Source organism: Canis lupus, chromosome 4 (assembly GCF_048164855.1).
Source record: "Canis lupus baileyi chromosome 4, mCanLup2.hap1, whole genome shotgun sequence".
Classification (NCBI taxonomy): Eukaryota; Metazoa; Chordata; class Mammalia; order Carnivora; family Canidae; genus Canis; species Canis lupus.
Window position 1 is genome coordinate 6,982,315 of NC_132841.1, and position 72,089 is coordinate 7,054,403.

The 72,089-nt window shown below is 41.0% G+C and overlaps 1 long non-coding RNA gene across 1 annotated transcript; it reads left to right on the top strand.

Moving 5' to 3' along the window:
• The first annotated feature begins 34,031 nt into the window (after positions 1-34,031).
• On the top strand, positions 34,032-51,609 carry LOC140631462 (uncharacterized). Its single transcript, XR_012029010.1, has 3 exons — positions 34,032-34,163; positions 50,760-50,874; positions 51,427-51,609. It is a non-coding gene; the product is annotated as an uncharacterized lncRNA (long non-coding RNA).
• The last annotated feature ends 20,480 nt before the right edge of the window (positions 51,610-72,089 follow it).

Here is a 72,089-nt window from a genome sequence, read left to right on the forward strand (position 1 = left end):
ACCAGGGATCCAGAGATGATCTTCTGGGGAAACCTTTGCAATTGTATTCAAAATGTTGTGTGGGCCACAAGTTTAACTTTCATCAAATTCGCAAATGATTCATGAGCTTCTGAGGGTGAACATTCAACAGTGGTATTCACAGGAACGGTTAAGTCTGGAGTAGAGATGAGGGGTGGGGAAAACTGTGCTAACAGAGATTCAGCTCAACCCTGATCAGGACAGGGGTGCAGAGTACAGAGCACAGCCATTGCAGCCCTGTCTATGCCCCACCCTTGTCCCTCACAGGGCCATTTCCATACACTCCTGCCAGTTGGCAACTGCCATGATTGGCATGTCTAGGCCCTTTACTGGAATGTAGGCAGTCATACTGCCCTCCTGCACCGTGAGCCCAGAGCATTAGGGAATTCACCTCCCTGAGAATAGACCTTGACCAGCGACTCTTGAGAACTGGTGTATTCTCAAGCTTCCTCAGCCATGAGTTGGGATAATTCTGAGATGTGTTTTTCATACAGCTTCCCAGAGGTCCCCCTCCAAAGGATGGAGAGTCCCCCACATCCATGCAGATGGAGTTGGTTTAATAACTCCCCCTTAGGGGCCATCTTCTCATCCCTAGGTCACTTCCCCACTCCCCTCCTGGTCTTCTCTGTATCTCTCAAGACAACTACTTGCACTTAAGCCCCTTGTCTCAGGGATCATGTGGCAGAAACTGGACTAAGATCAGCCAACACTTGACCCCAGCTCCTTAGCACTGGCAATTCCTTATCAGCCATCATATCTTCTTACTACAGGAGTTTCCAGAGGTCTCAACAGGGGCAGAGTGGCAATTAAGTCTCCAACAAGAAGTTGTAGAGGCAGATCTGTTTTCTCAGAGGTCTCCAGGTTCCTACTGCACCCTCACTTCTGGAAAACGTACAATCTTTCAATCTCTACTTTCTGAGAGGGGGATCCTCTCCTGAAGAGAGCTGGCTCCCCGGGAAGTATTCAATGTTCTCTGAGTGCTATCTGTGTAGCCCTCTGACTCAGGTAAATGGATGCCGGGGTCTGAGTGTCCTGGGGCTGTGGGTAGAGCTTGTAGTCCCTAGGTCTCAGAAGACTGTTTCCAGAAACCAATTTCTCGCTTTTATAACCTGTGTCTCCACTGGGGCATCTAGGCTTTTCTTCCAGCAAGAACCCGTTAAATAACAAAAATTCAAATTAGTAAATGTGAAGATCTAATTGACTTTATTAAGTGATTCCTGAATCAGGCAGCATCCATCTAGCATGTAGAGGGAAACTCGGAGGCGTGTACAAAATGGAAGGTTTTTACAGGAAGAAGGGTGAGGCAAGGAGCAAAAGAAAAGCAAGAGGGAAGGGCTCAGGTCTTACCATGCAGATTATCTCTGGTGGGGTAGCAGGGGGCCAAGTGACATATTCCCTCTTTGGTGCCCATCAGAAGATTTAAGGCTGGTGGCTTAAGACCACATTTCTGGGGGAGGTTGAAGCTACAATTAGGTTAGGTATTAAGTCTTGGTTTGTTCACTTGGCCTAAATGACGCCATTCTGGGCCTGTGGTTTTCTTTTTTAACGAACCAAAATCCCCTGCTTCCTGGGCCATAGCTACTTTATCCAGAAGCAACTTTGGCCTTGTGGGAAGAGCTGCATTTGGGTGCAGAACCTCTGGGTTTGTGTTCTAACTCTAGCTATGTGACCTTCTACAAATCATTCAGCCTGTCTAGCCTTGGTTTTCTCATCAGTAAGATGTTCAAAATTAATAAAATTACATGTATCTAACAGGGTGGTGATGTGGATTAGGAGAGACAGGTGCTTGTAATGGTATCTTGTAAATGAAATTTAACCTATGGAGATAGTATTTTTCACTGATCATGTTAGCAAAGATAAGAATGATAATAAAAATTTTTTTTAATTTAAAAAAAAAGAAAGAAAGAATGTCTGATAATGCACTATGCTGGTAGGGACTGGGAAAACAGGAACTCACATACACTGCCCCTGGCAATGCAAACTGTTACCACTTCCCTTGAAGGAACCTTTGGCCAAAGCATTCAAAATTGCAAAGACACATGCCCTGTAACCTAGCACTTCCATTCCCCAGACTGTGTACTCAGACATACTTGTACACGTGTGCAAAATGACACGCACACAGAGAAGATGTGAATATAATTCACAGCATCGTTTATGATACAAAAATACTTGGTATAACCTATTTAGGTTGTTTAGTCATCCAAATTGGATGGGTTGAATAAATCACAGTTTGATGACTCAGTAAAATTCCATGTAATCATTAAAAAGAGCAAATCAATTCCATATACTCTGACACAGAGTCATCTCTGAAATATCTTCTTTTTTATTTTATTATTTTTTTAATAATAAATTTATTTTTATTGGTGCTCAATTTGCCAACATACAGAACACCCAGTGCTCATCCCGTCAAGTGCCCCCCTCAGTACCTGTCACCCATTCACCCCCACCCCCCGCCCTCCTCCCCTTCCACCTCCCCTAGTTCGTTTCCCAGAGTTAGAAGTTTTGCTCACATGAACAATTAGCTCTAATAGTATTGCATGTTTCACTGTTTTCTAGTTTTTGTTTTTTTTTTAATATTAAGACTCCTCTGAAATATCTTCTTAAATGGAGGAGGGGAAGAGGGAAACAGGTGAAGAACAGTATATATAGTTTGCAATGATTTGTGTAAAAATAGTTATACTGTTGTGCAAAACTCTGAAAAAATACATAAAACACTGTTGGATAGGAGAATCACACACAGCTAGAGGACCAGAGAGCTAAGGGGGTCTTCTGATATCTTTTTTTTACTTTCTACATCTAATGCCATGCATGAGTACTACCTATCCAAATAGCATTAATAAAAAAAAAAAAACTAGAAAACAGTGAAACATGTAATACTATTAGAGCTAATAGTTCATGTGAGCAAAACCTAATAATAGTGCTTGCAAAGCAAAATACTGCAGCGTAAGATCCTGGACAACTTGAACAAAGGGCTTCCAGGCTCCCAGGGACTACTCAGCCTCCACCCCTAGATGGCACCACGATTCTCATGAGGTCCCCAGATTCATTCACTTCAGTCTCAACCCTGGGTCACAGCTGCCGGGTAGGAGTGACCTGGTTTTCTCTTATGGTGTGGAGCTTGGCGGGGGGCCAAGTGGTTAGCATAATAAGATCAAACATTTCCCTCATTTCCTCACCCTGCGTTCTCTGTACACACACGCAGACGACAGCCTGCTGCCTGGCTGCCTTTGTCACAAGTTCCACAAGCAGATGTGTTTGTGTTTACTACTGCTCTGTATTTGCATGTTTGTTTCCCTCCCAGTGGGCCTCACTGGGTTGTCTGGGAATTGCGTGCCTGTGCCTGGGGGCTGGCATATTGTTGCATTACTTCATGCACTGTTACCATCTTGGGCTCCAGCTCTCAGGGCCTTACTGGTGCTGAAAAGCACTTCTCTGGCTTTCTTTCAGATTACAAGCACCTGCAGAGGCTGCCAAAAAGGCATCACAGGATTTAAGCCCATTTAGTCTGTTCAGGCTGCTATAACAGATCATCATGGACTGGATGGTTTAGACGTCAATTTATTTCTCACAGTCCCGGAGGCTGGAAGTTCAGGATCAAGGTACCAGCAGATCCCTGTCTGCTGAGGCCCTGCTTCCTCATTTGCACGTGATCATCTTGCTGTGTCCTCACAGACAGAGAGGAAGCAGGGTCTCCTGTCTTCTCTATAATCCCATTACAGGGGCTCCACTCTCAGGACTTAACCACCTCCCAAAGGCCCCACCTCCTAACAGGATCCCACTGGAGGTTAGGTGTCAACATATGAATATAGGAGGGGGCAGGGATACAAAAATGCTGACCACACTGACCCACAGTCCTGCAGGGGCGTCAAAGAAATCCTTCAAGAACCATCAACCACCATATGGTTGTTACTCTGAGTACATGAACTGGTGAAGCGATGATCTTGAGGGTCACGAAGTGTGGTATGCCACATTCCAGGGGCATTACAGGCCAGACTCTCTCAATCCTATTGGACCAGTGTTCCCTTCTTCCAACAAATAAGTTGTCACATTCTCCTTATTATTTGGAAATGAAATCTATAAATAATATTACCACCTACACATAGAATTTCAATAAAGGAAACCATTATAATTGCAATATAAGTTAAACTAGAAGGAAAGTCACTTGTAATAAAATGGTCTATCTTTCCACTTGTAAATGCTCAGGTATGAGCACGCTAGAGGATGTGGTGCAGCCTCTGGATATTTGCACGTCTCTGCTGAGTCACCAGGAATGCAGCAGCTACATAAATAGTGTGTAGGTGTGTATTACACTAGCAAATCACATGGCAAGAGGACAATGATGGAAGCAACAGAATTTTCTGAAACCAGAAATCACTCCTGAATCTTACAGCAGAATTCTTAAAAAAAATTTAAACCCTCCCCCAAAATACTTTGTGTTTATACACCAAAGGAAATTTTACAAATAAAATGCACTTACATAAACATAGGTCAGATTTTCACTGACAATCATGTAGGATGTGTGGGAAGACTCTTCAATGAGCATGACCCTCCCATGCATTGAAGGATTCTTAGCATTCCTGACCTACATCTAAATGCTGATACCTACCTGAGTCCCTAATGATTGTGACAATGAAATGTTCATGCACATTTCTACTACACACTGATGTAACCAGCCTTCTCTGGGCTCCGCCTGGCCCTGAGAATCTCCCCCAACTGGTTTCCAAGACCCTTTAGCTTTCCACTCTTAGAGTCACTGGTTTGGATAACACATTTTCTTCACAGCATCATAGCAGAACATGCATGTTACCTGGAAGAGCCACCGGCACAGCATGAGTTCATACACTGAATGCATTAACTGCTATATTATAGCATGTATCCCTGAGGTAATAGAAATTGGGCAGGAGGGTCGATAGCCTAGGTATGAAATTTTGCAGAGAGGGAATGGGTTCAGACGTGATGGTGAATGTACACAACTAGCCACAGGTGGGTTTTGCGTACCTGTCTTCACAACTCTTTTGCCTATGTGCCCCTGAAAGATGTTTAAAATCCATCACCTTGGGGCACCTGGGTGGCTTGGCAGCTGAGTGTCTGCCTTTGGCTCCGGTCATGATCCCAGGGTCCTGGGATGGAGTCCCATGTCGAGCTCCCCGCAGGGAACCTGCTTCTCCTTCTGTCTATGTCTTTGCCTCTGTGTGTCTCTCATGAATAAATAAAGAAAAAAATCCATCACCTAGCATGTTGTGAGATTGACAACAAAATTTTAAGTGTACATGGTTAAAAAGATTATAATTTCTGGAGCATTATGCATATTGTCATTTTAAGAAATAATTATTACATTATCTTTTATATCCTATGGAATCTAAATACCCAAGTAGTTTTTACCATCCCAGCATTATCTATCTTATTATAAAATTTTCAAACATACAGGAAAGTTGAAATAACTTTATTTTGAAGACCCACCACCTACATTCAACGACTAAACTTTCTGCCCTTGACTTATTACAGATCTATCCATCTCTCCATCACTCTATCCAAACATCAATCCATCTTATTTTTATGCATTTCAAAGTAAGTTGAAGACATCAGACATTCCTCCTCAAAATGCTCCAGCATGCATATCATTAATTAGAATTCCATATCTGCTTACATATTTTTTCTTTTGAGGTAAATTGATATAAATAAAATGCACAAATCTTTTCTCACTTGAACCTTGAACCCTTATAAAGATACAGTACATTAACTTCACTGCAGAAAGATTCCTCTATGCCTTCCCAGTAACTCTCCAACCCCACTCCCTCAAAGTTCTAATTTTTTTCTTCCCATACAATAGTTTTGCCTATCAGAGAACATCATATAAACGGAGTCATACAAGAAGTACTCTTTCACTCAGCAAGCTTCTGACATTCACCCATACTGTTGTGTCAATCAGTAGCCTGTTCCATTTTACAGCTGAGTAGTATTCCATAGTATGAATTTATAACAATTCTGCTGTTGATAGACATTGAAGCTGTTTCCAGTTTGGGGCTATTACAAATAAAGCTGTTCTGAATATTCTTGTACAAGCCTTTTTGTGGATATATATTTTCACTTCGCTTAGATAAAACATAAGATAGAATTTGAAATATATTAAGATTTATAAAACCGCAAAGGGTTTGTATCATTTTACGCTCCCAACAACAATGTATGAGGTCTGTGTTGCTGAGAATAACTGACCTCCATTATATAAACAGTATTAAGTCCTCTAATTCATAAATATGCTGCATCTTCCCATTAGCTTAGTTCCTCTTTCATTTCTCTCAACAATGCTTCACAGTCTTCAGTGCACATCTTTTATTCAATGTATTCCTTAGTAATTTAATTTTTAATTCTTTTGAAGATAATTTTTCAATTTTATTTCTTAGGTTTTTTGCTATCGGCATATAAAAATACATTTAACCTTGTGTCCTGAAACCTTGTTAAATTCGTTTATTGGTTCTACTATTTGTTTTGTAAATTTCTTAGACCCTTCTGTATAAACAATGATGCCATAGGCAAATAGAGGCTTGACCCTTCCTCACTTCTTTTACTTCTTCCTGACTCTCATGTCTTTTATTTATTTTTTCTTACATTATCACACCAGCTAGAACCTATAACACAACACTGAATGGGAGGAGTCACAGCGAACATTCTTGCTTTGTCTCCAGTCTTAGGGGGAAGGTTCACTGTTTTACCATGTGAAAGATTTCAATCTAAAGTGGACCTTCAAATGGAGAATCTCATACACATGCCCTCAGAAGAAAAGAACTTAAGAATTGAGATTAATTTTCCTAAAATGCCTGATTTACAGAATACCTTTATCTCCTGACCAATGAACATCCACAAAGAATCTCTCCCCATCCTCAAGCCAATGAATTTACCCCTGGGACTCTGGCTGGACTTCCCCTTGCCCATAAATATAACCTGCCCCATCAACAGAACTGCCTACAACTTGTTACAGCATGCACTTCCCAAATTGCAATTCCTCTGGCATTCTCTTATTTTTTGTTTTTTTAAGTAGGCTCCACACCCAACGTAGGGCTTGAACTCATGACTCTGAGATCAAAAGTTGCACACTCTACACTCTATCCACTGGGCTGACCCTCCTCTGCTATTCTTGAATAAACTCAATTCCTAGTAATTCAAGACTGCCTCAGTTTACCTATTCATCTAGGTTGACATCCCTTAAGTATGATGTTAACTGTACATTTTTAAAGATTTTATTTGTTTATTTTACAGAGAGTGTGTAAATGGGGGGAGGAGCAAAGGGGCCGTGGGAGGAACATAACCTCTAGCAAACTCCATGCTGAGCATAGAGTCTGACCCTGAGATCATGACCTGAGCTGAACCCAAGAGTCAGAAGCTCAACCAACTGAACCACCCAGGTGCCCCAGCTATACACTTTTATAGATGATCTTTAATAGAATAAGGAAGGTCTCCTGCATTCTCAGTTTACGGAGCACTTGTGTCATGAAAGGATGCTGTATTTTGCTCATCATTTTTTACTGTATCCATTAAAATGATATGATTTTCCTCCTTTATTCTATTAATAGGATGAATTATATTGATTAATTTTTGAGCATCAAACCCACATTCTATAACTGCAGCAAACTTTACGTGGTGATGATGTATTATTCTTTTTATGTTCTGATTTGATTTGGTATGTGTTTTTTTTTTTTTTTGAGGCAATTTTCCTTCTCTGTTCCTGAGTGATACTAGGAATACTGTAATTTTATTTTTCTTTTCTATTATTCTTTATGATGTCTTTGTCAACTATTGCTATGTGGTACTGGTATGCTAGTCTCGTAAAATGGGTTGGAAAAGGTTCCTCTATTTGCTAAAAGAGGTTTTGTAAGATTGATGTCATTTTCTCCTTAAACATTTGATAGAATTTAGTAGTGAAAAACTCATGACTTACAGTTTTTCTGGAAAGATTTTTGATAATTCAATTTTTCTTTCTTTAAATTTACTATCTAAATTTTCTCTTTCATCTTGGTAAATTTTAGTTTCTGAAGAATTTGTCCACCTAATTCATCACATTGTTGATTTAAAACTGTTTTTAATATTCCTTTAACTTATTTTAATGTCTGCAAAATTTAGATTGACAGCTTCTCTTTCATTCCTGATATTGGTGATTTGCATTCTCTCTTTTTTTTTTCTTAAATCAATCTATTTTGGAGTTGATCAATTTTGCTGATCTTTTTAAAGAACCATCTTTTTTGACTTTGTTGATTGTGTTCTATTGTGTTGAATTTTGCTCTTCATTACTGTTTTCCTTGTACATCCTTTGTGTTTACATTGCTCTTCTTTTTCTACCTTCTTACATTGAAACTTTAGGTTGTCCATTTAATGCTTGTCTGCACAATATTTAAAAAAAGAAACCTTGTATCTTGAGGATATTTTGCCATGCAAAGTGCGTCCTTCTTTATATCAAAACCAAAAATTGTGTTTTAACTGGATTGTAGACTTCCTTTAACAGATGTATGAATATAAAAGGGATTTAAAGAATGAAATTATTCAATTTACACTTAACCTATTATATATACTATGTGTGAGTGAACAAACTAGATCAGGTTTTCTTTAATTTAAAAACATTATTTATATGAATATATATGCGAAAAATAGAATGACAATAAATGAAGAGTTAGAAATCTCTCATTCACTTATTCTTTCGTTTAACAGGTGTTTATTAAACAAATGTTATGTACAATGTACTCTGCTAGGTGTTTCAGGCTAATGGTTAAATATTTCATGGTCTAACAACCTGACAGAGAGATAGACATGAATTTGGAAAGTGAAGGTATCATGTGCAATGGGTGGGCACTTGGGAAAGGAGTAGAGAGTATTTGTTGGCTAGAACATAGGTTCATGTGTCAGTGCAATGACAAAGATTTAATGAGGTGCCCTGGGGAGGGCCTTGAATGCAGGACTGTGGAAAAGGGTGGATAAATTATGGCTTGACAAACAAAACCTCAATTCATAAAAACAAATTTATAGTAATCACAGTCACTACTGCTTCTTCTATTCCACTGTAAAGATGCAAAACACATAAAAAGTTTAAGTTAGCCTCAACCAGTTCTTCCCAAGAAGCATTAACCTTTCTATCAAGAGAAGGTAACATTTGGACAACTAACTACAAAAGAATTAAACTGGACCACTTTCTTACATCATACACAAAAATAAACTCAAAATGGATAAAATGCCTAAATGTGAGACCTAAAACCATAAAAATCCTATATGAGAGCACAGGCAGTGATTTCTCTGACACTGGCTACAGCAACATTTTTCTAAATATATCTCTTGAGGCAAGGGAAACAAAAGAAAAAATAAACTATTGGGACTACAACAAAATAAAAACTTCTGTACAGCAAAGCAAACCATCAACAAAAAACAGGGAGGCAACCTACTAAAGGGAAGAAGGTATTTTTGCCAATGACATATCCTATAAGGGGTTAATATCCAAAATATATAAAGAATTTACACAACTTAACATAAAAAAACCCAAGTAATCTGATTAAATTCAGGCAGATGACCTGAATAGACATCCAATGACATATAGATGGCCAACAGACACATAAAAGATGCTCAACACCACTAATCAGGGAAATGCAAATCAAAACCACAATCAGGGATGCCTGAGTGACTCAGTGGTTGAGTATCTGCCTTTGGCTCAGGTCATGATCTCGGGGTCCTGGGATGGAGTCCCTGCTTCTCCCTCTGCCTGTGTCTCTGCTTTCTCTCTGTGTCTCTTATGAATAAATAAATTAAATCATTAAAAAAAACAATCATTTAAAAAAAACCACAATCACCTCACACCTGTCAGAATGACTAGAATCAAAAAGACAAGGAATAACATGTGTTGGTAAGGGTGTGGAGTAAAAGGAACTCTTGTTTTGGGACTATACATAGGAACAGCCACTATGGAAAACACTGTAGAAGTTCCTCAAAGAATTTAAATATAAATACCATGACTCAGTAATTCCACTATTGGGTATTTACCCAAAGAAAATGAAAACACTAACTCACAATAGACAATCTATGGAAGAAGCCCAAGTAGCCATCAATAGATGAATGTATAAAGTGATTATATATATATATATATATATATATATATACATATATATATATATGATACATATATATATAATGGAATGTTATTCAGCCATAAAAAAACATGAAATCTTACCGCTTGCAACAAGAGTATAATGCTAAGCAAAATAAGTCAGTCAGAGAAAGGCAAATACCCTGTGATCTCACTCATATGTAGAACTTAAGAAACAGAAAAAATGAGCAAAGGATAAAGAGACAAATCAAGAAACAGACTCATAACTATGGAGAATAAACAGGAGGTAGGTTGGGGGATGGGGGAAATAGAGGATGGAGATTAAAGAGTACATTTATCATGATGGAAAAAAATTAAATAAATTAAAAAATAAAAAAATAAAGAATAAAAGCAACCCTACCAAGGGTTTACTAAGGGTTTAAACCAATCTTACCAAGAGTTTCAGATTCCAGTTGATTTTCTATCATGGCTTGAAGTTCAGAGATGGATCATCTAGGGCAAGTGCAACTGCTCAAAAATGCCATCAAGTATTTGGGCTCCACCTATTTTAAATAATAAAATTAAAAAATTAGCTTTCAGCCTTTGTGGTCATTGTTAAAATATAGCTGCTGTAACTCCAGCATTGAATCCAAGTTATAGGCAGAAAGAAGAAGGCATGCAAACAGCAAGAACATTTCTTCATGAGGCTTTGCCCTTTCACTATAGAAACACAGAGCAAAGTGGGAATAGAAGGAAATTTTCTTAGCCTAATAAAGAGCATCTACAAGACCACAGAATACTAAATGTTTTCTCCCTGATATCAGGAAAAAGATAAGGATATTTGCTCCCACCACTGCCATGCAATATTGTACTGGAGGTTTTTCATAGGTCAATTAAAAAAAAAAGAAATTAAAAGGTACCAAATTGGAAAGAAAGAATTAAAACTATCTCAATTTGGAGATCACAGGCTATTACCTAGAAAATCCTGAGAAATAAGTTCAGAAAGATGGCAGGAGATAAGATAAATATATAAAATTAATTTTTTTTCCTTTTTTTAAAAAAGATTTTATTTATGTATTTGAGATAGAGAGCATGAGTGGGGAGCAAGGGAGAAGAGGCAGAAGGAGAAGCAGGGAGCCCAACACAAGGCTGGGATCAAGACCTAACCTGAAGGCAGACACTTAACCAAATGAGCCACCCAGGTGTCCCCTAAATTTTATTTCTATACACTTGCAATGAACAACCTGAAAATGAAATTAAGAAAACAACTGCATTTATAATCACACCAAAAAGAAAAAAATATAAGTTTAAGTAAGTGTAAAACTTGTACATTGAAAACTACAAAATGTTAAAAGAAAATGAAGGCGAGTTAAATAAACAGAAAGCATCTCAGATGTTTGGATCAGAAGACTTAATATTATTAAGATGGTAGTACTTCCCAAATTTATATACAGATTAAAAGCAATTTGAAGTTATTAAAAACTCAGCTGCCCTTTTTTTTTTTTTAATTTATTTATGATAGGCACACAGTGAGAGAGAGAGAGAGGTAGAGACACAGGCAGAGGGAGAAGCAGGCTCCATGCACCGGGAGCCCGATGTGGGATTCGATCCCGGGTCTCCAGGATCGTGCCCTGGGCCAAAGGCAGGCGCCAAACCGCTGCGCCACCCCGCCAAACCGCTGCGCCACCCTCAGCTGCCCTTTTTGAAGAAACTGACAAATTGTTCCTAAAATTCATATAGAAATTTAAAGGACACAAAAAAGTTGAAACTGTCTTTAAAAATAACAAAGTTGGTGGGCTCAAACTTTCTGATTTGGAAACTTCCTATAAAGCTACAGTTACCAAGACTACAAGGTGTGACTTAAGGCTAGACAGACATACAGAACCACTGTAATAGAATTGAGAATCCCAAAATATACCCTTGCATTTATGGTCAACTGATTTTCAACAAGAGTGCCAAGACAATAGCCTCTTAAACAAATGGTTCTGGGACAAGTAGGTACCCAAATGAAAAACAAAAATGAAGTTGAACCCTTTTCTCATGGCACACACAGAAAAATGGATTACAGATATCAATGTAAATGTAAATGTAAATGTAAATGTAAATGTAAATGTAAAGAGCTAAAACTATAACTCTTACAGGAAATATAGGAGTAAATCTTTATGATCTTGCCTTAGGCAAAAGCACAAATAACCAAAAGCAGAAGTAACAAAAAAAATCTGACAAATTAGACTTTATAAAAATGTAAAGCTTTGTGCTGCAAATGATACAAAGAAAATGAAAGTACAACCTACACAGTGGTAGAAAATATTTGCAAACCATGTATCTGATAAGAGAATTATAGTGAGAATATGTGAAAAATTGAGAAAACTCAGTAACAAAAAGATAAATAACCCAATTAAAATTGGGTAGAGGATTGTAACAGACATTTCTCCAAAGAACGTATACAACTAGTCAATAAGCACACCCCTAAAAATGCTCAATACCATTAGTCATGAAGAAACTACAAAGCAAAAGTACAATTAGACTTCATTTCATTCCCATTAGGATGGCTATAATCAAACGACAGACGACAATGTTGGCACGGATGTGGAGAAATTGGAACCCTCCTACATATTGCTGTTGGAAATGTAAAATGGTGCAGCTGTTGTGAGAAATGTTGGCAATTCCTCAAAATGAGGACATTCTGAAACAAAGAACCTTATGACCCAGGAATCCCACTCCTAGGTGTATGCCCAAAAGAACTTGTATTTATTCCCACTGTTAGGAGCAAATTATTAGGCTGCAAAAACATTCCATGTTTCCAAACCTTCAGAAACCAGGCATCATTAGAATGAGAATACAAATGCATTCTACAAATTTGGGATTTGACAGGTTTGTGGATTTGCATATGATGCATATAGGAATTTGTCAACGGAAGTATATTTAAAATAATAACACTGAACATACTTTTCACGTGTCTTAGGATTTTAAATCCACTTTATAGCTTTTGTGCTGTCACATTAAGCCTCTAGCAAGCACAATCAGAGCTGAGCTTCATTCTCAAATTTTTCTCTAGGCTATTATCAATTACTATTTTACAGAATCAAAGACATCACAATGTCTGTGCTTTGAGAGAATTTGCTCTTTTTACAGACATAGAGCTATAATGAAACGCTTGCTATTTCTTCTAATTCCTAAAACTACAGTAGTGTGATTTATATTTATTTTAATTTCCTCTCCACTTGGACTAGATGCAAAATGGAAGTAATTGAAAATGCAGTCAATGAAAAACAGACCAGGAGGATGCCCCGTTTTGCTGAGTTTTGCCTGGTATGACAATGCATGTTCCTTCTTAAAGCTCTGAGCCAGCTTGGGACCTGACTTTCTTGGAAATGGCCAATTTCATTTGGGTAAGTAAAGGATAAAGAGAGGTCATAACAGAGACTGTTGCAAAAACAGGGCCCAGAAGCCACAAACATGAAGCATCTGACTGGAATCTGACATTCTTGTACCTTAGCTGATGCTATGTTAGCGAAAGATCTTAACTCGTTTCCTAGCTTGAAAGCCTTTGGGGCAAATGGACATATAAACTGTCAATCCTTCAGGCCTACCTTTTTGTTATTGTTTCTGAATTTATCACAGGGACAGATTCCACAGACACAATTGGGTTCACATTTTACAAAACTGTTGAGTCATACCTTTTTCCAAGATTGCAAAGAGGAATCTAAAATTTTCTAGGAAAACCTCAAGGAAAAACAAACAAGTAGCCTAGAAAGTGATTTCCACGATAACAAAGAAGACAGAGATAATACTTGCTATTAGAGAAAAATTTATTTCTGATGACCTCATCTCACAGTCCACCCCCATAAACACAGGTTCTGCCTACCAATTGTCAGTGCAGAGCTGCACAAAGAATGGCTAGGCTCAGGACTTCTGCTGGTCTCCTGTCTGGCTTCTGGTTAAACAACAGCACACAGCCAGCTCTCCAACAGTGGTCTATTCCTCCCCATATGGTCACCTCACCACTCCAGCCAGAACATGCCAGGACGCAGAGGACAGAAAGAGCAGATGGGATCTGAAAAATGCCTGAGTCTGGCACATGCACATGTTCCATTCTGGATCTCTCACTCCCTGGTGCCCACCATACTCTCCTCCTTACTTCATGGTCCATGCAGTACTGTTGCTTTCTGGCTGGTCAGTCTCTACCTCCTCTCATGACAGCTTTCATTCAGGTTTGATCTAGCCACCCTGCACCTTTATATTACATGTTAGGAAAACAATCTAATTAAATCCCATTGCTATGCTGGTTTTTAAATTTTGTGACTCCAGAGGCCTTTCCTTTCTTATTCATCCTTCTAGCTGCTGATTTCTGGAAGGATGGGTTATATGTGATCATAATAAGTTCAGAAGAAGATTTTGTGGAGGGAAAGTAGAGATGGAGAGTCAGCTACTTATTTCCTCAATTTCCAAGGCCTGGCTTATTCTAAGTACTCAGAGTTATAAGATGATTGGTGACCTGCCCCGCATTGGGCTGCCCGCTCAGTGGGGAACCGCTTCTCCCTCTCTCCCTGCTAGTGCTTCCTCTCTCTCATAAATAAAATCTTTATAATTTTTTTTTAAAAAGAGTGATCACTGGTCTAACAGTCTTCAAGCCAATGCTTCATATTTTAGAGTTTTATTATGGCAGCACTTCATTTCTGGATACCAGTTTTTGTACCAAGTAGTTATTTCTACATTACAAATCACCACCAAAATTAGTGGAGTGAAAGGATTAGACATTAGAAAGAGAAATCTCATGGTATATTTGATTCTATGACTAAATTTTTTGTGACTTAGGAAGATTAACTTTTTTTCCAGATATTAGGACATGACTATGCACAATTTTGTAACAGAAGACAGTGATGAAGATGTGAAATGAGACCAGTTCCTAAAGTAGAAACTACTGCTTTATAGTTATGAGTAACTACACTGTCTTATGTTTGCACTGGGCTTTATATTTCATCCCAGTACCTGCTGTGTCTACTGTTTCATTTTTTCCTCACAAAGGTCTTATGAGAAGTTATTTTGCATCCATTAATTTCTATTATCAATCTTGAAGTCATTACAGGTCAGTTTGAATGTCCTAATATATATATTGAATATTATATCATATAGCAAAGGGACTCCCTCTTAATGTCCAGTCTGGGGCTTTCTCCATCTGACCACACTGGCTCCTAGGGAAGGTGAGTTCCCAATTTGTCAGAGGATACATTAGAGAAGCATCTTCACTTAGCATCCTTCCACACATACAATTTCATGCCTGCCATAGCCAGTTATGGTGGGTTGTCAGATTATCACCAGATCTCTACAACCTTCTTGATATCTTCCTCCAATGTGCAAAGTAAAAAGACAATCCCTCCCATGAGTTTTGCAGTTTAAATAGTCAAATACAAGGCACTTCATATTGATTTCTAGCTAGACATAATTTATATGCGTAAGGGAAGAAAAATAACTTTCCCTCTACCCTTCTCAGTTCTTGGCTGAGACCTCTGTAATAATAGACTAACAAGGAAAAAAACAAACAAACTGAAATTCATTGACACATATACTTCATGTCTACATAGGAGATACTCAGGAGAAAATGAGTAATTCCTTTAGGTGACACATGGTAGATACACTTGCCCTGAGCACTGCATAACATATCAACTTGTCAGATCACTATGTTGTACACCTAAAGCTAATGTAACATTGTGTGTCAACTATACTCAAGTAAAAATAAATTCTTCTTAAAGAAGAGTAAATTATTTTTAGGAAAGATGAGTGGGCCCTCGGAAGAACAGATGGGAGGTATGATAGTTTGGGACATAGTTTGCATGTGGTGTTGACCTCTAGTCCCCTCACATGTGAGAGGAAGCAATCTCTCCTGGTTGATAAAACTCCCCAAGGAGGATCTATGACAATTTACTTCCTTGAGGAGGATTTGTCTTTAGCAGGTAAGCTTTTCTCTGCATTTGCTGTTTTTCAAGTGCCTACAGTTCAAAATAATCAATATACCAAAGCAGCATATTTTGGGGTGGCACATCCTGAACTCCTTCAACCATATTTTGGAACGACGTATCCAACTATCGCTTACATGCTACCACATTAGCGTATTTTGTTGCCTTATCCAACTGGATTTAGAGCTTGCTTCCATTAGTGTGGTGACTCATTGCTACTTAAGTTTGGTCCAAAAGAAAAAAAAAATGCTTGTTTGGAGATAAAAATAAAAAATCCCAACATGGCATTGAGATAATAGAGTTCAAAAACGTTACCTTGATTCTATTTTAAAAGTAAATGAGGCAGCAAAAATATGATCATTCCTTTATTTTTGGCATGCTATTTATAAACTGTCAGCTTTGAAGATCTTTTAATACATATTTTGAAGAGAAAAGCACATTAAATATACTTTCAATTGGAAACTAAATCTTAAGTTTTCAGTCTATAAAAGAAATCACTGAACTACCTACATCATTAATAAGAGCTCTGCTGGCATGAAAAGTATATATAAAATATAATTTACCTCAAGTGCAATACACTGGAATGACAACCGGCCAAGTTGTAGAATTTAATATGACCTTAATTAACTGGAATCACATTCTGGAATTAAGTCAAAGAGAAGTAGCTAAAGATACAATGTTTTCTGTTCATAATGGAAAAGCAGGGAGCCTCCAAAAAGATATGGCTAATAACTATTAAACATCAGAGTCAGATACTGTTCTAAGAGTTTTGTGTGAATTAACTCACTTTATTCTCACAACAACCTTGTGACTATTATCACCTCCATTTTACAGGTAAGAATGTTAGAGTGCAGCAAGACTGGCCAAGGTGCCATAGGTAATGTGACAGGGCCAGGATGCAAACCCAGATGGTCTAGATCAAGATTCCAAATGCAGTATCCATACTCCATTTGTGTTTTAAACTAAATCACAGGTTCAGACTTCTAATAAAAACATACTTACCTACCCTCCAGTAAACAACAATTACAAATGCTGGATAAAAAACTGAAGACAATACTTGAAGGCACTGATGAGCAAAGAAAGCAAGCTGACAATGGAGATCATGCAATCAAAGAAGAGAACCACTTCTATGAAATGCACATTTAGATAGCTTTTCCCCTGAAGACACTTCCAGGTCTGCATAATCTTTAACAGAACTCAAGTAGAAAGACCTAGTTATATTGGTCTGAGGGGGCAGGAGACGGAAGTTAGAGGTTAAATCCTGGAACAGAAAAAATGATAATAAGAAGAGCCCCAGTCCTTGGCTATACCTGAACTGCACATGTGTGGGGTAAATCAAAGAATTTACCCTGAAAGGCTGAGATGGCTGCATAGAGATTTCAGTAATGCGCCATACTAACTGAGTTTGGGTTTGGGTCTAGCTCTACTTGAGAGGCATGGGAAACCCACTTTGCTTTCACTGGACACCAGAAGGGCCATGCTTTAGGAATAAGGATCATATCTCAGGAGTAGTTTTCCTTACCCTACCACTAAAAACAAGAAAGATACCTGCTTTAACAAAATCTAAACCCAAGAGCCTACACAAGACCAAGAGCCTCTACGAACCTATCACTAAGAGAGAAAATAGGCAGGGCTATGAAACAAGTCCTAGCAATTTCAAAGGACTGAAATTATACAGACTATGTTCTTTAACTACAACAGAATTACGTTAGAAATCAGTAACATAAAGATAACCAAAATATCTCCAAATATTTGGAAATTGACACCTTTTTTACAAAGCCTATGGGTCGGGACACCTGGGTGTCTCAGGAGTTGAGCATCTGCCTTTGGCTCAGGACGTGATCCCAGAGTCCCTGGACTGAGTCCTGCATCTGGCTCTCTGCATGGAGCCTGCCACTCCTCCCTCTTCTTATGTATCTGCCTCTCTCTCTGTGCCTCTCATGAATATTTATTCATTTTATTTATTTAAATAAAATCTTTAAAAAAAAGAAGCCCATGGGTCAAAGAAGAAATCACAAGAAAAAAATGAATTTTTAAAAGATTTATCCATTTATTTTAGAGAGAAAGAGAGAACATGAGTGGGAAGGGCAAAAGGAGAGGGAAACAATCCGAAGCAGACTGCCTGCTGAACAGGGAGCCCAATGTGGGGCTTGATCTTCTGACCCTCAGATCATGACCTGAGCTGAAACCAAGAGTCAGATGTTCAACTGACTGAGCCACCTAGGCAACCCCAGAAGTAAAATTTTTAAAATATTCCATGCAAACAATGCATAAAAAAGCTGATATAACTATATTAAAACCAAATCTTATAAGACTCAAGACAATGAGAGGTCTTTTTTTTAATTTTTATTTATTTATGATAGTCACAGAGAGAGAGAGAGAGAGGCAGAGACATAGGCAGAGGGAGAAGCAGGCTCCATGCACCGAGAGCCGGATGTGGGATTCGATCCCGGGTCTCCAGGATCGCGCCCTGGGCCAAAGGCAGGCGCTAAACCGCTGCACCACCCAGGGATCCCGAGAGGTCTTTAATAATAATAAAGGTTGAATTCATTAAGAACGTACAAAAACTCTCTGTGTACATATTTCTAATATGAAAGGTATAAAGCAGAAATTAGCAGATGTAAAGGGAGAAAGAAACAATTACACAATTGCAATTGGATAGCTTTTTAAAAATTTTCTATTTATTTCTTTGAGAGACAGAATGCACATGAATGGGGGACAGGGGTAGAAGGAGAGGGGGAGAGAGAGAGAGAAAGAGAGAGAGAGAGAGAGAGAGAGAATATCAAGCAGATTCCCCACTTAGTGCAGAGCCCAACACAGGGCTTGATCTCACTACCTGAGCCGAAATCAAAAGTCAGACCCTTTACCAACTGAGCCACCCAAGGTCCCCTCAATTAGATATTTTAAAACATTTTCCATCTCAATAATTAATAGGACACTTAGACAGAAATACCAGTAATAATATAACAGATTTTAATAGCAGTAACAACCACCCTGATCTAATTGATATTTAATGGAATGTTATACCTAACAACTGGAAAATCTTTTCAGATCCACTTGAAACATTCCCCAAGACAGACTACATGCTGGGTTCTAAAACAAATCTTAATAAATTTCAAAGGATCAAAAATTATGTTCTCTCCTCATGACAGTATTAAATTAGAAACTAATAATAATAAGATATCCAGAAAATGGCAGGATATTAAAAAAATTAAGCAAGATATTCCTAAATAACCCACATAAGTCAAAGAATAAATCACACAAGAAATTAGAAAACAGTTTGAAATAAATGAAAATGAAAATATATCAAAATGTGGGGGGATACAATTATAACAGTGCCTGAAATGAAAATTATAGCATGAATGTCCATATTTTTTAAAAATGGTAAAATTTAACAATCTAAGTTTTCATCTTAAGAAGTTTAAAAAAAGAGAGAATAGAAGAAACTCAAAGTTGGTTGAAGAAAGCACATCATTAAAGATAAGAGCAAAAATCAATGAAACAGAAAATAGAACTAACAAAAGAGAAAAGATCAATAACATTAAAAGCCTTTAGTTAGAATGATTAAGAAAAAAACAAGGTAGACATAAATTACCAATATCAGGAATGAAGAGGGGCTGTGAACCCATCAGCCTTAAAAGGATAACAGAAGATATAATGAAAAACTTATGTCAAAAAATTAGACATTTTAGTTGAATTGGATAAATTCCCCAAACAACACAACTCACAAAGACTGACTCAGAAGAGACAGAAACCAGAATAGTCTTACATCTAGTAAGGAAATTAAATGTGTAATCAAAATCAATTAATCAAATAAACAATCTTTCCACAAGGAAAACTTCAGAACCAAATGGTTTCACTGGTGAATTAAAACCAGAGTTACACAAAGTCATAAATTGAAGAGGAAAGAAAAGTTTCCAATTCATTTTTTAAAGTCAGTATAACCCTGATACCAAAACTTGACGAAGACACGACAAGAGGCAAACATTCTCAACAAAATATTAGCAAAAAGAATACAGAAGTATTTTTAGGGATCCCTGGGTGGCGCAGCGGTTTGGCGCCTGCCTTTGGCCCAGGGCGCGATCCTGGGGACCCGGGATCGAATCCCACGTCGGGCTCCTGGTACATGGAGCCTGCTTCTCCCTCTGCCTGTGTCTCTGCCTCTCTCTCTCTCTCTGTGACTATCATAAATAAATAAATAACTATTAAAAAAAAGTATTTTTAAAAGATAATACATCACCACCACATGGGATTTATTTGAAGGATGCAAGATTAATTAAACATTTAAAAATCAATGTAACTTGGCAGATTAACATACCAAATACGAGAATAAAGGAAAAAAATCATAGGATAATCTCAACAGGTACAGGAAAAGTCATTTGGGAAAAAATACATTCTCGTAGAGAATAATGAAATTCCTTAGCAAACAGGGATAGGACTCTTCATTCTTTTAAAGGACCTGCCTCTACAGCACTCTACAACACACAAAATGGTGTAAGGGAGGAAAATAATTTTCCCTCTGTTGTTCTGAGTTCTTGTCTGAGACACCTGTAATAAAAGACACATTACCAAGAGAAAAACAACAGAAGTTTATTAACATGTATACATGGGAGATACTTAAGGAAAAATGAGCAGCTCTCTGTCTCAGAATTTAGATTTATATACCATCTTAATAAGGAAAAAGGAGGAGGGATATAGGCTTATTAAGGGGATGTAAATGATTTTTAGGAAAGGTGGATGGGCCTGCAGAAGAACAGACAGTAGGTATGACAGTTTGGGGGTGGTGTTGACCTGTAGTCTCCTCTACTCTTACAAGACTCCATCTTTCCTGGATGAAGAAACTCTCCAAGGAAGGCATTTATGTCACCTGTGTTCCCTTTAGAGGACTTGTCTGTAGGCATATAAGAGGAGTTCAGAAAAAAGCATCTCCCTGCATGTGCTGTTTTTCAAGTGTCTACAGCTCAAAAGACTCATATATCAAAGTGGCATGCATATTCTGCTACCCTTCAAAACCCTCTCCTCAGAAGATCAGGAACAGGGCAAATATACTTCTCTTCAAATTGCACTGGATATCTTAACACAATAAGGCAAGGAAAATAAATGAAAGGTATTAAGATTAGAAAACAGAATAAAGCTATGATTATTCACCGATGACATGATGATGTACATAAGGAGTCTACAAACCAATCAACAGAAATAAGTGAACCTTGCATCATACATTGCATAATATGAGGTCAACCTACAAAAAGTCTATTGTATCTCTACGTAATGGGTATAAGTAATTACAATAAAATTTTAAAATAATACAATTTATACGTTTATAAAGAATTTCACCTAGGAATAACTTTAACAAAAGAAGTGTAAGATCTATATAGTAAAACCACAGAACTGCAGAAAGAATTTTTTTTTAGGTTCTGAAGAAATGGGCATATATAACATATTCAGGGATTGGAAGACAGTATTTTTAATACGTCCCTTTTCCCAAATCTACAGGTTCAACACAAACTTAATCCCAGCAGCTTCTCTGTAGGTATTGGCAAGCTCATTCTAGAGTCTGTATGGAGATGCCAAGGCCCAAGGCCCTAGATCACCTAAACCAATCTTGAAAACAAACTCTGATCCCAAGACTCATTAAAATCTACATATTTGAGACAGAATGGTACCGGTGTAAAAAGGAGGGTATTATGCTGAGTGAAGTAAGCCAGTAGGAGAAGGACAAACATTATATGTTCTCATTCATTTGGGGAATATAAATAATAGTGAAAGGGAATATAAGGGAAGGGGGAAGAAATGTGTGGGAAATATCAGAAAGGGAGACAGAACGTAAAGACTGCTAACTCTGGGAAACGAACTAGGGGTGGTAGAAGGGGAGGAGGGTGGGGGGTGGGAGTGAATGGGTGACGGGCACTGGGGGTTATTCTGTATGTTAGTAAATTGAACACCAATAAAAAATAAATTTAAAACAAAACAAAACAAACAAACAAAAAAAACCAAGTTCAGAAATAGAGTCACATATTCAAAAATAATTTTCCAAAAGAAACCAAAGCAATTCATGAAAAAAAAAGTCTTTTCAACAAATGGAGCTGAAATAATGAATAAACACCAGAAAATATGAACCTTGACTCCTATTTTACACTAATGCAAAATTATTAACTTGGGGTAGGACCTATACGTAAGCATAAAGCCATAAAGTCCCTAAAAGAAAATACAGTGAAGCAACAAAGGAAGAGGCGTCTGCGAGGGAGACTCAGGCTGGCTGCCCACCCGCCCCGCGCCGGGAAGCAGGCCCCGCGCCCCGCGCCCCGCGCCCCGCACCCCGCGCCCGCGGCAGGGCCCAGAACCTTCCCGGAGCCCGCACGCCCTCGGGCTCTGGGGCGTCCCTGGCGGCGGCGGAGTCAGGGCTGCGGATACCGGCCCGGGGCGCGGACGCCGGGTAGGCGGGCCCGGAGGGGGCGGAAACCACTAAGACAGGGCCTTTGTGCCACCCTAGGTTAAAGATTTCTTAGGCCATCAAAAACAGGAACCATAAAAAAAAGGACAATTGGACTTCACCATATTAAAATATCTTTTTTTTTTTTAAAGAAACAACCCAATACAAATTGAACAAAAACTTAAACACAAAAGACCGTGAAAATGTTTATAAGCATAAGGAAAGAGGCTCGGGATTCTTTGCTGCCTTGCAGACGTCGAGGTGGTACTACCCGACCACCAGAAGGGCGGGAGACCGAAGCAGAAACTCGGCCTTGACAGCAGAAGTTGACAGGCTGCAGAGAGGGCGAACGGAACCCTCATACATGGCTGGCCAGGGCACGGACTAACACAACCACTTGGAAATTTTGGCAATTAGCAAAAAAAGTTACATATGTACCCCGTGTCCCAGAAATTCCGCTCTTGGATATTTCTTCAAAAAAAGAGACACATCTCTGAGAAGACTTGTAGAAGAATGGTCATAGCGGCTTTATTCATAATGGCCCCAAATTAGAGAACACCTCAGTGAACATTAAGTGACTAGGCCTCAGGTGCAATTCTACTCAGCAGTGAAAAATAATTCACCGCTACCGCAATGTAGTTGAATCTCAAAAACGTCCTGCCACATGTAAGAAACCAGGCCAAAAAAAAAAAAAAAAAAAGTCCATCTTTGATTCAATTTATAAAAAGTATTAGATCAGGCAAGACTAAGCTATATCGTTAGAACAGAAACCGACTCGAGTGAGTGAATTGAATGCAAAGACTGGAGAGGAAAGTTTCTGGAAATGTTTTAGTCTTCACAGCATAGTGGCTAAGCAGATGTATACATGTGGCAAAATTCACTGGTACAAGATGGGTGCATCTTATTATATTTCAATTAGACTCCTAAACATTGTATGTTAAAGAGTTAAATTACTAAAATCTGTTACTTGTGCCTTATTCTCTGTCTTGCAACATAAATGGAGTCAATGGCTTGAGAAGAATAGGATGCCAACCCCCCGAAGTGGACAGATGTTTTGAGATACAGAGAAGAGGACACTGTCTCCTGAGCATTCACACACTACACTTCTACCACAGTCACTGTCATTCAGCAGCTCAGCTCCACAATCACTCCCATTTGCTGTGTTTATTATCTATCTCCCCAGAAAGGCAAATCTCTGCTGAGAATGGTTTCCCTGATGTCACAAAAACCAGAGATGAGGCCTGAAACATATGCCAATCTCTTATCTTCTATTAGCCCCCTTTAAAAAAAAGATTTTATTTATTCATGAGAGACACACAGAAAGAGACAGAGACACAGGCAGAGGGAGAAACCTCCCCTGCAGGGAGCCTGATGTAGGACTCGATCCCAGGACTCCGGGATCACAACCTGAGCCAAAGGCAGACTCTCGGAGGAGGGGCAAGACGGCGGAAGAGTAGGGTCCCCAAGTCACCTGTCTCCACCAAATTACCTAGAAAACCTTCAAATTACCCTGAAAATCTATGAATTCGGCCTGAGATAAAGAGAGACCAGCTGGAATGCTACAGTGAGAAGAGTTTGCGCTTCTATCAAGGTAGGAAGACGGGGAAAAAGAAATAAAGAAACAAAGGCCTCCAAGGGGGAGGGGCCCGCGAGGAGTCGGGCTGAGGCCGGGGCGAGTGTCCCCAGGACAGGAGAGCCCCGTCCCGGAGACGCAGGAGCTGCACCGACCTTCCCGGGCGGAAAGGGGCTCGCGGGGAGTTGGAGCAGGACCCAGGAGGGCGGGGATGCCCTCGGGCTCCCGGGGACACTAGCAGACACCTGCGCCCCGGGAGAGTGCGCCGAGCTCCCTAAGGGCTGCAGCGCGCACGGCGGGACCCGGAGCAGCTCGGGGGGCTCGGGCGGCGGCTCCGCGGAGGGGGCTGCGGGGCGGGAGCAGCTGGGGGGGTGCTCGGGGCGGCTCCGCGGAGGGGGCTGCGGGGCGGGGGCGCGAATCCACCATCGCAGGCCCCGGAGCACAGGGCGCCGGGACACAGCCCAGGATCCGGCCTCCCCCGGGACAGGCAGAGCCGGGAGGGCCCAGGACAGCAAGGACGCTCCTGCCCCGAGCTGAGCAGATCAGCGGCCCCGCCCCGGAGCCTCCAGGCCCTGCAGACGGAGTAGTTCCTGCGGGAGCTGAATCCAGGTTTCCAGAGCTGCCGCAGCCACTGGGGTTGTTCCTCCTGCAGCCTCACGGGGTAAACAGTCCCCACTGAGCCCTGCACCAGGCAGGGGCAGAGCAGCTCCCCCAAGTGCTAACAACTGAAAATCAGCACAACAGGCCCCTCCCCCAGAAGACCAGCTAGACGGACAAGTTCCAGGGGAAGTCGAGGGACTTAAAGTACACAGAATCAGAAGATACTCCCCCGTGTTTTTTCTTTTTTCTTTTTGATTTCTGATTGCTTCCCCCGCCCTTTTTTTCACCTTTCTTTTTTTTTCTTTCTCTTTTTTCCTTTTTTCTTCCTTTTTTCTTTTTCTCTTTTCTTTCCTTCTCTCTCTCTCTTTTTCTCCTTTTCCAATACAACTTGTTTTTGGCCACTTTGCACTGAGCAAAATGACTAGAAGGAAAACCTCACCTCAAAAGAAAGAATCAGAAACAGGCCTCTCTCCCACAGAGTTACAAAATCTGGATTACAATTCAATGTCAGCAAGCCAATTCAGAAGCACTATCATACAGCTACTGGTGGCTCTAGAAAAAAGCATAAAGGACTCAAGAGACTTCATGACTGCAGATTTTAGATCCAATCAGGCAGAAATTAAAAATCAATTGAATGAGATGCAATCCAAACTAGAAGTCCTAACCACGAGGGTTAACGAGGTGGAAGAACGAGTGAGTGACATAGAAGACAAGTTGATGGCAAGGAGAGAAACTGAGGAAAAAAGAGAAAGACAATTAAAAGACCATGAAGACAGATTAAGGCAAATAAACGACAGCCTGAGGAAGAAAAACCTACGTTTAATTGGTGTTCCTGAGGGCGCCAAAAGGGCCAGAGGGCCAGAATATGTATTTGAACAAATCCTAGCTGAAAACTTTCCTAATCTGGGAAGGGCAACAGGCATTCAGATCCAGGAAATAGAGAGATCCCCCCCTAAAATCAATAAAAACTGTTCAACACCTCGACATTTAATAGTGAAGCTTGCAAATTCCAAAGATAAAGAGAAGATCCTTAAAGCAGCAAGAGAGAAGAAATCCCTGACTTTTATGGGGAGGAGTATTAAGGTAACAGCAGACCTCTCCACAGAGACCTGGCAGGCCGGTAAGGGCTGGCAGGATATATTCAGGGTCCTGAATGAGAAGAACATGCAACCAAGAATACTTTATCCAGCAAGGCTCTCATTCAGAATGGAAGGAGAGATAAAGAGCTTCCAAGACAGGCAGCAACTGAAAGAATATGTGACCTCCAAACCAGCTCTGCAAGAAATTTTAAGGGGGACTCTTAAAATTCCCCTTTAAGAAGAAGTTCAGTGGAACAGTCCGCAAAAACAAGGACTGAATAGATATCATGATGACACTAAACTCATATCTGTCAATAGTAACTCTGAACGTGAATGGGCTTAATGACCCCATCAAAAGGCACAGGGTATCAGACTGGATAAAAAAGCAGGACCCATCTATTTGCTGTCTACAAGAGACTCATTTTAGACAGAAGGACACCTACAGCCTGAAAATAAAGGTTGGAGAACAATTTACCATTCAAATGGTCCTCAAAAGAAAGCAAAGGTAGCCATCCTTATATCAGATAAACTAAAATTTACCCCAAAGACTGTAGTGAGAGATGAAGAGGGACACTATCTCATACTTAAAGGATCTATCCAACAAGAGGACTTAACAATCCTCAATATATATGCCCCGAATGTGGGAGCTGCCAAATATTTAAACCAATTAATAACCAAAGTGAAGAAATACTTAGATAATAATACACTTATACTTGGTGACTTCAATCTAGCTCTCTCTACCCTCGATAGGTCTTCTAAGCACAACATCTCCAAAGAAACAAGAGCTTTACATGATACACTGGACCAGATGGATTTCACAGATATCTACAGAACTTTACATCCAAACTCAACTGAATACACATTCTTCTCAAGTGCACATGGAACTTTCTCCAGAATAGACCACATATTGGGTCACAAATTGGGTCTGAACCGTAACCAAAAGATTGGGATTGTCCCCTGCATATTCTCAGACCATAATGCCTTGAAATTAGAACTAAATCACAACAAGAAGTTTGGAAGGACCTCAAACACGTGGAGGTTAAGGACCATCCTGCTAAAAGATGAAAGGGTCAACCAGGAAATTAAGGAAGAATTAAAAAGATTCATGGAAACTAATGAGAATGAAGATACAACCCTTCAAAATCTTTGGGATGCAGCAAAAGCAGTCCTAAGGGGGAAATACATCACAATACAAGCATCCATTCAAAAACTGGAAAGAACTCAAATACAAAAGCTAACCTTACACATAAAAGAGCTAGAGAAAAAGCAGCAGATGGACCCCACGCCCAGCAGAAGAAGAGAGTTAATTAAAATTCGAGCAGAACTCAACCAAATCGAGACCAGAAGAACTGTGGAACAGATCAAAGGAACCAGGAGTTGGTTCTTTTAAAGAATTAATAAGATAGATAAACCATTAGCCAGCCTTATTTTTTTTTTTTAGCCAGCCTTATTAAAAAGAAGAGAGAGAAGACTCAAATTAATAAAATCATGAATGAGAAAGGAGAGATCACTACCAACACCAAGGAAATACAAACGATTTTAAAAACATATTATGAATAGCTATACGCCAATAAATTAGGCAATCTAGAAGAAATGGACGCATTCCTGGAAAGCCACAAACTACCAAAACTGGAACAGGAAGAAATAGAAAACCTGAACAGGCCAATAACCAGGGAGGAAATTGAAGCAGTCATCAAAAACCTCCCAAGACACAAGAGTCCAGGGCCAGATGGCTTCCCAGGGGAATTCTATCAAACGTTTAAAGAAGAAATCATACCTATTCTCCTAAAGCTGTTTGGAAAGATACAAAGAGACAGAGTACTTCCAAATTCATTCTATGAGGCCAGCATCACCTTAATTCCAAAACCAGACAAAGACCCCACCAAAAAGGAGAATTACAGACCAATATCCCTGATGAACATGGATGCAAAAATTCTCAACAAGATACTAGCCAATAAAAAATAAATAAATAAAATAAAATAAAATAAATATACTAGCCAATAGGATCCAACAGCACATTAAGAAAATTATTCACGACCAAGTAGGATTTATCCCCGGGACACAAGGCTGGTTCAACACTCATAAAACAATCAATGTGATTCATCATATCAGCAAGAGAAAAACCAAGAACCATATGATCCTCTCATTAGATGCAGAGAAAGCATTTGACAAAATACAGCATCCATTCCTGATCAAAACACTTCAGAGTGTAGGGATAGAAGGAACTTTCCTCGACATATTAAAAGCCATCTACGAAAAGCCCACAGCAAATATCATTCTCAATGGGGAAGCACTGGGAGCCTTTCCCCTAAGATCAGGAACGAGACAGGGATGTCCACTCTCACCACTGCTATTCAACATAGTACTGGAAGTCCTAGCCTCAGCAATCAGACAACAAAAAGACATTAAAGGCATTCAAATTGGCAAAGAAGAAGTCAAACTCTCCCTCTTCGCCGATGACATGATACTCTACATAGAAAACCCAAAAGCCTCCACCCCAAGATTGCTAGAACTCATACAGCAATTTGGTAGCGTGGCAGGATACAAAATCAGTGCCCAGAAATCAATGGCATTTCTATACACTAACAATGAGACTGAAGAAAGAGAAATCAAGGAGTCAATCCCATTTACAATTGCACCCAAAAGCATAAGATACCTAGGAATAAACCTCACCAAAGAGGTAAAGGATCTATACCCTAAAAACTATAGAACACTTCTGAAAGAAATTGAGGAAGACACAAAGAAATGGGAAAATATTCCATGCTCATGGATTGTCAGAATTAATATTGTGAAAATGTCAATGCTACCCAGGGCAATGTACACCTTTAATGCAATCCCTATCAAAATACCATGGACTTTCTTCAGAGAGTTAGAACAAATTATTTTAAGATTTGTGTGGAATCAGAAAAGACCCCGAATAGCCAGGGGAATTTTAAAAAAGAAAACCATATCTGGGGGCATCACAATGCCAGATTTCAGGTTGTACTACAAAGCTGTGGTCATCAAGACAGTGTGGTACTGGCACAAAAACAGACATATAGATCAATGGAACAGAATAGAGAACCCAGAAGTGGACCCTGAACTTTATGGTCAACTAATATTCGATAAAGGAGGAAAGACTATCCATTGGAAGAAAGACAGTTTCTTCAATAAATGGTGCTGGGAAAATTGGACATCCACATGCAGAAGAATGAAACTAGACCACTCTCTTTCACCATACACAAAGATAAACTCAAAATGGATGAAAGATCTAAATGTGAGACAAGATTCCATCAAAATCCTAGAGGAGAACACAGGCAACACCCTTTTTGAACTCAGCCACAGTAACTTCTTGCAAGATACATCCACGAAGGCAAAAGAAACAAAAGCAAAAATGAACTATTGGGACTTCATCAAGATAAGAAGCTTTTGTACAGCAAAGGATCCAGTCAACAAAACTAAAAGACAACCTACAGAATGGGAGAAGATATTTGCAAATGACATATCAGATAAAGGGCTAGTCTCCAAGATCTATAAAGAACTTATTAAACTCAACACCAAAGAAACAAACAATCCAATCATGAAATGGGCAAAAGACATGAAGAGAAATCTCACAGAGGAAGACATAGACATGGCCAACACGCACATGAGAAAATGCTCTGCATCACTTGCCATCAGGGAAATACAAATCAAAACCACAATGAGATACCACCTCACACCAGTGAGAATGGGGAAAATTAACAAGGCAGGAGACCACAAATGTTGGAGAGGATGCGGAGAAAAGGGAACCCTCTTACACTGTTGGTGGGAATGTGAACTAGTGCAGCCACTCTGGAAAACTGTGTGGAGGTTCCTCAAAGAGTTAAAAATAGACCTGCCCTACGACCCAGCAATTGCACTGCTGGAGATTTACCCCAAAGATACAGATGCAGTGAAACGCCAGGACACCTGCACCCCGATGTTTCTAGCAGCAATGTCCACAATAGCCAAACTGTGGAAGGAGCCTCGGTGTCCATCGAAAGATGAATGGATAAAGAAGATGTGGTTTACGTATACAATGGAATATTCCTCAGCCATTAGAAACGACAAATACCCACCATTTGCTTCAACGTGGATGGAATTGGAGGGGATTATGCTGAGTGAAGTAAGTCTTTCGGAGAAGGACAAACATTGTATGGTCTCATTCATTTGGGGAATATAAATAATAGTGAAAGGGAATATAAGGGAAGGGAGAAGAAATGTGTGGGAAATATCAGAAAGGGATACAGAACATGAAGACTCCTAACTCTGGGAAACGAGCTAGGGGTGGTGGAATGGGAGTAGGGCGGGGGGTGGGGGTGAATGGGCGACAGGCACTGAGGGGGACACTTGACGGGATGAGCACTGGGTGTTATTCTGTATGTTGGTAAATTGAACACCAATAAAAAATTATTTTATTAAAAAAAAAAAGGCAGACTCTCAACCCCTGAGCCACCTAGGTGCCCCTCTTAGCCCATTTTCTTTCGTCTACATGTTATGATGCTAGATTCTTGCTGCTGTTGTAATTCTAGGTGGCTGTAAGGATGCTCCAGGGATTTCTGTACCAATTCTGAATTCAATAAGTTGGAAAATAATTCTTTAAATGAGTAGATAAATATACAAATAATAACATCCTTCCAAACCCAAGAATATTAGGTTGCAAATTTTTAATACTAGGCTTGATCTTTTACTGGCAATGACCTAATTCCGGAAAATATATCCTGTCTAAACTTTCTGCAACCAACTAACAACTACAAAAGACAGTCTAAATCATGATGATTTTCTTTTTCTTTTTTTAAGATTTTATTTATTTATACATGAGAGACACAGAAAGAGAGAAAGAGAGGCAGAGACATAGGCAGAGGGAGAAGCAGACTCCCTCCGGGACTCGATCTGCAGACTCCAGGATCACAACCTGAGCCAAAGGCAGACACTCAACCACTGAGCCACCCAGGCGTCCCAATCATGATGATTTTCAAGTTGTAAGTTTTGATTATTAATATTCTCTAGAGATAACAGTGTTTCTACAAACTTTCACCTTTTTTACACCTCATTAATTTTTGGTCAAAAACACTTTTCCATATAAAAAAAAGTCCATTGTTATTTTAAAGGTCAATCATTGATCATTTATGACAAATACAGTGATCATCAGCTGTTTGCACACAAACAATGGACCAAGTAGAATGAATTCAAGGATAGAAATCAGGCAACCTAAGTCCTCGTGTTGGCTGCACCATGCAGTAATGATTTAGGGCCAAGTTACAACCCATTTGAATCTCAGATTCTACAAATGTAACATGAAAGAATTGGACTAAATGCTCTCAGAGTCCTCCCCCTTCACCTACTAAAAATCCTTAGTGACCATGTAAACCCTGGAAAGGGTTTTTTTTTTCATTTCAACTCTTAGAGGTAGTTTTCCAAGTGCTTGGGTGATGTGGGCAGGAGAGGAACACAGGGGTGGCAGGGGGCAGAGAAGTGCTGTGTTGTTCCTGGCCCTGCTGGCTTATCACCACTGTCACTCTGTGACAGGAGGGGACTGTTTGCCCACTGTTGTATTCCCACAGTTTAAACCAGTGCCTGGCACCACATACTCAATACACTTCTGAGTGAACTGTAGTTCATTAAATATTTATTTAAATAGGGCATGAACCTAGTCAGTGAGGGCAGGCACCATATCTCTCCTGTTCACTCCTGTACCTTGGTGCCTGGAATATGCCTGGTGTATATAACAGGTACTCAGTTAACATGAGTGGGGAAAATAAATGAAAATATTATCATTCTTACAGAAGTGTTAGCCAGGGGGCAAGAGTTAGAAATGCCAGAATCTTCCTGGAATGGTTTTAATTTGCAGGTCAAGGACAATTCCAACTATACCTAGCTTCTTGAATAGTCTTGAAGAACTTCTTATAATTTCTTCTTTGGAGGAATCCCTGGTGGGCATATCTGAGATCAGAAAAGCAGGGGCAGTGGTGGATATGGCGCAGAAACATAAGCAGCACCAAAAACTCTCCACACGCTCCACAATGAACATGACTTGATCTTTGCTTAACATGTATGTTGGGCCCAGTGATACAAAAGTTATCACATAGAAGCCAGCAAGGGAAGGGTGAGGATTATTCTCCCAGGTGTGGGACAGAACTAGAGAGACTAAATGAGTGGCACCTTTCTTCCCGATGGAAGTAAACTCCTCTTGGAATCTTTGCCATTGGTTTCTACCTAATAACTTTTGCTTTCCAAGGTCCAGGCACCCTTTCTTTAAGAAGGACTATATCCTGGGAAAACACAAGAGCAAATGGCATTTCTAGCCCTGGGGTTCTAGTCTTAGCTGCACTAAGATAAGCTCAAATTCTTCAGCAAACCAGTTAATATTCTGAGCCTTGGTCTTCTGATCAAATGAAGGAGTATGTACGCAAGCTCATAGAACAAATAGTATAAAAGAACAATTAGGTAGTTGTAGCATTATGGCTACAGGCTAAAAAAAAAAAAAAAGCAAGATTCAACTATATGCTGCCTATGAGAAACCCACCAGAAATACTGACATATTTAAAAGGGTTGGAAGTTAAAAGTAGACTCAAAGTAAAAGAAAGAAAAAAGCAAACCTTAGCAAAAGCAGAAATTTATGGAAGGTCCAGTAATAGCCTCACAAAAGACAGTCATGAGCCTGGCCTCAGGGAACAGCAAATCCAGGCACTCAGGAGACCCTGTGGACTATTTCTACCTTCTTTTCTTCTGCTGTTCTCTCTACCTATAGCTGTTCTTATATGCATGTTGGCCATGTCTATGTCTTCCTCTGTGAGATTTCTGTTCATGTCTTTTGCCCATTTCATGATTGGATTGTTTGTTTCTTTGCTGTTGAGTTTAAGAAGTTCTTTATAGATCTTGGAAACTAGCCCTTTATCTGATATGTCATGTTCTTAGAGCTGTCTTTCTCCAATAGTCAAGGAACACGGATGTTGGCAACTCTCACTTCCCACAAAATTTATTGTAGGCTTGTTATATGCCAAGCACATTTCTAAACATTTTAGATGTACTAACTAATTAAACTTCACAACAACTCTATCAGGTAAATACTATTATTATCCTTATAGACTGGCAAACTGAAGTATAGAAAGGTTAAGCAACTCACCCAAGGTTACACAGATAAAAGTAGTGAAAAGTAGTGAAGATTCCTAGCTTCATCCCCAGAGAGACACTAAATTTCTTTCTCCGGCTCCAGTTTGGAAAACCTTGGAACAGGACTCTGCCCTGGAGTGGGTCATGCACTCTTAGCCCTCTTCTCTTCCCTCCCACTAAATCAATGTGCTTGGAGCAAAAGAAGGAGAATTTTCCAGAAGAAAAAAAGAGAGCTGACTTACAAATCAGCACCTGACCATCACAGGGTTCTTTCAAAGTGAACCGATCAAAAGAGATTTTTGAGATGTGCAGGTTCAGAAGGGTGACATCTGTCTGCTTGTAACTTGCTTCTTTTCAACAGTAAGATTCATTATGTTTAAGGGATTCAACCTTTATATATGTGAGAAGGAAAATATAGAGATAAAGATAGATAGATAATATATGTTAACTAAACTTACAAAAAAGAAAAACTCTTTGCTTCATACCATGCTAGATTAAGCCACTTTGAAGAAACTGGGATTTTCCTGTTTGTGAATTGGCCATCATCTAATAGTCCAGTGGCATTTCATTGTATTGTCAAGATATGTTTGTGTATCAATTCCCAGCTGACAGAGACACTTACTGCTTACTTCAGTTCAGGGAAAGGTAAGAGTTATGTTAATAGCCTGTTAGGAAAAGATAAGATAGATGTTGATTACCTGTTAGAGAAGTTACCACCAGAGTTTTTTTTTTTTAACTTGTATCTAGTTTAGCGATCTCATTTATCCATTCTTATCTCAAGTGAGTATATATATCCCTATTTCTCTTCCTGTTGGCCCACCCATTGGTTAGTTAAATCAAACAAGCTTTCTATCAAACCTATTCTTTTGAACTTTGCCTTCACATATGGGAGGCAGATATAATTTTGATCTAGATAAAAACTGTGACAGTGGCAGAATGACATTCCTTGACACTCCCTTCCCTCTTCTGATGGAGGAAATACTGCTAAGTACAGGAATGGACATTTGCCACCACAGCCATTTCTCCCTTGAATGGAGGGCTGCCTGTGGCTGGGAAGCCATGGAGCAGGTGTCAAGGGACAAGAGGAAGGGGTCACCCAGCCATAGAGGGGGAGCACATAGAGAGCTTGCAGGCAGTTGACAGATATTTTGATATATGATCTGAGAGCATTTTCCATTCTTGGCACTTTTGCAGCCCTGAGGCTGTCCACACATTGAGACTGAGACAGCCTCCTCTGCTTCAGGAGGAAGGACAAGATCCAAACAAGAACAAAGGAATGTGCCTTGTGCCTTCGAAAAATGCCATTGAAGCCCTTTTCAGAGACAACAGTTGCAAAAAGGTAAAACTAAACTTTTCTAGGTGAAAAGGGGATCTGCAAATCTAGTGAGGCCAGACTTCTTGGGGTCTAGGTTTATAAACTGAATCATAGGTAATGAAGATGGGGATAAAATACGTTAACCTCCCTTGCTCAAAGGAAGACGTGCAAACCATTCCTGGCCTGGAAAGGATGTAGAAGAGATTCAAGACCCAGTGCCTGACCCACCCTCATGTCTGTATGGGTAGGTGTGTGAATGGAGTGGAGGTGGCAGAAAATGGGTAAGGAGCAAGTGCCCCCTATTTCTTATTCAGAAGTCTTGGAAGAGAACCACCTCAGAAGGAACCCCAATCTTATCATGGGTTCAGACAGTGGCAGCAGGGTGGGTTGTGGAGAGAAAAGGCTTGATATGGCATGCACCCTAGACCCTGTGCCCTGCCATATGGGAGATGCAGATATTCCTGCATGCCCAGTGGAGATCACAGGTCAGGAGAGGGGCTAGGCATTAGAAGGCACCTGGGGCTGGTAAGAAGACGTTGCCAGATATGGCAGTGAAAGGGACCTGAGCAGCAGGTGCTGGCATCTCACTGAGGCCAGGTGGGACTGGGGAGGTCCATGGCACACGCAGTAGGAATAGAGACCCCCTTGCAAAGATCAAGCATTGAAGTCTAGGCAGTGGACCCAGGTGAACGCACGCAAACCGGGCGCCCCTTCATGTAGAAACCATCCTGGGAGACTGGGGCAGAACAGAAATCGCAGAGAATCTGAACTTGAGTTTGATAGAGTTTAAAGCCTGGATGAACTGAAAACCCTGGAGATCTAACCTGAAAGATCTCCTTGAACAAGCAGAATTAAGTGGGGCCTTCAGACCTAAGTACACTTCGTTTTCAGAAAATAAAGTTCTTGTCTATGTGTGTGATAATCCACATAGTAATTCTCTAGCAGAATCACAAGATGTGGGAGACTCTGGTCCCAGGTTCTTATCAACACTAGATCTAAGTGTACAGACACCCTGAGACATCTTCTAATTTTCATGACAGCAGCCAAGGGCAAACTCTCTTATTTAAAAGCCTCACTGTATTAAAAAAAAAAAAAAAAAAAAAAAAAAAAAAAAAAAGCTTACTTAGTACTAGAGATCTCTATTCACCCTTTAAACAGGTTTTTGCTTATTGCAGCCATGAGGCACACCATTAGCCCTCAGAGCTCTCGTTCTTTGAAAATGAAGGTAATAGATTTTAAAATATTTTTCCTCATATAATGGAGTGTGACTATTTTTCATTCTGTGATTTTTGAGTTCTAGACTTTCTCTTAACCTCTAAGGAAAGGGGCAAGTTCTCCAACCACAGGCCAGAACGTGAGGAGTGGAAGGGAAGCTGGAAGTTAGCTGGAGACAGGGCTCGGCAGGATAAGTGTCTCTAACATTGCTTTCTTACTTACCTTGTGGGTTTAGAAGGAGAAGTAAGGGAGGTGTTCCCCCTCTGCATCTGATGATGTAAGACTAGGCCAGTTTTGAGGTGCCTGGGTGGCTCACTTGGTGAAGCATCCAACTCTTGGTTTCAGCTCCAGTCATGGTATTGGGGTTGTGAGATCGTGCCCCATATTGGGCTCCACGCTCAGTGTGAAGCCTGCTGGAGATTCTCTCTCTCCCTCCCACTCAGCTCCTCCCCCCCACTAGCTTGCTCTCTTGAAAATAAATAAAAATAAAATCTTAAAAAGAGAGAGAAAAAAAAAGACTGGACCGGTTTTATCCTTTGGAGTGAGGAGTCACTCATATTGGTGTCTCCCTCACAGCACAGCCTTCCCTGGCACCTCTGAGGCCAGCTGAGTGCCCTTCCTCCCTCTGTGGCACCCTGTTACTGGGCCATATTACCTTGTTTGTGTCTGCTCTTGCAGTGGGCACAGTAATGTCTGGTCTAATAACCTTTGGTAATAATACTGGTCCACAAAGTACTGTAAAGCTTAATAAATGAGAACGGTATGGAGGAAGGGAATGAAAGAATGGAAGGAGGGAAAGAGGGAGGAAGAAAGGAAGAGAAAGAGGACAGAAAGGAGGAGAACATAAGAAGAGGACAATCATAAAAGACAAATAAGAGATTACAAGAGGAGATAGAAAAGTTGCAATGGGAGCTCCAGGGCACTTTGCCAGGCTGATCCTGAGACTTGGTTCTGGCCTGACATCTACTTGGAATCCTCTTCCCCGGGGTAAGCCAGGACCTCTCTGCACTAACCTTGCTAAAATTCTCTTTTGCTCCATGCTTTGCCAGAATTGAATGGGTTGGCATCCATTTTTTTTTCAGTTGGTCCCCCTGAATGGCATTTCCCATAGCGGAGTTATTCTGGGTCCCGTGGGCAGCGAAATCAATGTGTGTCCGATCTGTATGACCTTGCATGTGAAGGTGAGCTTTTTTTAGGTGGTGCTAATACAAAGGGAGAATGAGCCTTAGATAGTTCGGCATGCTAAATATAGAGTGGCACTTTTAAAAATGCAATCTTGGCTGTTCCGAGTGTCTGAAAAGACCTGCCAGTCACTGCCAAGGGCAAAGGATCATCTTTTCTGGACTACATGAGGATTCAAGGACCTGTTTGGAATCAAAACAGATCATTAGTAACATATGCATGGAGAATGACCACAGCTAATCATGTACATGTTGCCTCTACACATAAGTGCCCTGCAGGCCACCATATAACCCTGAAAGCAGGCTGGAGTGGCTAACCTGGCTTTATGGACAAAGTGAACCTGGGAGCCCATGTCATGGTGTCACTATGAGTATCAAGGCATCTCAAGGGAAGAGGGTGTCACTATGGGAAGAGAAACGACCACACAAAATAGGGATGCTGTCACAAAATGATGGGTCATTGCAAAGAAAGGGCAGATCATTCCTAATGATACCCAGTTCCCTGTAAGCTGTAAAGCAGACTTTCTGGGCAGAGCTGCTCTGGACCATTACATATCACTTCTCGCGGTCCCTTTAGGTAGTGGCAAAAACTGGAAATAGACAGTTACTTCTCTTCAGTTTAGTTTTTGTCTTGTAGTCTATCTCATGGCTCACCCCTAAAAGCTGGGGAAAACCAGTGGCTGTAGAAGCCAAGGGGTTGAGCTGGGTATGAGGATAAAGGGAAAAACCTGATTAGGAACTGCACAGTGTTCAAGCATCTTTACCATGGTAGACAAAGCTTGCTGATCATAAACGTAAAAAATGGGGGTGCCTGGGTGGCTGAGTTGGTTAAGCATCTGCCTTCGGCTCAGGTCACGATCCCAGGGTGCTGGGATGGAGCCCCACATTGGGCTCCCTGCTCAGCAGGGAGTCCGCTTCTCCCTCTGCCCTTTCCCCTGCTTGTGCACTCTCTCTCTCTCTCTCTCTCTTTTTCTCTCTGTCAAATAAATAAATAAAATATTTTTAAAAAAACAAAAACGGTTAGGGGATCCCTGGGTGGCTCAGTGGTTTGGTGCCTGCCTTTGGCCCAGGGTGCGATCCTGGAGTCCTGGGATCGAGTCCCACGTCGGGCTCCCGGTGCATGGAGCCTGCTTCTCCCTCCTCCTGTGTCTCTGCCTCTCTCTCTCTCTCTATCATAAATAAATAAATAACTCTTTAAAAAAAGGTTAAAAATGTGTGCTACATGCTCCTCCACTTGCCTTATGGGACTAAATACATTGTAACTTACAAAGAAACACAGGTAGGAAAGGCAGGGCTTCATTGCGCCTGAGCTCTGGTATCTAGAGGCCTCATTCAACCCCATGTCCCTCATTGGGGAGATAAGGGGCAAGTTACTTAGCTCTATGTAATAGAAAAGACAATATTATAACACTCATTCCTAGAGTTGTTCTAAAGATTAAGTGAATTAAGAACATGGAAAGGGTTCAGGAATTGCCCAGCACATAGTAGATGGTTGTTATGAGTTCAAGGAACTCAGAGGGATTTAGATGTTAGTTGTGTAGAGTCATATAGACAGAGACAAGCACGCGGGGAAATGGCATTTTGAGCAGTGCCCCATGACCAGCAGACGGGGCCACTGTGCAGAAGTGCCCTGGCCTCCCCCAGGGCAGGCACTACCAGATTCTGAGGAACACCTGTGTCCTAGGCATGCATGGCAAACCGTTCCTCTGTGTGAACAGAACAGACTGTCTCATGTACTGAACCATGGAACCATAACTTGCTATTAGCCAGTTCCTTCCTCCTAGAGAACATCAAGGTGCTGGTGGCAGGCAAACTAGAAGATGCAGCTTAGGGGCATCTAGATGTGTAGGGGCCTCATGACTGTCTAGAAGGGATGGGGACAGATACTTGCCAGGTTTCTGCCTGTGGACCAAATGTCCAAAATTTTGAGATTTCCTAAGCACATCCAAAATGCTTCCTTGTAGCATCAGAATCCCAATGACTGGATCACAGGGGCCCTTGGGAGGTACCCTCTTACTCTGCAGATGAGCCAAGCGGGAACACAGTCTGCCAGGCAGCCAGCGCGGAAAGGATCCATGTCACATTCAAGCCGGGGGCTGGTTGATTTTGTCCTTAGCACTGTGCATTCCGGAGGGAAAATCAGATCAAAGGAGAGAGTTAATGATCCCTTCAGGCAGAGAGGCTCTTTTCGCTCTGGGAAACTGTCTGGAAAGGTAGGATAAGGAGCCTGAATAGAATTACAAATGCATGAACCCTAAGGACCTTCATTCACTTCACTCATCAAATACTTCTTTAGTGCTGACAGATTCAAAAGGGACAGGGATAGGTACTCTTGAGGTTCAGATTTTCTTTGGCAAGATACTGAATATCTAAAAACAGTCACCAATAAAGGCACAGCCAGCAGCTGGGCGGCACTGGAGCCATTCCTGTTCACTAATGGAGGAGACTTCTTATCCTCTAGTGATGGTATCTCTGGGGAAGGCTTCGGGGAAGTGGTCCTTTAGCACAAGGAGTTTCCATTTTATAAGGTTATTTGCTTAGAAGTAAGTCTATATCCTGAAACACAGGAGGTATCCTAACCATATTGAATGAACCATCAGTGGTAGATTCGAAGTAATCCTGTTGACAAGGCAATTTCTCCTGCCATATCTCTGAAGTCGACTGAGCTTCCCCTTGGGGGAAGATCCTAGGAAAAAAGGGGAGGGGTCCTCAACATTGCTTAAGAACTGAATTATCGCCCCTTCCTCCTGTGACATGAAATCTTGACTCTCTGGGAAGCCCAACTGTTTTCCCTACACCTGCCCCTTTCTCCCCTTACCAAGTAAGCAACCAGGCTTTGGAATTTCTTACCTCAGAGACTCGAGCGCTTTGGAAAGCCAAGAGCAGCCTGATCCAAAAATGCTTCTGAAAAGCAAAATAACAAGGAATAGACAGGGAGATCTGCAGGCTCCTTGATCAATGGGGATATTTTCCAGGTCCTCTGGCAATGTGTCTACAAGGGGACAAGGCCTCTGGGGAGAAGGAATAATCCCCAGGGGAAATCAGATTCAGTTATGGGACTCCCACTTTTGCCAGAAACTCTGCCTCTTGGAGCCTGGCTGGGCAGTGGCAGGGCCTCTGGATAAGAAAGGATCATGTAGGGCAGACCAAGGGTGGGGCAGGGCTCCTGCAATCTCGCAATCTCTTCAGTGTGGCCTGGGGGGTGGCCAGAGAAATGACAGGGCTAGGTAAACCTGCAGGCCCCAAGGATAGGCATGGGTGGAGGATAGGCATGGGTGGAGCAGCAGTAATCACTGAGACTGAATTTCCCTCCTGGGTTGGGGTTAGGGCAGCCATGTGGGAGGTGACAGTCCTAGAAGGCAAATGTACTTGATTTTACGAAAACAAAGTTTTTTGCATACCTGATATACTCACCTAATAGCCACATGATCTAGGGTCTGCTGGTTCCTTGCTGGGATCCGAATCAGTGTGGTGTGTCCTGCCCATGGCTCCCCAATCACTGTGGATACTTCATGTTTCACTCACTACATATATGCATTTACTATGCTTTCTTTCTCTTCCTCCACCTTTCAAAAATTTTATTTTTAATCTTTACTCACATAAATACACATAACATAAAATGTACCACCTGAAACATTTGGAAAATGCAACACTGTCCTGATCAAACAGTAACTGCATTCTCCCACTCCATCCAGCCCTTGGCAGCCACCCTTCTACCTCCTGTTTCCATAAATGTGCTTATCCTAGGTACCTCATACGTGGAATACAGTACTTGTCCTCTTGTGTCTAGCTTATTTCACTTATTGTCCTGTCTTCTAGGTTCATCCATGTTGTAGCCTGTGTCAGAATTTTCTTCTTCTTAAGGCTGAATAATATTCCTTTGCTTGTATGTATACAATCGGTTTATCCACTCATCATTGATGGACATCTGAGCTGTTTCCATCTTGTGGCTATTGTGAATAATACTATGAACCTGAGTGCTCAAATATCTTTCTGAGATCCAGCTTTCAATTCGTTGAGTACATATCCAGAAATGAAATTGTTGGATCATATGGTAATTCTATGTTTAATTTTTTGAGGGACCACCCTACTGTGTTCTATAGCAGCTGCACCATTTTACAGTCCAACAGTACACAAATGTTCCAATCCTTGCCAATACTTCTTTTCTGCCTTTTCAATAGTAGGCATTGTGATGGGTGTGAGGTGCTATCTCATGGTGGTTTTGATTTGTATCTTCCTAGTGTTGAGTGACATTGAGCATCTTTTCGTGGTTTTTTTTGACCATCTGTGTATCTTCAGAGAAATGTCTGCTCGATTCCTGTGCCCATTCTTTTAATGGGGTTGTTTGTTTTTGTTGTTTCCAAGTCACACATTTTATTTTGGTAGCTGTCTTGTCCTGAGATTCTTCTTATCAAAGATTATACTATTTACAAAATCATCCTTCACTCTCATGCTTCCTTCCATCATAAACTCCAATACCTTTGCCCTCAAGTGTCTTAAAGTAATTCATTTTCTCAAGCAATTTCTTTATGCATCACGTTAATAAAGCCCTTTGGGGCCCCAATCACCAGCCATTAATTAATTAATTTGTTTAGGAAGGTAAAGGCAGAGGGAATCTTTAATTTTTTGAAGATTTTATTTATTCATAAGAGACACACAGAGAGAGGCAGAGACATAGGCAGAGAGAGAATCAAGCTCCCTTCGGGGAGCCCAATGTGGGACTCAATCACAGGACCCCAGGATTACAACCTGAGCCAAAGGCAGAGGCTCAACCACTGAGCCACGCAGATGCCCCCCGAGGGAGAGAATCTTAAGCAAGCTGTATAGTCAATGCAGAGCCTGATGCAGGACTCCATCTCACAATCCTGAGACCATGACCTGAGCCACAATTGGGAGTTGGATGCTTAACTGACTCAGCCACCCAGATGCCTGGTCACCAGCCTCTTAGATCTATCTGACATGCCTGCATCCTCAGAGGAACACACAATTTAGGATTAAAATGGTAACCCTACCACAACTACTTTTTTCCCCAGAAAACAATAAAAACAACACAAATTTTAAGGAGTGAATCTCTCTACAAGTAGTGCCAACGTGTAAATCCTGGCGTGCACCCAGCTCAGGGGCAGCACTATGGTGTTGAAAGATGCCATGACCATGGTCTTCCCCAGTCTGTGCTGCTCACGGGCTGACCTGGGGTGTGTTTGCCATTATCACCCTTGGTTCTCCATCAGAGGGCATGTTGTCACGGGCTTCTCTGGAAAAGAACAATCGCAATAGCAGACTGCTGTCTGGTCCCAGCAAGCCAGACAGAAAGGAGCAAATAAAATAAAATGCCTGCTGGTTACCAAGCTGGGAAGGGAAGAGCTCAGTACTACTGTGGACCCAGCTCAGCTTTGAGATAAAAAAAAAAAAAAAAAAAAAAAAAAAAAAACAAAAAAACACCTCATGCTGAGAAATTTCTATTCCTTTAACAGAGAATCTACAATTCTTGTGGATCTATATGAGTTCAAAAGAATTATTTCTGTGCTGAAGACACACCACTCAAATATTGTGATATAAGAGTCATCCCAATTCCCCATCTCTCTGAAATATTTACTCAACTTACCTCTCCTGTTGCCTGACAGTCCCCTCATTAGTGTCATCTCCATGAAATAAAAAACATTATAACTTCGGAAAGTACCACTTTTATTGCCTCTGGGCATCTTTCCCTGCCTCCTCAAGCTGGTTTTGTGGCTCACCTCACTGGTCTCATAATTCCCTATGGATACCTCTGTCACCACACACTGTATATGTGCTTCCCCCATACTATACCTTGTGTTTTTTCAGGGCTATAACTGGGTTTTATTTATTTTTGATTCAGAGTGGCTGGTTCATAGCAGTGCTCAAAATGGGTGCTCAAAAGTGCTTGTCTTATGAATAGACGGATGAACAAAAGCAATACTCACCATTATGTCGGCACATATCTAACACATTTTACCCATTGGGGGCTTCTGGTGAGAGATGGAGAGATCTGGGGTTGGAGACATCAGAACAGGATTGTCAGGTGCTCACTATGATGGAGCCCATCTCTTTACTTGGGATGTATGGTGCTGTTCCCTTGGGGGAGCCTCTCTCTGGCGACACTTTGGTTAAGCTGCTGTGCATTTTCGGTCTGGCCCTGTTCCTGCTTAATTAGCATGCATCTTGTTAAAATAAAATGAGATAGATGGTTCTGGAATACATGGAATAGTGGAATCAGCTTTTCAGTTGCAAACAGAGAGATTAAGCATGTGGAAGAGAAATGCTCTTTTTGACAGATTCTCAAAATAATTACGAGCAAGCGTAGGTGGAGAAGTGTCAATCAACCAAAATGCATGTGATAAGCACACCTTTTTTTTCAGATGATTTTGAAGAGCTTTTGCCCAAACACAGGATACAAGGAATACAGTACATTTGTGTTAAAAATAGTTGTAAGTTATACTTTTGAAGAACTAACAATATCAGAAGTAATGGTTATCAACTTTTTGCTGAATATGAACACATGTGGATAATTGAAGGTGTTTTTTTGTTTAAGATTTTATTTTTTCATGAGAGACACAGAGAGAGAAAGAGGCAGAGCCATAGACAGAAGGAGAAGCGGGCTCCTCACAGGGATCCCGACGCAGGACTCGATCCCAGACCCCAGGATCACAGCCTGAGCTGAAAACATACGCTCAACTGCTGAGCTACCCAGGCATCCCAGATAATTGAAGGTTTAAGAGATTAGTCAGAAATAGGGATTGGATTGGGGAAGATCCATTCTTAGAATCGCTCAAGGGTTCCTGCAGGAACTACGTACAGGTATTAAACACAGTATTATAAAAATGTCTCCATGTCTGAGAAGCAGTGAGTGATAATCCAGATATAAAGCATATAAATAAAATTCTAATGCCTGTGCAGAGTCAGGGAGCTTTTCTTCTCATCTCTACTATCATATCACTACCCATTTATGTTGAGGCCATTCCTGAACAGTGCTGCTGCTATATTGTCACTGTGGTAACTACTTTAAAATTCTTTAGCATAAATATGTGATGTGTGTATGCAAATTAGCTTTCATCTGGATGTGAAGATTTAACTTAGTTAGCATGCAAAGCACTCTAACCATAATTAACATTCACTCATTCATTCAAATATCAAATGTGGATTGCATAAAATCACTTAGACACTATTCTAGGAACTGGGGATAGACCAATGCATGAAACAAATTAAATCACCTGCCTTGAGAAAGCCCACAATCTGATCACAATTGATGGTGACTATAGGTGCTTGCTTAGGTATTTCCGAGATAGCTATAGAAATCATATTCAAGAGGTGCATGGGTGGCTCAGTTGATTATGTTTCCAACTCTTGATTTCAGCTCAGGTCATGAACTTAGGGTCATGAGATTGAGCCCTGCACTGGGCTCTGCAGAGAGCATAGATCCTGCTTGAGATTCTCTCTCTCCCTCTCCCTCTGCCCCTCCCAGCCACCAGTGCATACACTTTCTCTCTCTTTCTGTCTCCAAAAAAAAAAAAAAAAATCATATTCAAAGGATTTGATAATTGGAAGAAAGGATATCAGAAATAATTTCTCTACTGATAAATAGGTGGTGCTGAAAACATTTGATGGTCTAAAAAGTTTCTCCAGGTCCTGCCTATACATGAAGAACAAATATAAACAGTAGGCAGGCCCTCTAGCCTACTACGTTCAGAATAGGGCTGGAAATCTGAATTCCTGCTGGTCAGTGAAGGATGACTGCACCTGATATGAGCATAAAGTTGGCCGATCCTACCTTCAGAATATTGCTGCCTCTGCCTCAGAACAATTAGCACAAGATGCCTAGAGAGTGCTTGGAAACAGAGTAGGCCTTTGCTGAACTTACAGGAAAGGTCTGATGTTTCTATGACTGCTTGATAAAAAATGTTGATACCTTTGGCAAACTTTGGTTGAATATTTGCTGTCATTGTAACCTACTCTCTAAAAACAACATTACTGGGGAAGGTATGTTTATTTTTTATTTTTATTTTTTAAAAATATTTTATTTATTTATTCATGAGACACCCACAGAGAGAGGCAGAGACTTAGGCAGAAGGAAAAACACCCTATCTGCAGGGAGCCCTATGTAGAACTCGATCCCAGGACCCCGGGATCACCACCCAAGCCAAAGGCAGACGTTCAACCACTAAGCCACCTCATATTTGGTACCCCAGGAAGGTATGTTTAAACACTACCTTTCTCCCATCACTAGAAGATCCCCATATTTACCAGAGGGACCGGCCAACCCTTGACTGTCCGAATGAACTCAAGCCATTTGCGACAGCATCATGCTCTTTCTCTACAAATCTTTGTTTTTTTTTTTTTTCTTTTTTGTTTTAAGATTTGATTTATTCATGAGAGACACACAGAGAGAGGCAGAGACATAGACAGAGGGAGAAGCAGGCCCCTGCGCGGAGCCTAATGTGGAACTCAATCCCAGGACCCGGGGGTCATGACCTGAACCAAAGGCAGAAGCTCAACCCCTGAGCCACCCACGTGCCCCGAACTTTGGTTTTCAACGTGGTTCTGCCTGTGACCTCAAGCCCTTTTCTCTGGTGGGCTAGTTAGATTGGCTGATGGTTATCTGCTCTACCCAACCCTTACACTTTCACAGTTTGAGCAGCTGGGCCTGAGCCCAGCAGACCAGAGGATTTCAGGTACTGAGGAGATGCTGAGTCTGAGCTAAAACTGATGGGACAGCTGGTCTTTTTTTTTTTTTTCTTTTTTTTTCTTAAAATACACAATCCAGAATGCCATCTATTCTCTTAGGTCATCCTAAATTGTGCTCAGTGCTGTTTAGGGAAAGCCTACTTCTCCCCTGGCATGTCCTGTACACCCACATGGCCACTACACTCAGAGCACTTCTGCCTGCCACACCAAGCAATCTGTGACACCAGCTGGGAGTCCCACACTTTAATTCAATAGATACAATTCTGTGTAGCTAGGGATGGTGTCACATCTCACAGTGAAGGGCTAGTTCCACAAGACTGCCCTCTTTCCTCCTTTGTCAGACAAAGATTGCAAGTGTAGTTTGTCATTTATGTTTCTGACCAAACAGCTGTATATTTGAGGTTCCCAACACCACCTCCCCAGGTTCAATTACTTTGCTAGAGCAGCTCACACAACTGAGGAAAACTATTTACTTAATGTTTACCAGTTTATTACAAAAGGATGTGACAAAGGCTAGAGATGAATGTCCAGAAGGAAGAGATGCAGAGGGCAAGGTATGTGGGGGAGAGGATGCAAGGCCTCCATGCTCTCTGTGAGCACACATTCTCCCCACACCCCCAAGTGGTCACTTACCAGAAGCTCTCCAAACTTCATACTCTTGGGATTTTGATGGTGGCTTCCTCACATAGGCATAACAGATCATCAACTCCATTTCCAGTCCCTCTCCCCTCTCTGGAGGATGAAGAGTGTGGGAGTTGAAAATTCCAAGCTTCTCATCATGGCTTGGTCTTTCTTGGTGATCAGCCCAATCCCAGAGCCCATCCAGAGTCACCTTGTTAGAACCAAGATACTTCTGCCCCCAGGAAATCCTGAGGGATTTAGGAACTCTGTCAGGACCCTTAGTCAAAGACCAAAGATTGGAATCAAAGATGCTCATAGTGCTCTCATCACTTATGATGAGCTCTATGCCAGGAACCAGAGGCAGAGACCAATATATTTTTTTCCATAATTTTATAAATGCCATGCTCTCACTTTATGGAAAATGACTGTCTTTAACCCAATCATTTCCCACAAAACTGCCTAATTTCCTATTAGTAGCATTTATAGAATGGTGGATTTTTTTTGCATAGAATATCTTACTAAATGTTATAATAAATCATCATTCATGATGACAGCTAATAATCAGTGACTGTCTCATGTAGTCACTTGGTGGGGGTGGGAGTGAGTGTACAACAGCAGATCCTCTGGATCTCAGTAGGAATATATAGGTTCATGGAAAAGAGATCACTGACCGGAGCCTGATTGATGGGAACATACACATCCTGACATAATCATGGAGGCTCAGGGTGTGGTCCTGGAGATGGGAATCTTAATGACCCAGAGCTAAATAGGCTCATGAGACACATTTATAAATATTGTGAATCCATAACATTTACAGCATTTCCTAACACAACGTAAATGCCATCGAAGGTGGCTGATGTTTCTATCTCCTCTGCATTCTTTAGAATTCTTTTAGTATGAAGCTCATTAGGCCAAGAGGGTGTATCCATGTAGGTACTCAGAGTGAGCACAGTGCAGGGGTAGTTACAATGGAGGGAAGGGCAGGCATGGTGCAAGCATTTGCTCTCAACTGATGCCAACAATTCTATCCTGAATCTTCCCAGGTAGGGTGGGCCTTCTTAGGAAAGAATGGATGTGTCAGGGATGCCTGGGTGGCTTAGTCAGTTAGCATCTGCCTTCAGCTCAGGTCATGATGTTGCGGTCCTGGGATCCAGCCCCATGTTGAGATCCTTGCACAGCGGGGAGTCTGCTTCTCCCTCTGCCTGCTGCTCCCCCCTGTGCTTCTGCTCTCCCTCTCTCTCTCTCTCTCTCTCTCTCAAGTAAGTAAATAATCTTACAAAAAAAAAAAAAAGGGATGAGTCAGAAGGAGCTGGTTCACATTGGAAGCTCAAGAAAAAGAGTCTCAGAGTTGGCAATGTTCATCCATTACTGTTTGTATGGAGATTCACCTTCCTGCAGATAGCCCTGCTGTGAAGATGGACACACCAGGCCACCAGAGCCTGATGACACTGAATATTCATATCATATAACCAACATCCCTTGCCTTCATTCTTTTCCGTCCAGGTCATCTGCTTGATTCAGCTCCTATTGACATTGAAACAAAATTTGATATTCTTTAGAATGCTAGCGTTTTCTATCAGCTAGAAATGAAGGACACTAAGGCCCTGGGAGAGCATGGAGCCAGAAAAGAGAATGAGCTCCATCTTTAGTCACTGCACCAAAAGTCACCCAGTCCATACACATGGGACTGTCACATCAGTGAAAATTAAATTCTACTGTTGCAAACTTCTGGCATTTGTGGGTCTCTTTATAGAGAAACTTGAATTTTCTGAGCTGACACAGGAAACTGTAAACTGCTTGTCTTCATAAGCTTAGCAACTTTTTACTGTTTTCCCATATCAGATAATTGGGGTGGGAAGGTCCAGGGACCAAGAGAAAAGAAAGGATTCTATTATTGCAAATGATACCATTGTGGGATAATGCAAACATTATGTATATGAATGTGGATCTCCTGCTATCTCCTCAATAGCACACTATGGTTCCTCTCCCCAGCATGCTGTGTGGTCAGCCAGCATATAGAAAATATAAGGCTTTCTCGAAATTGGTCTATTACAGTTGAAAGCACATTGGCATACGAGCTAAAAAATATTTATGTCAAACAATTTCAGCCCATGTAATATCCTTCACAAATCAAGGGCAATTTCTAAGATAGCATAGTTATAGGATTTATAGATTGTATTTTGCTGCTAGCATATGAATTACTTACTAAGCAGGTGATAGAATTTCTATTCAACACAGTCCACTGCATGAAAATAACAGAGTAACCAAGGCAGAAGAATTTAGAAAGAGGACATAATTAACCATGATATCACCAATGCAATAAAATAATAATGAACGCAGTCAGGGATAATTTTGATACTTTGAAGAAAAGGCAACTTATAGTCAAAATGGTTAATTATGTTCCTTAAAAAGAAGCATCCAAGTGCTTGAGCAAAGCAGAGTAATGACCTTATTGAAAAAAAATATATTATTACTGGAGACAAATATGGAAAGCAAAGAATGTAAGAGCAGAATGATTGACAATCAGCCTGTTTTCCATTTCTTCCTTGACTATGTTATAGGAATGGGGATCTGGTGTGATGCAGTCTATTTTAGGAAGTGGGGAGGATGGTGGCCAAGGTCAACTGTTCTGAAGGCAGATTGCACTGGTTCCCATTACTTACTAATTAGATAGCCATGAGTAGCTTCATTCTCTCCTTGCTAAACTTCCTCATTTTCCTCATCCATAAAATGAGAAACATCAGAGTACTAACTCACAGCTGTGTTTCGAACATTAAGATAAAATTTAAAAAGGAATTCCAGAGCAAATTAGCAAAGAGTAAGGAAGCACTCACTTACCTTAGCTATGTGTAAACTCAGAAAGAAATCAACATAAATACAAATCCTAGAGACCTTCAATACACTGCAATGAGTCAATACTAGAGTAATCTGAATACTGAAGATGAAGATCATAGCGCTTGGGAACATTTCAAAGCACTTTTCCCACTTCTGGTTCTTCCCTTTCACTGTGTCAACTCCCTTTATTTTGAATGAGAAAAAGAAGACATAGGCAAATTAAATAACTCCACAGATCCCAAGCCTTGTTAATAGCAGAGGATTAGAAACCAGCTCTGCTGGTTCCCTTAGCAACACTAACAGGAAGTATAATTTTGTGTAGTTAGTCACACAAAGATTGTGTCATTGCAGAAATTTAGTAAAACACCCATATTACTCATTCCACGAATAAGGCAAAGCTTATGTACACTTGATTTTAGGGCCTGTTGTTTGGAAGGGATGTGAGCACAGAGCCTCAGTGTGTGGAGTTTTTATTAGGATTTCGTTACGTAGGCAAGATTGGTGAAATCATTGATCATGAGATTGAGCTCAATCTCCTGGAGGACTTCCAACCTTCTAATGACCCGCTTGATCTTCCGGGTGATTGGACTGTATCAATGATCCTCTCTGGGGCCCATCTCCAGTACAGTCAGGTCATGAGCGTAATAAGGATACTCCTATGACTCAGAAAACTGAAGAGTTTCTGAAGCTGTGTCAGCAACCAGGGACAAAGACCAGACACATTCATTTCATAGCACACTGAATTTCTTTGATCAACTCATGATCCCTCCTCCATATACTTCCCTCTTCAAGGCTAACACCTCCTGTACCCCAAAGGAGATTAATTACTGATTAAGTCAAAAGAATAATTGCCCCTGATAAGCCTTTTAAAAAAATATTTTGACGTTCATCACTTATATAGTCTGTACTGATTTCAGAGGAACAGTGTCATTTCAGAGGCCCATCTGAGCCCTTGAGAAGAGCTCTCAATAAGAATTCTCTCTCCATGGCTGGACAGTTGGTCTCTTTGGAGACAGCTTTTCATGGGCAGCCCTGCCAGGTAGTCCCAAAGCACATCATGGAAGATGAATTTCATTTCCTTCATTACTCTAGCGTGTATTTTCCAAATTTTCAGTAATGGACATAAGTGATTTTATAAACAGGAAATAACTCGATGAAAAAAAGAGTAGCAACCTGTACTAGGGTATGTTCCCCCATACAATGATACTAGGTAGCAATTATGAATAATGCAAAGAAATCTAAAGTTTCAGGTAAAAACACCAATCCCATATACTAATAATTATAAATTTTAAAATATACATTTATCCTTAAACACCATATATATAAATCCACATCTCTCTCTCTATATAATATATGTATATAATATATAAATACACAAATGAAATCTATCCTTACATATATAACACAAATATATATATATCTAAGCTTTGCATGTGTATACATATACCTATATATAAATACATATATACAAAGGTTAATAATGGTGCTTTTGGTAAGTGATCTTGAGAGAGCTGAGAGCATGGAGAAGGACTTGGGATTTTCAGAGTATACCTTTTTATAGGTTTAGTTTTTAGCATAGACACAAATATGCTTTTTCATAAAGTTTTCTGTGATCAGTGGCAGATGGTAGGCAAAATTATGAGGACAGCATTTAACTTACTTAAGTTGAGGACCTCAAAGGGGTTTAATAAAATCATATTTTGTAGTAAAAAGTGGGAGGGTAAGAAAAAGGAAGAACTCAGGGAAGACAAGGAAGATGGGAGAGGATGAAGGGAGGGACAGAGGGAGGAGAAGTGAGCATTCCTTGACCGAGTGTGAAACGTGCACCATGTATAACCTGACACCTAGCGCTAGTGTTGGCCCTCTGTAGAAACACAGGAGGCCAGTCTACCTCCCTGGACATTATGCAGGTGTCAATAAAATCATTTTCTACAACAAGTATTCTTGTAGTCAGGGGATTAGCACTACGAGTTGTGTAGTCAGGGAGACCAAGAAGTTATTAATCATTTTATAACGCTTTCTCCTGTTTTTCTCTCTTCTAAAATCTTTAAATACATTATCATAGTAACATGGATTGAATCACAATGCAACGGAGAAGTCTGGGATCACAGAATGAAAGGTGGTTTAATATTGCCTTCTGGGCAGAGAATTTCGTCTTGATTACAAGCTGGCGATTTAAGGTTAGTTTTAAAGTTATAGGATTATCGTTATAGGGCTTTAGGACAAATAAATGTTCTTCAATATTACATATTTTAAAACCTTATACCCAACTGCCATATAGAAGACTGACCTTTGTACCTATCATCAATAAGGAGAAAATCTTTAGGGACGCCTGGATGACTCAGTGGTTGAGCACCTGCCTTCGGCTCAGATCATGATCCTGGGATCTGGGATCAAGTCCCCCATTGGGCTCCCTGTGAGGAGCCTGCTTCTTTCTCCACCTATGTCTCTGCCTCTCTCTCTCAGTCTGTGTCTCTCATTAATAAATAAATAAATCTTAAAAAAAAAAAAAAAAGAAAATCTTTAGAGGTCCCAAAAGCAACTCTCTCCCTCTAAGAACATTGGAGGACAATTTCATTTCATAATAACAATTCAGAGAAGATATCAGACTATTTCTTTAAAATCTACATCAGATGAAAATTTTTACCATGTTTGTTAATCTGAGTTTAAGATGTTTCTTGGGGGGAAAAGATTAACATTTGTTGTAACTGTTGAAAAAATCTGTTTTTCAGGTACCTGAGTGGCTCAGCAGTTGAGAGTCTGCCTTCTGCTCAGGGTGTGATCCCAGGGTCCGGGGATCGAGTCCTGCATTGGGCTTCCTGCATGGAGTCTGCGTCTCCCTCTGCCTGTGTCTCTGCCTATCTCTGTGTGTCTCTCATGAATAAATAAATAATCTTTAAAAAATAAATTAAAAATCTATTTTTCTTGAAGAACTGAACACACTTGAAAGATAAAATGAATACCTATAAAGAAATATAGTAACTATAAGCTACATTAACTCACAAATCTAAGGAAGTATGATAAACAAGTTACATATTGAGTGAATAACACAGTTTGTTGGATTTTTTAACCTCCAAGATTCCAAGACCGAATACAGATGGTGGATAATAAAGTGCAGGAGCACAGCCAGGAACTGGAAACCCAGGGATCCTGGGCTGAATGAAGAATCAAAGGCTACATTTCAGGCTCTGATACACAGTTGCTAGTTGACTCTGCTCCATATCTTCATGCTATGTCAACCATAGGAAGAGCGCTTTCCTGTTCCTATGGGTCCCAAGTAAGGTAATCATTGCTGGGGTTGCAGAAATGAAAACACTGTGTGATCTTGAAGGAACTCTAGTGAAATGAGATGGATAACTAAGCAATTTCAGCTTCAGTATGGGGTTGCTCTGGTCACTGCTCAGCAGCAGAGGACAGAATCCACTCTTGCTGCCTTGTGCAGGAAGAGTTTACGCTCAATCACTGGCAGAAGAGTAGAGTCTAGCAGAGCTTCTGTGAAGAATACCCCCCACCACAAGAGGAAGCTGCAGAGCCAGGAAGCCGTTGGAGGAATTGGGAAGTTTTTAAACACACTACCTCTGCCCACACTGACAAGATGCATGTCCAGCACCTGGCCGCCTCCCTATATTCTGAAGCCGGGGCTCACTGCTCTCCATGAAGGCTTAGTGGAACATCTGAGGTCTGAGACAGGATACAAGAGAAAAAAAGTGTGTGCCACTACATCTTGGGGACAGAGTTGACATTCAGGCATAGGTGACTTGATCTTCTTCTCTCCAGACTTTGGTCAGCAGTGTGTGCACGTGCGCGTGTGTGGTCAGGTGAGAGTTGTAGAATGGAATTCTGTGAATTATCAGATCAGCCTAAATTTTAAAATAAAGTTAGAAAGCTTTATTACTACTTGGTGGGTAAGGTTCAGTAGGACGACCAACCTTTTATAGAGATTTTGTGTATCTAAGTTGCAACCTTGGTGATGACCTCATACAAGTGTCAGACTATCTCTTCTCCCAGTGCCTGGCACAGAGTGAATGCTCAGGAAGGCATGTTAAGGTGCCTCCCACACGTATGGGCCACCAAAAACAGTTCATTTTAGAAGTGAGTGGGTCTTAATTCCCTGGGCTCAACTGCAGAGACTGAGATTTTTTTTTTTAAAAACTTAGTAAATGCATTAATCCAGGTGCTGGGAGAAGTCAATGCCAAGATGGGATTAAACATTAAGGACTTTATTAGAGCCGCACCCATGAGAGGAAATAGAGAGGAGCTCTGGGAGTCTAGGAAGGCTGTTTGACAACAATGCAAATCTGACAGAGTGAAACAGAGAGGAGGGGAAGATTGGGTGGCAGTGCCCAGTGCCATCTAAGGAAGGTTCAGTGGGCCATGGGGGTCCTCAAGCCAATCAGATGCTTGGGGTGTCTTGGCTCCTGGGAATGGGTCTGCTTGACTGTTCTTGTGGCTCCATTTACTGGCTGAATCGGCGGCTTCGGGGCAAATGCAGTTAGTTGTAGATTTCAGGACAGAAGCAGCTGGAAGCTTTGATTAGTTAAGCCCCCTCCCCCTCCATGGTTGGAGATCTGTGAGATGTATTCTCATGACTCATAGTCTACATAATCCCTCTGCCTCATCGGGTAGCACCAACAATTCCTGTAGCATGGCTTTGCCAGGTAGGATTCTCTTATATGATTATAAATATATGAAGGATAATAAAAGAGACAGATTCTCAGGAAGATTGGTACTATTTAAATACACACTCTACTCCTGCTGTTTTAACTGCTTTGAGCCCAGCCTTAGAGTGCCTCGAATTCATCTTCTGTCGAATAGTTTGACGTTCTGATGCCAGTCTTTTTTTAAGTCCGAGGTGGATTTCCTCAATTTATTTAATAAGCTTCTCACATATTGTCTTACTTCTGATTAAGTGCTTTTCATGCTTCTCACATAAGCATGAAAAGTACACAATTTCTCTCACATCCATAAGTATTTTTTCATGAGGAGGGAGGGTAGGAAAAGCAGGAATAACTCTGAAATGAATCACCAAGATACCTCAAATTCCTCATCTCTAAAATGGCAGACATAACATCTGCTTTATCATATCATGGGAAGGATTGGTTTTGTATTAGTCTGAATGAGATACCAGAAACCACTCCAGGTATTTTCATCAAAAGGGGTTTAATACAGGGAACCAGATGCTTATAGAATTTCTGGAAGGACCCTCAGGACAAGGAACTGCTAAGTTGGCCACTGGTAGTTCTAATTGGTAGCTGCAATACTGCACCACATTGGTTGCAATCTTGGGACAGATCAGAAAACCTGTACCAGGACTGTTGGCTCTAAATGACACAGGACTCCCAGGGTCACAGTGGCATGACTATGTTCCTTCTGCTGAACTATGCTCCAAATTCATGCCTTGTGCAGGAAATTATTAATGTTCATAAGGAAAGTACAGTTTTTTAAGGCTTTATTTATTTTTTGTTAAAGATTTTATCTATTTAATTGAGAGAGAGAGTGTAAAAGAGTACAAGGGGGGAGGGGCAGCGGAGAGGGAGAAGCAGACCCCTCACTGAGCAGGGCATACAACTGGCAGCTCCATCTCAGGACCCTGAGGTCATGACCTGAGCCAAAGGCAAATGCTAACCAATTGATCCATCCAGGTGCCCCTTGAAGCTTCATGTAAATGGGTTTGCTTTTTCAGATCATAGGTCCTAAGAAATTTCTAGATCCCTAATGAACTTTGAGATGCCAGTGTTATAGTATCAAGGCACATCTATTTTGGGGTTTTCAGCTTTAGTGTATTATGTTTAAAGTGTTAATTCTGAAACATGATAAAACTGGGAAGCACAGAAACCCAAACAAAACACATTTGGGGTTTTTTGGGGAGAAAAAATCTAAATGTATTATTAAAACTAAAATTAAATTGAAACTTGAAATGTAGAATTTTGAAAATTGTAAAGAAAGAATCAGAATAAGGAAAGTTTCCCTATTTAGCAGCTTGGTTGAAACCCATTTTCATATTTTTTATTTAAAATTATGTTACAATTCCTTATCAAACAGTTTTTCCGTACTTATGTAATCAGTTTTAAGAAAGAATTTTCCATTGGAGCCAGGTTTGAGCCAGAGTGCTATTGTTCAAGCAAACCACTGTTTCCAAAAATAGTATTATTACATTGATACATCATTATTGGAGAAGTTCTAGTGATTTGTTACCAAGAAGCAGAAAGTAATTTCTTTAGGACTGACGAAAGCAGTCACTTCGTGTTGTATTTAATGTGAAAATCCCTGAAAGGATTTTTTTCCCTTCTCTGGACAGTGGGGAAATAATTTTCAGGAACTCGGTGCTCAGGAGGGAGACTGGATTTGTTATTCAAGCAAAGCCTTCCACGACAGAGGCACATGGAAAGTTTCCTGTGTGTCCAGGAGGAAAAAAAAGATGGTTGAGCATCTTTTTTGGCTCTTTGGGCATCTGTTGGGCTCCCAGTCTGCCTGAGCACAGACCCAGGTTGTGTCCCCGTTGGCAGTGGCCTCTGCATCCCGGGGCGAGAGCCCCACAGGGAGGACAGGCCTGTCTGTCACATGGCTGCACGAGGTGGCAGTGGTCATGGGGAGAGTGGGCAGTGGAGGGTCCTGGGAGAAAATCAGTGCAGATAAGGCCAGGGTGATGGAGCCCTCAAAGCCTCCCGTGCCAGAGCAGAGAAGGAGGATGGTGCGGGGGTGGAGGGGAAATTTCATCAGACAGGCACTGCCGAGTCCCAGGGGTTTTCTAAGCCAAAGAGTGACCTTTTTTTTTTTTTTTTTTTTTTTAAGATTTTGTTTATTCATGAGAGACAGAGAGAGGCAGAGACATAGGCAGAGGGAGCAGCAGGCTCCATGCAGGGAACCTGATGTAGGACTCAATCCCAGGACCCTGGGATCTTGACCTAAGCCAGAGGCAGATGCTCAACCACTGAACCACCCAGATGCCCACAAGTGACATCTTAAAATGTGCATTTAGAAAGGTCAGCTGGTGGTCAGCTTGGAGACAGGTGGAGGTGAGAGGCTGGGCTCAAATAGAAGTCCAGTTAAGGATGCTCTGCTGCATCTAAGGTGCAGGGGCCAGAGTAGCTGGCAACTGTGGACGGTTCCAAGGACAGCTCAGGGGGTCTTTACCTGGGCTGAAGAAGGGACAACTGCCAGAGGGGCAGCTGTCCTGCATGTGGATGTGGGTCTCCCCGCTCAGCAGGATGCCAGGTGGGCACACCTGTGAGGATGTGAGATCTGCCATCCACAGGGCAGGTGTGCCAGCCTGTGACCAGTCCCTCGACATCAGCCCTGCTTTTTTCTCTCTCATGCAGGATGTCTGTGAGCTGCCTGCACTGTCTCTGTCTGACCTTGCAGCTCTCTGCCTCTCATCATCTCTACCACTCCATCAGGTGCAAGACTTCCTCTTTACAGTCCACCAACATCTTCCATCTCCTGACCTCAGAGACTATCTTAAAATGGAAAGCAAACAAGGTGAAGTAGGCAGATTCATTTGCTCGGGGTTAGTGCTGCCTTTTCCCAATTACACAGGATATCTATTGTTGGTGTAGGTGACCTTGACCCACTGCTGCCAAGTGGTTGTCCCAAGGGCAGTGCACTTAGCAGGACATCTGATGGGCCATGGGCCACAGGGATGTGCAGGCGCTTCAGTGACATAGCCAGGCCAGCGGAGCTGGGGGACTGGTTCTTATAAGTAGGCTCCCTTCGTCACTAAACAAATAGCACTTTCCCAGATAGCACCTGGTGCCCATGCCCAACCCCTCTGGCTGCCTGCCTTGCTGACACAGGGGAGTGGTGAGTTTTGCAGAGAAATGACTCATTCAGATATGACTTAATCTAAACCGGGAGTGTATGATGCATTAATGCACCAGGACCCATTCCTGTGGGCCTGTGTCCCGAGAGCCCCCTTGTCCCTGGGAGCATCGCCATAGGAGTGCTTTACAACCATCTGCTCTCTGGCTGCTGGGGTTCTGGGAGAGCCATGACAAAGGACCCTGGTACAGAAGGTTTTTATATTTGATGTACCTGAAAGATCTATCAGGGGGCCTGCGGTAGTGATGGCCCCTTCTAAGGAATATGGAGCCACAGCGACCCGTAGGAGAGTCAGTTTGGGATGCGTACAAGTAGAGCCAGGGGCAAAGGGAAAAGTTGCATGGGAGCCAGTGAGCCAGTACCTCCTCCCAGCCTTGGGGAATTCTGACTTCTTTCCATCAGCAGCACTGGGATTCAGCTTCAAGGAATGGGTCCTTCATTCAATTTTATAGAAAAAGCCCAGCTTCGGGAGCCAGGGCTTAAAGAGTAGCTGTCACATCACTGCTAATCCTTAGGGAAAGTTTTGGATGAAGGTGACTGCTTTAGTTTTCCATTCTGGGGCTCACTTGGGTTTAGCAGCAGGTTTAAATGTCAAAACAAAACAGGAGAGTGGGGGACTGAATCAGAATAGCTCGTGGGGTGGGAGAAAATGTCATCACCTACAAACAAAATAATCCAGGACCTGAGCTGTTTCCCTCCACCCAGATAGAGCAGGGCTGGCATGTGGTTGTCAGGAAGACCTCTGAGAGCTGGAAGGTCTGAAGCAAGGGACCCAGAGGCGTGAGAATCAGCACTTCTCACCTCCAGACCCTGCTGGGTCGGGGTACCAATAGATGGCAAGCAAGCCTCAGATTGTAACATGCCAGACTCCCTATCTTTCCCGGTTGCTCATCAAGCTGGGTACCATCTGCTTGTCCTTACCTGTCACAAGACTCTCATTTTTGTTTCCAATGTGGCATATGTTCACATTGCTTAGGACTCAAGAGTGACTCAGGGAAAAACAGGCCATCCAAGGATGCAATGGAACAGCACATCAGCGGCCCGTGAGGCATGTGGCCCTGTGCCTGGAGCAGCCACTATAGCCTGTTTGGGGGGCCTGGAATGCTCCAAGTTGTCTGTGAGGCTCACCATGAACAGATGCATGCAGAAGGCTGAGGGTCAACTTCATACTAACCTGTAAAAGCATCAGGGAATGCTAGAAATGCAATCCTGTCTCCATGGAGCATGCACTCTGAAGAATCTAGAAACGGACTTTTCTTTTGAGGAAGATTTCTTATGCATTTTTAAAAAGATTTTATTTATTTGAGAGAGAGAGAGAGAATGAGTGGAGAGAGGGGAGAGGAAGAGGGAGAAGCAGACTCCCTGCTAAAGCAGGGAGCCTTTTACTAGGGGATTGATTCCAGGACACTGAGGTCAGGACCTAAGCTGAAGACAGATGTTTAACCCGCTGAGCACCCCAGGCGCCCCTCTTAAGCATCTTGAAGGAAGAGTACTTGTACCATCTTATCTTCACCTTTTTGGTGCATAAGAAGCAAAGAAACAGTGGCAGTTTGCTGGTTTATAAAGAAGCGTAATTTCCACTTGTCTTGGCTTCTCTACCTCAGTAGAGACAAGCAAGGAAGAGTCTTCTCCTTTCTGATCTTCTGCCTCTAGCCCCGGTCTGCTCATTGAATGCTGGTCCCACTTTCCAGTTTCCAGACATGATTTTGTATTGCGGCCAGTCCCTGCAATGTCAGGAATTCTGGATGTGTTTAGCTGGGGTCAGAAGGTGAGGGGGGCAGGGAGACACAACTCCTGGCAACTGAATCTCAATCCTCAAGCACCCACTTGGTTCTCCATCCATCAACCTCCAAGAAACAGAACTGTCTTAGAGTAATTTGTACACTGTGGATATCTTTCTTACATCTGATTTATAAAACCAGCCACCCTCAGGTTTGCAGATCACAAAGTTAGAGGAGGAGATTTCTTCTCACCCATTGCTACCCAAACCTCTGAATTAAGACTCCCTTACTCCTTCACCCCAGTGATGGATTTAAGGATAGAGTTATTTCAGATAGTACATTTTCTGCCAAATGTCTTTCCCTGTAGGAATTCTATTCATGATACTGTCTACTAAACCAAAAGTTCTGCTACTTTTTTGATGGTGGAGATTTTAAACAACAATTGCTTGTGGTGGAGGGATAGGGTCCAATGGGGAAGAGGAAGGATTTGCTCATCTCAGATACTGAGATAGTGGGAATGGGCCACATAGTCTCCTATAGAAGAGATGCCTTTGCTTTGGGATTCTTTCGAGAAACACTCATTAATCGCCCACCAGATCCAGGGATGAAGCAGAGAACAAGCCAAAACCTCTGCTTTGTGAAGCTTACATACTGTAGGAAAGACAGACAACAAACAAGTAAATAACTAGATTTTTTAAAAAATTGCAAAAAAGCAATTAAAAGAAACAAACAGTATGATGAGATGGGAGTGAGAGGAAACCTTGAGGGAAATGGTGCCAGAGCATCTACCTGAGCAGGTGGCCCATTGGCTGGAGCTGGAACAAGGAGGCCAGGACCAAGCCAGCCATACAAAGATTGGGGGGAGGGCGGTGAAGAGGGCACTCCTGGTTTTGGTTTGGTCTTTTTCCGCCCCCTGTCGGATTTAAGACCTCATTATTATACCTCTAAGAAGGAAAAAAAAAAAAAAAAAAAGCCATGTTATCATTGCAAATCATGATTGATTGCAAAACACATTTTGATTTCAGACATATTAAAATGTGTTAAAATTTATGTCTTCACATCAGTGTGATACACCAAAGCAAAAGCTTAGAAATGAAAAAAGGCTTGGCTTGCTTGAGCAACTGAAAATGATCTGATATGTTTGTAGCTAGTGAATTGAAGGAGACAAAGGTATGAGGTTTCAGGAGGTAAAAGGACAAATCTTGGGCTTTTGGCTTAAGCATAAAGGCATGATGCTGTTGGCCTCTGCTGAGATAGGAGAGACTTTGAACTTGCCAAGACGTACATTTTAGACTGATCTTATAATTTTTAAGTGGCAATTAAGACAAGGCAGGTTAAAAGGAGATTTAATACTCATTTAAAACCTAAGGCTTATAAGGAGGCTTTTGTTCCATCTCTATCAGGAAACCAGGGATCCATGAAATTGTTAGCTGAAGAAATTGAGTAAGGTAGACGTCGCTTTTTTATATGATGTATTTTTATGTCAGCTGCATAGCATGCCACCATAATCAGTAAACTGGTAAACTGCCAGAAAATGCTTCTACGCTACTTTCCTTCTGATAGGAGGTAGATGCAATTGGCATGTCATATAGAAAGCCAAGTTCCTTCAAGATTTACAGTCCAGTTTCTCAGACAAACTATTCAAAGCAATAAATTTTTCATTGAGGCCATTGGCCAGCAAATCATTGTGTCTATATGGCTGTTTATAACAAATGCCATGGCATCTCATATATCATTTTAATGCCATGACCTTCCCAAAAGGCAGTCAGCGACTGAAACTACTCCCTAAAATTATATAGATCAGAAAACTGATGTCTGGCTCCTGACAACACATGCAGATACTGGAAAGGCTGGAATCTGAACCAGGCCTCTGCAATAGCAGCCTGTTCTTTTGCCTCAGATGCTGGAGTCCTTGGTTCTTAATCTCCTATTGCCATTATGCCACTGCCCAGCCCGTTTTGTGTTTCTACAGTGAAATCTAGGATAAGTCCTTCCCTGTGCTATACTTTCTTAAATAGATTATTCTCATCTTGTTTGCTCCCACCACCACAAACGACAAAATGCAACCATGCTCAAGGTCATTGGTGCCCCAAGGTAATGAACATTCTACCATGTTTTAGAAATTGATCAGTCTTGCTCTTTGAACATGGTTTGAACAGAGGTTAACTGATCTTGCTCTCTGCTTCCATGTACTCAGACTCAGAATATATTGTTTTCACCCCAAGGAAGTGTTACAGTGTTAATTTCCTGGGAAAGACTGAGAGAAAGTGCTTTTTCATCAGTTAATGAACATTCAGCCAATAGTTTTAAAGCTTGGATAATTATCAGACTTCCTTGGAGGGTTTTAAAATAATATCTGTTACTGCCTTTTTATTATGTTGAAATCTCCATATTTATTAAATTAGATCCTCCAGGAGGGGGAAGAAGGGGAGACATTTGATTTTTTTCTAAGTTCCCTAGTAATTCTGATGTTTATGCATTTGGGATATGCAGCCTTGAAGAGCTCTCCTAAAATGATTATAGCTGTTCTCTGGATTAAGCCCCTTGACCCTCCTCCATCTCTTACCCTCTAGGAGACTTCTAAAGAGCACATTATCCCATCCTTCTCATAAATTATAACATCTTCACCTTTACATGTTCCAGTCTTTCATCTTTAGAAACAACAAAAAATCTTTTCTCGATCCCATACTTTTCTCCAGGTAAGCTCTTGTTTGAACCAGACAAGGTTTGCTTTATGACCCACTGTCTCCATTGCTCTACCTCCTGCGTTCTGCTCGCTGCCCCCTGAGCTCCACAAAGTCACAGTCACTAACTTTTTCTGGTAACTGGATATACACTTTTCAGTTTGCATTTTTCCTGACTTCTTAGTATTCATGACTGTTAGCCTCTGTGTCTGTTCTGGAACACCATTTGCTTGGCTTTCATGAAACCACATCCCTGTTCTGTTTTTGTGGTTGTTGTTCTGAACACCGCTTCTCAGAGAATTGAACATTCTTCTGCCATAGGAACCTTAGAATTGTGTTTCTTTTTTTAAGTTTTATTTATTTATTTTAGAGAGATCAGGAAGAGGCAGAGGGAGAGAGAATCTCAAGTTTACTCTGTGCTGAGCACAGAACACAGAGCCCAATGTCGGACTCGATTCCACAACCCGAGGTTATGACCTGAGACAAAATCAAGAGTTGGCCACTTAACTGACTTAGCCACCCAGGTGTCCCTAGAATTGTGTTTCTTAAAGGAAGATCTTTAGCTTACCTGGATCAGGATCTTTGCAGGTACTAATGAAAAAATCTAGAATCCTAGACTTACTAAAGCAGATTTAGGGACATGGCCTGAGAATCTGAATTGTTAGCATACATTTTTTAGGTCAGAACTTCCCAAACAGCCTGCCACAAATGAATTAAATAAGATACAGATAGTGCCTGCCCGCAGCTTTCTAGTGGCTGGTGACAAAGGCCACAGGTCCTGGCTGGTTGTCCTCCTGCATGAACAGCTCCATTTGTTTATCCCAGGTGTCTTACCAATGGGATCATTTCTGTGGATGCCAAGAGGTGAGAAAGTTCAGGAAGTATTGCCATAGGCTTTATGCACAGTCAAGTTTAAGGACCACTGCCTTAAATGTTGGTGCCCTTGGGTTCTCCCGTCTGGATCAGCTTCTTTCCCTACTGCTGTATGGACTAGTCCAGAGCAAATCCATCCACTCCAGAGCTCCAGCTCACACAGCCTCAGATTTGCCTGGATCTCCTGTCTGAGACCATATGCCTAATTGCCTTTCGGCTGATAACTGGCAATGTCCCGGGGTATCTCAAAACCAGTATGTATCAGGCCCAGGACAGAAAGCAAACCTCCATGTGTCTTACGTCAATTCATCTGGACTCTATTCTACCTTTCCATAGCCTAATAAATTGCTTTAATTGTAACAATTGCGATGAAACTTATCTCCCCCATGAGATCATGAAGTTATTTATGGCAGGAACTTCATTTCTGCAGTTTTAATCTATCTTGGTACTGTCATTACTTTTCACATAAAAGATACTCAATAAACAGCAACTTCCACCAGAACCATTTCTGAGTTAGCATAAGGAATCAGGCAGGAGCTGCTTTTAGCTAATGTCTCCCACTTAGGAGCTATGTGACTTTAGGCAAGGTATTCTATTGTTCCGATAATTGAGTTTTTCAACCTTGAAATTGAGACAAGAGCTTACAAAGAACCCATTAAAGATGCCAGGCACGTAGTAGGTGCCCAGTAATTATTAGCGTCCTCTCCTAACATTTACCTTATGAGGCAGACAGTAACCACCTGTCACATAACGAAGAAGGAAGACTCAGTTAAAGTAACATTCTCAATGCCATCTGGGAATCAGTTAACATGTGTAAATTATCTAAATGGGTCCTGGTACATGGTAAGTGTCCTCCTGAATGTAAACTCAAGACTTATTTGTTACTAAAATAAATGTTAGTTCACTATCCTCATTTCCACGGTTCTTATGTGTGAACACAACATTAAGAAGTTTCTGTTCCCCATGTAACTTGCCTATCTTGGGCATATATTCAGGCCACTTTTGCCAGATACAAGAAATGAGGCAGCATTAGACATGACTCCTGTTCAATGGCCTGACAAAATCATTTAATAGCAAAATATAAAAATCCATCTGGGAGAAAGAGAAAACTATAGTGGGAGATGTAGCCAAACCACGTAGGGGAAGGGATTAGGAGAAAATGTTGAGATTGAACAGCATTACTCAAGGGATCTGTTTTGAAATGACAACAGAGGGATCCCTGGGTGGCGCAGCGGTTTAGCGCCTGCCTTTGGCCCAGGGCGCGATCCTAGAGACCCAGGACCGAATCCCACATCGGGCACCAGCTGCCTGGAGCCTGCTTCTCCCTCTGCCTATGTCTCTGCCTCCCTCTCTCTCTCTCTCTCTCTCTCTCTCTCTCTGTGTGACTATCATAAATATATAAAAAAATTTTAAAAAAAAGAACTTTAAAAAAATGAAATGACAACAGAAGAATCTAGAGATGAATGTCACGTGGGTGCATAGCAGGTGGTGGGGCGGATAAGGGGAGGGAGGAAGAGAAAATTGGAAACAGCAGGGACAGAGCTATAACTGGCATCAGCAGAGACATGAAGGTGAAAGCTGGCACTGGAACAGCATTAGGTTATTAGAACACCAGCTGATGGCAGTCAGGAGAAACAGGACCTGAGTTAGTGCCAACAATGACAGCATATAAAAGAGGGAGGAAATGGAAACCGAAGTGGCAATAAATTGAAGTTAGGCTTGAACATAGTCTAAGACCCATTCATTCACACACAGGCCATTTCAGTAGTAATATGGTTAGGCCTCACTGTGCAGTATGTCCTGGGCTAAGCATGGCATCCGGGACTTTGTTGATAAGACATACAATTGAAGGGTTCGAGGGCCATGTTCTTTCCCCCTCCACAGCATGTTTGTATTTCCCCTAAGCATCTAAAAGGAATAAATGGAAGAAGAAATTACAGAGTGTGGGTCTCTTGGGATGCCTAATGCGAAGCAGCTTCTATAGGAACACCAGCAAGATGAAGATGGTTCTGTAGCAACAATAGGACTCTATAGGTTTCAATCTGTTCAGTGGATGAATCACAAATTAGTGTAGTAGTGCTCCAAAGAAATAAGAGGATGGTAGAAAAAGATCTGCATGAGGTAGTGAGTGTTCAATCAGTGCATGGAAAGTGAGAATGTGCAACCCAGTAAACATTTTATTATTAACCCTCAACTTTGAAAGAGAATACAAAAATACTCTCAGAAGTGAAATACTCTCTTCTTTGCAAGAGAACCTGTCAAGTTTTTACATCTCTATGTATTTATGTAGTTTTTATATGTCTATGTATTTATGTATCAAGACAGGAAACACATCAGATAGTTGCTCATAGAGTCATCCTAGTGTTTTCAGTTCCCATGGCCCGATTTCTCATGAGATGACATGACGAAGGCCTGATGTCCCTGCATGAGCTATAAGAGAGGAACCTTGAAACTAAGAAACTCTGAGCTTACGAAGGCGGCTGACGCATCTGCTCTTCCTTTCCTCTTCTGACAGGATGGGTGACGGTAGGTAGGCAGGGCGAGATTGAAGGAGAAAATAAGAGAGAGAGACCTTTGCTCTGGAATGTAAGCAAATATTCTCTGGGAAGGGGGGGGGGATGTTCCTACTTTTATTATCCACTTGAATGTAAGCAAATGACTCCATGGGAGATAAAACTTTAAATTCTCCAGAGCAGTACACAATCTCTAACTTCCGAGGCATGTTGGTCATTCAATCATCCTTTAACCCACGTGGCCAGTAATTTTGCTCAGAAGTCTCTGACTATGGATAAATATGAAAATGTTCATGGAGAGTTATTTCCCAGCACTAAAGAACTGGTGTGCCTTGATGCTTGAATACATTGTATTGATCTTCTATGATCACACCTATTTTCCAAATATTTCCATTTCTACTGTGTCTGTACAACCCTGCCTTCATACCTTTTATTTACTTTGCTCCTTCCCTACAGCATGATTCTCTACCTGGTTTTCCTAGAGCCCTAGTTTCTGTAATGATCCCGAGGGAACTCTAGGGAAGCTGGGATGTATAGTAAAGGAAGGATCTCTTTCTTTGAATTCTGCCATTTCAATACCCAAACATCTGTAGCTCTTGTTCTATTTACTTGTTCTATTTATATGGTGTTTCCACATTTAAAAAATAAGTTTTTTATGGAGGTGCTTGGGGGGCTCAGTCATTAAGTGGTTGCCATTGGCTCAGGCCATGATCTTGGGGTCCTGAGATCCAGCCCCAGGTCAGGCTCCCTGCTCAGTGGAGGGTCTGCTTCCCTCTCTCTCTCTGCTGCTCCTTCTTGTGCTCTCTCTCTCTCTGTTTCTCAGATAAATAAATAAAATCTTTTAAAAAAATAAAAAATAAAAATGCATTTTATATGAAGAAAGGGACTCCTCATAGCAGACCCTTTTATAGGGCAAAATTTTAATTTTGATCAAATCCAATGTATCAAATTTTCCTCTTATGGATCATGCTTTGTATGTCAAGTTTAAAAACTTTTTGCCTAGCTCTAGACTCTGAGTATTTTCTTTTTTTATACGTGTCTCATAGTTTTGTGTTTTATCCTTAAGCCCATGGTCTATTTTGAGTTAGCCTTTGTATAACTGTATACTTAATGAAACTTACCTCAAGATAGTTCTTTTGGCCTCTGAATACCAATCACCCTGTTTGTATTTGTTGAAAAACCTGGATTTCCTCAACTAAATTGTTTCTATACCTTTGTCAAAAGTTAGCTTGTCATATTAGTGTAGGTTTATTCTTAGATTCTCTACTCTGTTTCATTGATTGATGTGTCTATCCTATCAGCACCACCCAATTTGACTGGCTACGTAATAAATCTTAAAGAATCCAGTAAACTGACTCTTCCCATTTCATTATTTTTCAAAATTGCTTAGCTCTTCAAGTTCCTTTTCATTTCCATATACATTTTATTTTATATATTTTTAAAGATTTTATTGATTTATTGATTTTAGAAAGAGAGAGACAGTAAAAAAGCATGTTCAAGCAAGTGGGGGAAGCAGCGGGAGCGGGGAAGGAGGGGCAAGCAGATTCCACACTCGTGTAGATGCCAATGCAGGACTCTATCCCACCACCCTGAGAACATGACCTGAGCTGAAACCAAGAGTCCAACTCTTAACTGACTGAGTCACCCAGATGCCTCTCCATATAAATTTTAGAATAATTTTGTCTATATCTACAAAATATTATTCTGGAGTTTGATAAAAATTTGTACTAAACTTGGGTATCAGTTTGAGGAAAGCTGATACCTTTACTATGTTAATCTCCCAATCCATGAACATGACATATCTCTCCATCTAGTTATATCATCTTTAATATCTTTCATTAGCTTTTGCAGTTTTCAAAATACAAGTTCTCTACATATTTTGTTAGATTTATATCTAATTACTTCATTTTTATTTTGAGTTGATTATAAATGGAATTGTATTTTAAATTTTTGTTTGTTTTCATTGTTGATATATAGAAATATAATTGTTTTTTTGTATGTTTATCTTTTACACTGTGACTTTACTGCACTCATTGTTCTAGAAGGTTTTTTTTTTTTTTTTTTTTTTTTTTTTTTTTACTGTGATAAAATATGCATAACATAAAATTTACCAGGGCACCTGGGTGGCTCAGTTGGTTGAGTGTCTGCCTTTGGCACATGTCATGATCTCAAGATCCTGGGATCTAGCCCCACGTCTGGGCTCCCTGCTCAGTGGGGAGTCTGATCCTCCCTCTCTATGTGTTCCTCCCCCCAACTCGTGCTCTCTCTCTCAAATAAATAAATGAAATCTTAAAAAAAATAAAATTTACCACTTAAGCCATATTTATGTGTATAGTTCAGTGGCAGTAAGTACATTCACCATCACCACTATCTCTAGAACTTTTTCATCACACCAAATTGAAACTCTGTAGCAGTTAAATATAACTCCCCATTCTCTGCCTCCTCCCCAGATACAGACAGTCACTAACTCTATAAATTTGGTTATTCCAGGTACATCATATAAGTGGAATCATATACTATTTGTCCTTTTGTGTCTGAAGTATTTCACTTCAGACTTCATGTCTTCAAGTTGCATCCATGTTGTAATATGAGTATATGTCCTTCTTTAACCAATCTAAATGTCTGTATTACTTTATTATACAAAGACAAGTCCTCTATAATACCAAAACACACAGACATTTTAATTCTGTCCTCAGATTGATCTATCTCATTGCCTAGTATTTTGGAGGCAAACAACCCATTGCTTAATTTTTTAAATTCAATTTTCTTTTCTTTTTTTTAAAGATATTATTTATTTATTATCTTAGGGAGAGAGAGCACACATGCATGCTTGAGCATACATGAGCAGGGGGAGGGGTAGAAAGAGAGAGACAGAATCTTAAGCAGACTCTGGACTAGTGTGGAGTCCAACATGGGTTTCCACCTCGTGACCCAGAGATCATAACCTGAGCTGAAATCAAGAGTCAGACACTCAACCAACTGAGCCACTCAGGCACCCCTTAAATTCAAATTTCTTAAAGTAGAATAGATACTGTATAGACACAGCTAAAACTAAAACTGTCATCTTACTGGAATGAAGAATTTCCTTCCTTTCAAAGATGGGATAATATTTTATTATATGTTTATACCATGTTTTGTTTATCTATTCATCCATCAATAGACATTAGGATTGTTTTCACTTTTGGCTATTGTGAACAATGCTGCTATGAACGTGGGTGTAGAAGTATCTCTTTGAGACCCTGCTTTCAATTCTTTTGGTATAAAAGTAGAATCACTAGATCATATGATAATTCCATGCATATTTTTTTGAGGAACTATCATACTATATTTTACATCAGCTGTGCCGTTTTACATTCCCACCTGCAATTAACAAGGGCTGCAGTTTTTCCACATCCTCACCAACTCTGTTGTTTCCTTCTTCTTTTTAAATAATTGATCCTAATAGGTGTAAAGTGGCATCTTATTGTCATTTTTCTTGCATCTTCCTCATGCTTAGTTATCATCTTTGCATGTACTTATGTTCATTTTATATCTTCTTGGAGAAATATCTAGTCAAGTCCTTTACCCATTTTTTTAAAATTGGATTGTTTGCTTTTTGTTGTTGAGTTGTAGTTCTTTGTACATTTTGGATATTAATCTCTTATCAGATATGCCATATGCAGGTATTTTCTCCATTCTCTGTGTTGCCTTTTCACTCTCTTGATCATGTCTTTTGATGCACAGAAGCCTTTAATTTGAAGAAGTCTGATTTATCTATTTTTTTTCTTTTGTTGCCTATGTTTTTGGTGTCATATCCAAGAAATAATTGCCGAGTCCAATGTCATGAAGCTTTTCCTCTATGTTTTCTTCTAAGAGTTTTATAGTTTTAGCTCTTATATGTAGGTTTTGATCCATTTTGAGATAATTTTAATATATGGTGTTAGGGCAAGGGTCCAACTTCCTTCTTTTACTAGTGAGTTCTAGAAAGTATTTGTAGATTCTTTGGGATTTTATTTATTTTTTTAAGATTTTTTTTTTTATTTATTCATGAGAGACACACACAGAGAGAGAGAGGCAGAGACACAGGCAGAGGGAGAAGCAGGCTCCATGCAGGGAGCCTGATGTGGGACTGGATCCTGGGACTCCAGGATCACACCCTGGGCTGAAGGCAGGCCCTAAACCGCTGAGCCACAGGTGCGCCCAATTTTTTTTTTCTTTGGGATTTTCTATATAGACCATCACATCATCTTCAAATAGAGACAGTTATATTTCTTTATTTTAAATATTTATGTGTTTTATTTCCTTTTCTTGCCTTGGTGCACTGAATACTGTTACAGTGTCCAGAATTATGATGAATAAAAATGGTGATAGTTGGGACACTTGGGTGGCCCAGTGGTTGAGTGTCTGCCTTCAGCTTAGGGCGTGATCCTGGGGTCTGGGATTGAGTCCCCACATCAGGCTCCTTGTGGGGAGCCTGCTTTGCGCTCTGCCTTTGTCTCTGCCTCTCTCTCTGTGTGTCTCTCATGAATAAATAAATAAAATCTTGAAAAAAAAATGGTGATAGCAAACATCCTGGCATTGTTCCCAGTCTTAGGAGGGAAGTATTCAGTTTTTTATCATTAAGCATATTGTTAACTGTAGGTGTTTTTTGTTTTGTTTTGTTTTGTCTGCATATACTTTCTATCAAGTAGAGGAAGTTCTTCTCTTGGTCGAGACTTTCTTTTTTTTCACTTGTTTTAAGTGTGTTCATAATTGTGTTTTATGATGGCTGCTGTAACATCTTTGTCAGAAATTCTAACATCTGTGTCATGTCATTGGAATCTGCTGAGTGTTTTTTCATTCAGTTTGAGATCTTCTGAGTTCTTGGTTTGAGTGTTTTTCAATTGAAACCTGAACATTTTTTTATTATATAATGTGACTCTTATTTAAACCTTCTATTTTAATAGCTTTCTCTTATACAGCTTAGGCAGAAGGTGAAGGTCACTGCCTCATTACCAACAGGAGGAGGTAAAAGTCCAGGTTTGCTATTTAGCTTCACTGACTCCTGAGAGGAAAGGGGTTCAATGTTACTTCTAGATAGGGGTGGAAGTTTTGGCTTTCCACGTGGTCTCCATTGATACCATTGTGTGGCTGGTCTCTTACCATGGGTGGTGATTAAAGCCCTTCTACTAGGCCTCCTCTGACTCTGAAGGAGCAGTAGGGGGAGAGGCATCTGTCAGGTCAAAGTCCAGCTCTACTGATACTGTTGGAGTGGAGGGAAGTGAGTAGGAGAGGAGGCTCTTTACTGCCTGATATGCAGTCCCTAGCCCCTGCTTGGCCTCTTCTTGCACTACCTGGGTGACAGCAATGGAGTGCCTCACTATAGCCTGGTGAGGTTTGAAGTCTAGGCTTCCTAATATGCCTTTGCTGGCCTGGATGTCATGGGACATTTTTTTTTTTTCTCCTGTGATGTTTGCTTGCTGTGTCTTCCTGGCTCCACTATTCAGAATTTTCTTGTGTTTATTCTGTATATAATGTCCAAAGTTGTAATTAGTGAGAAAAATAAGGAAAAATACCTCTATTCTGTCTTCTTGGATACAGAATTCTTTTTTTTCTTTTTAGTTTTTACTTATTTATTTGAGAGAGAAAGAGAGAAAGCAAGAGCAGGGGTTAGGGGCAGAGGGAGAGGGAAAAGCAGACTTCCCACTCAGCAGGGAGTCTGACAGACAGTTCGATCCCAGGACTCTGGGATCATGACCTGAGCCAAAGGCAGACACTTAACTGACTGAGTCACCCAGGAGCACCGTATCTTCCTGGACACAGAATTCTAAGTTTACTTTTGCTTGCTAAGACACTCGATCTTAATTATTCCCACCAGAAAAAAAGACATGATAATTATGTGATGTGATAAAGGTGCTAGCTAATTCTATGATGGCAATTATATTGTAATATATGAATACAACAAATCAACATGTTGTGCCTCTTAAACTTATACAATATTATATATGTAAATATATTTTAGTTAAAAAAAGATAAGGGAAGGCAAAGCTGGGGATGAGGAAAATGAAACTTTAATGGTTAGACTAAAGCTTCAGACCCCCACAGACCCTGTGGCAAAGCCTACAAAGTCACCTTGTCTTAAGACTCTGCCTCATTTTAAATTATATCATTGTTGTAACTGTGAAAGCATCAGACCTTCTCAGTAGGTTGTGAAACAGTCTAAACTTGAGAAAAGAAAGTCATGTTGAAGATTTTGAGGAAGGAAGCTGCTAAGTGAATTTCATCTATGTTTAAGAATCAAATTTGTGGGGGCACCAGGGTGGTGCAGTCAGTCAAGCATCTAACTCTTGGTTTTGGTGCATGTCGTGATTTGCAGGTTGTGAGATGGAGCCCTGCATTGGGCTCTGTGCTCAGCATGGAGTAACAGATTGTCTCTCCCGTTCCCTCTGTCCCTTACCCCCACGCTCCCTCTCTTTCAAAGAATAAATAAATCTTAATTAAAAAAAGGAAATAAATCAAATCTATAGTCAATGATCTATTTAAGCAGAGGATAGCACTGAGGGACTGTGGGCAGAAGTTTTGAGGGGTCACCCCAGCCTTTCAAAGGACTCCAAATGCACTTAGCATCCCCCCTATGCTTACCCCTTTGGCTTGCTTATATCTATAATACAAGCATATGTCTTGCCCACATATTGCCTATACATTATTCCTAAAAGGCCTCTCTAGATTTTGATAATAATTTATTGATGAGATTTCCCCCTTTAGCTCAAGTCAGACACTGAGTCAAAGAAAGGGGGTGTGACAGCCTCAACCCTGCATCTCTGGGCTGCACAGTGACCAGGCAGTGTTTAGAGTCTCCTCCATTAGTCAACAAAGTGAGCTCACAGCTTCTAGGGCCTTCAGGTTCCCAGAAAAATGAGGAGGAGAGGTTATAGTCTCACCTTATCAAACACCCTCCAGCAGATGCCACAGCCATTCCAAATCTTGGCCTAGAGTGGAAATGGTGTGGTTTTAAGAGCTGACAGGTAGAAACCTCAGCCTTCCTTTCTGCCACACTGGAGCTCCCTTCTGAAACAAAGAATGGTGACAATTCTTTGAATGCCTCACAGAAGAGTGTCTCCGCATTCTGGAGGGGGAGGCAGAGGGTGGTGATGAGGGGAACACTCCTCTCCATGACATGTTATTGGGATCATGCAGACCTCTGGGAAGCCAGCACACTCTGCTCCATTGCAGCTACAAATCTTTAGACCTGGTAATGTATTTTGAGCTTTGAGTTCTCCCCCCCCCAAAAAAACCCATATCTATGCTTTATTGAAGGAAGGCTTACATTTATTTATTTTTAAAGATGTGTTTATTTATTTAGAGAGGGGGAGGGGCAGAGGGAGAGAGAAACCCAAGCAGACTCTGCAGTGAGCATGGAGACTAACATGGGTCTCAATCTGACAACCTTGAGATCATGGCCTGAGCCGAACCCAAGAGTCAGTTGCTTAACTGGCACCCCAGGGCTTACATTTCAATAGGTAAATAAACATGCTCTAGTGGTATTCAATGATCTTTCTATTGCTTTCTCTTGGCAAGAAACTTATTGTAAAGAGAAGTATGAATGGTACAGAGGTCAGAGAGTTGTTCAGAAAATTGAATAATGCTTCACTTGATGAGAAGGTGACAGTTCTTTCATTAATTTTCCAGGAAGTAGTTGAGTTGGAAGATCTAATGATCAGATCTACAGATCTAAGGTAAATTCCCATTCATCATCAACATTGAAAGAAAGAAGCCTTTAGGCAGAACATCACTTACTCTAGACATGTCACACAAATATCTACTTCTA